Source organism: Cyprinodon tularosa, unplaced genomic scaffold (genome assembly GCF_016077235.1).
Source record: "Cyprinodon tularosa strain WSP-4 unplaced genomic scaffold, ASM1607723v1 ctg19, whole genome shotgun sequence".
Taxonomy (NCBI): Eukaryota; Metazoa; Chordata; class Actinopteri; order Cyprinodontiformes; family Cyprinodontidae; genus Cyprinodon; species Cyprinodon tularosa.
In genome coordinates, this window is record NW_024038678.1 from 2,514,284 (window position 1) to 2,582,930 (window position 68,647).

General features: G+C 38.0%; 2 protein-coding genes across 3 annotated transcripts; both read right to left on the reverse strand.

Annotated features, from left to right (window-relative positions):
* Positions 1 to 11,720: 11,720 nt before the first annotated feature.
* Positions 11,721 to 31,664, reverse strand: rnd1b (Rho family GTPase 1b). Its single transcript, XM_038283112.1, has 5 exons — positions 31,364 to 31,664; positions 30,869 to 30,956; positions 18,629 to 18,738; positions 18,401 to 18,535; positions 11,721 to 14,754 (listed from the first exon to the last, which is right to left on the reverse strand). The coding sequence occupies exons 1-5, from the start codon at positions 31,481 to 31,483 to the stop codon at positions 14,509 to 14,511; spliced, it is 699 nt and encodes a 232-aa protein (XP_038139040.1). The 5' UTR covers positions 31,484 to 31,664; the 3' UTR covers positions 11,721 to 14,508.
* A 7,217-nt stretch (positions 31,665 to 38,881) lies between these two features.
* Positions 38,882 to 57,186, reverse strand: cacnb3b (calcium channel, voltage-dependent, beta 3b). 2 transcript variants are annotated; one of them, XM_038283149.1, is made up of 14 exons: positions 56,966 to 57,186; positions 47,874 to 47,993; positions 47,638 to 47,760; positions 47,417 to 47,538; positions 47,137 to 47,189; positions 45,975 to 45,994; positions 45,703 to 45,783; positions 42,332 to 42,390; positions 42,037 to 42,137; positions 41,740 to 41,891; positions 41,333 to 41,428; positions 40,925 to 41,095; positions 40,794 to 40,837; positions 38,882 to 39,594 (listed from the first exon to the last, which is right to left on the reverse strand). In XM_038283149.1, the coding sequence occupies exons 1-13, from the start codon at positions 56,966 to 56,968 to the stop codon at positions 40,808 to 40,810; spliced, it is 1,131 nt and encodes a 376-aa protein (XP_038139077.1). In that variant the 5' UTR covers positions 56,969 to 57,186; the 3' UTR covers positions 38,882 to 39,594; positions 40,794 to 40,807. The 2 variants fall into 2 exon arrangements, with proteins under 2 accessions (XP_038139077.1, XP_038139075.1); XM_038283147.1 differs by having other exon boundaries at positions 40,790 to 40,837; positions 56,966 to 57,184.
* Between the last annotated feature and the right edge of the window lie 11,461 nt (positions 57,187 to 68,647).

The following is a 68,647-nucleotide window of genomic DNA, read 5'->3' on the forward strand; positions in this document are numbered from 1 at the left end:
GTTTTGTTTTGCTACCACCAACATACACACACAGTTTTTGCAGCTGTGTAGTTTACTGTTGTCTTACTTCTTAAACACATGATAGAGCAGAAGAGGAGTAGCTACAGCTGTTGGATGGAAGATGAGGTACAGGCTTTTTTAAGCATTTTTGCTAAGGAGGACATTTAGCAGGAGTTTGAGTTGGTGATGACCTCATCTATACCATGATTGCAGCCTGACTGGCCAAAATAAATTTTCTCTACACGACAAAGCAAGTGCGGGACAAGCTAAAAAAAAAATGAAACAGGACTACAAGGCTGGAGGATCACAATAATCCAAGCAGATCAGACTGCCTGGAAAAAGCACTGGTAGGACCAGCTGTATGCGATCCTGTGACACAGGCCTGCATATCCGGTCACTGTGTTGGAGGATGTTACTCAAGAAGAGCTCTTGGACATGGACTGTAGTCGGACAAAGTGGCCTGTTTTTACATGTTCTTATTACAGGAGGAGGGGAAGCGTCATGATCTTGTAACTGATGGCTGGCCTGATTATAATTTCATTCACCTGCCTAACTCTGCCCAGTCTCCAATTTCCGCTCATCTAATCTACCTCCTCTTGCTTCTATATATGCAACCAGATTATTGCCAATGTTGATGCTCTAGTTCATCTTCTCATTCTCGGGGGCCAGTGAAGAGAGGTTTTTATTTTTGGGGGGGTTTTCCTTAGTGTTCCTGATGTCCTGATCCCAATCTGCCTCTTATCCACTCAGTGTGCCCTGTTTCTTTCTTGGCTCAGTGGAGAGAGCATTTTTTTAGTGTTCTGAAATGTTCCTGATATCCTGACCTATTCTGCCTCTCAACCACTGAGCTTGCCTGTTCCCATCTGAACGTTCTGCCCAACGCATCTTGTTGGCAGCCCATCGGTTGGATCCTACATTGTTCTGTGGAGATTAACTGTTAAACCAGGTTAGTGACTCATATGGATAATCATTCTCCGTCAGATTATCATGCTTGCTAACCTGTGTTTCTCTTAAACCAGAGTTTCCAGTGATGGGTGGTGCCCAGCAATAGCCGCTGCAGATCCACCTGAGATTTAATAAATGCTTTGAATCATCCCTGTTCTGTATTCTGTCCTGCTTCTGACAGAAAGTTTGTACAAAAACACATGCACAACTACGCTTTGTTTATGATCTCGCTCCAACATGTGGTGTTCTTTTCGTTTTTTGGCAACCACGTTGCTATGTTGATTTGCATGATTGTCCCAGGACCTTTCAAAGTAATGGAAAAGGAACATGCCTGGGGCTTAAAAACCCCAGGCTATGATTATTGTCTATTGTCAGACGAATAATTACATAGATTCAAACAATTAGAACTTAATTAATTAGCAAGACTAAAATATGACTTTTACTATCACACACAATAAGCAGGAAACTATAAAAATATCCTCAAACATTATATTTAAATCACTGCAACAATGGCACCTTGCGGTAACCAATCTCCATAATGGGATATAAACTACAGTACATATCAGTTGATGTAACAGAAAGTTTAGGGAAAAGGCTCTTTTTTCCAAAACAAACATAAATATATTCTGGATAGACTTTGGTCAACAATGAACCAACCAGGTAGGATTGGATTAAAAAAATGAGACAATGAGGAAAACAATCCAATTTAAACTTGACAAAGGTTATATCATGTTGTGGGACTGTTTCTTTTCCAACTATTTGAATTCAACATCTGTTGCTCTGCACCAGAACTGAACGTGTCTCACCGCTGGGTATTTCAGTAATAAAAACAACACATAACACTTTACCAAATTAACATAAAATATTCATGTTGATATGGTTATCTCTGGTTATCTGGTTATTTCTTCCCTCATACCTAAATCTTATAGAACACATGTGGAGTGCAAAAAGATGATCTAGGACTGTGGGTTGTCTAGAGAGGGTGCACAGATAAATGTTTCAAATTTCCTAAAAACTTCTATTGAAAAAAATGTACAAAAATTCAAGACGTTTCAGTTTAAAACAACAGATAACAATTTAACTGATATCTCTGCAATGATTCAAAAAGCAAGGCTAATATTTAAAAATTTCAAAGACATTTAAAATGTTAACATTAAAGATCTAGATGATCTGTTTTAATCATTGAGGTTTTAGGCTGAAAGGATTTCACCTCATTGTGTTTGAAAGTGTGAGCAGGAAGTTGATGGGTTTGAATATTATGTCTGTTTCCCTGCACTGCGGCAGAGGCAGATGATCTGGTGCTGGAGTGTCTGTAAGCAACTGAGAGAGAGACACAGTAAGATGGAGCATGCTGCAGAATCTGACATGCCATCCATATTCAAAGATTAACACATGTCTTTACAGATGGCTTTACATGGATGAGGTGTGTGCAGATTTTGTGTGATATAAACTTTTCTCTAAACAATATGGGAGCTTTTCGTCTCCAAGCAAACAGGAAACCTAAAGTGACAAGTAACAACTGGAAAACGTGTTGTGTCCTTGCAGAGGAACATTTGGGGATCAGGAACATGATCTTAATGTTGCACAGCAGCATGAAGGCTGTCAGTGCTGCATTATTCCCTGTAGACGGCCTTTTGCAACAGAAACCTGCAACAAATCTGTGAAACTGCAGATTTCTCTGTACATTGTGACAGATCTTAATACATCCTCTTTTATTTCTTTCTTTTAAATCTTTTTATTAGGTTTTAACGTCAAAATACAAAATGTGCAAAAATATAAGAACAAGATATGTAGACTTTTTTTCTATAACAGAACCGAACATAAGTCGTACAGTACACATGGATAAGCCTTCCCAAATAGTGAGACAAAAAAAAAATAAAAAAAAAAAAAAAAAAGGGGGGGGGGGAAGGATTTAAGAAAAAATGTGCATCAATGGGTATTAATGACAGAATAAATAATTTGATAAATAATATGATAATGCAAATAGAAAGGTCAGGCAAAAGCAAAACTTAGTTGGGCACCATACGGGACGGCAATGTCTGAATAAAATCAAAAAACGGTTGCCAAATCTTTAAAAATTTAGTTGTGGAACCTCGTAGGGTAAATTTAATCTTATCAAGTTTACTAAAGTGTAAAGCATCTTTAATCCAGATTTCAAATGAGGGAGGTAAAGCTGATTTCCAGCACAGCAATATTCTATGCCTCGCCAACAGAGTGAGAAATGACACCAGATCAGCCTTAAGTCTTGACAAAGAAACCGTCTCAGAAAGTACACCAAACAATGCAGTTAAGGGATCAGGCTGGATGGACATATGAACTACTTCAGACAAGGCTGCAAAAATGTTTGTCCAATATTGCTTGAGTGATGGGCATGACCAAAACATATGGATCAGTGAGGCAGGTGTTTGATGGCAACGATCGCACTCCGGGCTAACGTTTGGGTATATTTTAGAAAGCCTGGCCTTAGTCCAGTGAGTGCGATGCAGGACCCTACACTGAATTAGTCTATGTCTGGCACACAGTGACGAACCATGTACACGGTAAAGGATTTTATCCCACAAGTCATCTGAAAACAGAAAACCCAAGTCCTCCTCCCATGCCGCTTTGATTGAGAGAATTGGGGACTCACGAAAACAGCACAATCTCTCATACAAACATGAAATAAGGCCCTTTTTCGGTGGGGGAGGTGACAAAAGTATATCCAAATCATTCACAGGAGGTTTAGAGGGAAAGAGAGAAGTTTTTTCCTTAACATAACTTCGGACCTGTAGGTAACGAAAAAAGTGGCTCTTTGGGAGGTCAAATTTTGCAGAAAGCTGATCGAAGGAGACGAATGTACCCTCCTCATAGAGGTCACCAAAGCTTTTGATACCATGAGAGAACCAAACGGAGAAAGCACTATCCACCATAGAGGGCCGGAATAAAGGGTTCTTAAAGATAGGAGATTGTAAAGAAAAAAAGTTTAATTTAAAATAGCGGCGGAACTGAAACCAAATTTTCAGAGTCACCCTCACCATTTTGTTGTTTGGAATTTCAGCACCTGATAGCAATTTGGGAGCATAAACTAAAGCAGACAAGGACGATCGTATACAGGATGAGGTTTCCAAATCCAACCAAGCCGGGGCACTGTCAAAATCATTTGCCTTTAACCAATAATTAAGAATTCTAATATTGGATGCCCAATAATAAAACATAAAGTCCGGCCATGCCATTCCACCCACATGATTTGGTCCAGTTTGTTAAAGAAAGAAACGGGGATAAAAACAGGGACACACTGAAAGAGAAAAGAAAACTTGGGAAGCACGTTCATTTTAATCGCATTAATTCTCCCAGCAACAGATAAATGAAGCAAAGACCATCTATCTAGGTCTTGTTTGACCTTGTCCACCAACGACTCAAAATTAAATTTAAAAAGTTCGCAAAATTTACTTTTGACCTTAACCCCTAAATAAGTAAAACCATCAAGGGCAACCTTAAATGGGAGAGAAGCAAGTGAATATTTTCGAGCCACCGAATTCAATGGAAAAATTTCACTTTTGCCAAGGTTTAGTTTATAGCCAGAGACGCGGCTAAATTGGTCAAGAGTTGAAAGTACAATAGGGACTGAAGAGGCTGGTTTAGAAATATAGAGAAGCAAGTCGTCGGCGTACAAGGAAAGCCGTTGTTCAATGCCTGATCTTGTGACCCCACTTAAATGTATATTGGATCTAAGTGAGATGGCCAATGGCTCTATAGCTATTGCAAAAAGTAATGGGGACATGGGACACCCCTGTCTAGTGCCTCTGAAAAGAGGAAAGTATTTAGAATAAATGGAATTTGTTTTGACAGAGGCAAGCGGGGAGGTGTATAAGAGCTTTATCCATGAAATAAAGTTATTACCAAATCCAAAACGTCGAAGTACATAAAAGAGGTAACCCCACTCCACTCTGTCAAACGCCTTCTCCGCATCCAGACTAATCACAAATTCAGCTTCACAAGAATCTGTGGGGTTATAGAGCACATTAAATAACCGTCTAACATTGGAGAAGGCATATCTCCCCTTAATAAATCAAGTCTGGTCAGGACTGATCAAAGAAGGCAAGACAGTTTCTAAACGGAGGGCTAAAAGTTTGGCGAGAATTTTATAGTCAACATTTAAAAGGGAAATTGGGCGATAGGAGCCACAAGACAAAGGATCTTTATCCTTCTTCAGGATCACAGAAAGAGAAGCCTGTAACAAGGATGGTGGGAGAGTTCCAGTTTCAAATGAGTGCCTAAACATGTTCAGCAGGAGGGGAGCCAATTTAAGACTGAATTTTTTATAAAATTCGACAGGAAATCCATCCTGTCCTGGGCATTTTGAACTTTGCATAATATTAAGAGCACGTAGAACTTCTTTTACTGTCAAGGGCTCTTCCATTTTAAGACTATAAGTTCGGTCTAGTACAGGAAAAACAAGGTTATCACAGAAAGAGTCCAGAGACAAAATATCAAATGGACATTCAGACACGTATAATGACGAATAAAATTCTTGGAACTGGTTATTAATTATTTGTGGATCCGAAGAAATGCCATTGTGAGTTTTGATCCGTGGGATAAAATGTTTTGTTGACGCGTTACGAAGTTGGTGAGAAAGTAATTTACTGGCCTTGTCACCATATTCATATTGGGCGTGCTGCGACTTCAAAAGCATCTCCTCCACTTGTACTGATGCCAATCGGTCAAACTCTGCCTGTAAAGACAACCTAAAATTGTATGCCTCGGGTGAAGGGGAAGCTGCGTATAGTTCATCCAACTGCAGAATTCGAGTTGTAAGTTCTGACAACCTTGTCTTTCTCTGTTTAGTTTCGAAACTACTGTAGGATATAATCTGTCCTCGTATAAAAGCCTTAAAAGTCTCCCACAAGAGAGAGGGTGATGTACCTGGAGTATCATTTGTAGCAATGAAGAAGTCTATTTTTGAAGTAACAAAGGCAACAAACTTATCATCAGACAGCAGACGTGTGTTTAAGCGCCAAGGAACAACAGAAGGAGAACCACCTCCCAACACCAGGTCCAATGTCACAGGAGCATGATCTGAAATTACAATGGCATTGTGAGAACAAGACCGGATATGCGGTATCAGATGGCTGTCCAAAAGAATGTAATCAATACGAGTGTATGTATGGTGAACTGGGGAGAAAAATGTATATTCTTTACGAGTAGGGTTAAGAAAGCGCCAGGCATCAATAACTGAGAATTCTTTAAGAAAATTATTAACAACTTTGGAAGAGTGTGATTGTCTGTTAATATTGTTTGATGACCGGTCCAAAGGGCCCAGCCAACAGTTCAAATCGCCAGCCAAGATAAGAAAATGTGAAGATAAATCTGGAATCTTGGTGAAAAAGGAATTAAAAAAATTATAATCGTCCCAATTCGGTGCGTACACATTAGCCAAAACTAATTTTGTATTAAAGATGCTCCCACAAACAATAATGTATCTACCATTAGGATCAGTAATAATGTTAGAAGACACAAATGGTACTGATTTGTGAATTAAAATAGCAGCACCTCGAGATTTTCCTTGAAAAGTTGAATGATACATTTGGCCAACCCAGCCCTTCCGGAGTCTAGAATGATCTGAAATTTTCAAGTGGGTTTCTTGTAAAAAAACAATTTGACCACCCAAATGCTGTAAGTGATGGAGCACTTTACTCCTTTTAATGGGTTGATTTAAACCCTTACAATTCCAGCTACAAAACTTGAAAACCTGACCCTTTAGTAAATTATCACGATTAGATTGTGACATCCATCAATCTGTGTAAAGGATGACCCATTGATAGCACTTAAAGACCAAATAACATATAAAAAACAGTACGACAAAACAAGAACATTAGAACTTACCCCTGATTGCTGAAGCATCTTCCCAAACAAGATGCGCGCATACCCCCTTTTGCTAACTACTAGATACCTCTTCCCAAGCATCCACGGACCCAGTAGAACTCAAGCTCCCACCAGTGCAAAGCAGGAACAAAAATAAATGGGTCAAATTATATTATCTAATTAAGTGTATAAATATATATGCATCTACACACCCATACATACACAGAAATATAAATAAACAAATAAATTATATATAGGAAATAAATCAGTAATAAGGATAGAGAAAAAAAAAAAAAAAAAGGGGGGGAGATTTTAATAAAATATAAGTACCGGTAGTATAATAGTATAAAAATAGAATTAAACAAAAATAAATAAAAGATCATAAATAAGATAAGAAAATGATTAGAATCAAATATGTAAAAAAAATAAAATAAAAATAAATAAATAAATAATAATAATAAAAAAATAATAATAATAATAAAAAAAAAATTATTAAATAAATAAAAAAAGGGAGAGAAAAAAAAAGAAAAAACCCCTGCAGTTAAGTTACCATATCACGGATATAAATCAGAAATAACGAACATCAGCCTCAAACCAAATCACAGTTATTAGTCAGAAGGAGCACCCCCTCCCAGTTTCTTAATAAAGTCTGTGGCAGCTTCGGGGTCGGAAAACTTGCGCACAGCTCCATTTGGCAGTGTGATTCTTAACTCAGCAGGATAGAACAGGCCAAACTTAACACCAGGGCACGAGTGTAGGAGACGTTTGGCATTCCCAAACTGTGAGCGTTTTTTGGCCACTGATGACGTAAAGTCTGGAAAGATAAAAATTTTCCTGCCCTGATAGAGAAGAGGTGCAGCAGCTCCTGCCCGGCGCAGAATCAGTTCCTTCACATGAAAATAATGCACTCTGATGATAATTGGTCGAGGTGGAGCTCCTTCTTTAGGTTTTTCCCTGCTAGACCTGTGAGCCCGGTCCAGAAGCGGCACATCCTCCAATCCCAAAAGGTCACGCAGAAGCTGTGAGATGAATTCTCTAGGGCTGGGCAATTCCAGTCCTTCAGCCAGCCCGATGAGACGAATATTATTACGCCTTGATCTTCCCTCCAGATCCTCACATTTAGCCTTTAGATGTTTAACTTCCTCCGTTAAAACAGATACGGAGGACTGCAGGGAGGACAAATCATCACTGCAAGTGGTAGCAGAGACCTCGAGCTCTTTGATTGTGGCTCCCTGAGTTTCAACAAGAGACTGGATGGAGTTTATATTAGCATTAAGCTCAGCCTTTACGGAATTAATTTCTGACCTTAATGTGAGAGTAAGAGAGTCGATCCTCGAGTCGAAAGTATCGCAAATGTCTTGCTTCAGACCCTGCAGTGCTTTGGTGAATGTTGCCTCACTGAGCGGTGTATCTGATCCACGCTTGTTCCTCCCCAGCGGCGTCTCATCCATCCGGAGCGCGCCCGATCCGGAGCTCGTCTCAGCGGCAGTACGTCTCTGACGAGGTCCCTTAGTCTCCCTCTTGTCCATTTTACAAGAGTCGCAGTACTTTAAAACATAAAATGGTCCCAAACAGTACCGAAGAAAGTTGGCGGAGACGATGACGTCACAGTCCAGCGACACGGGCGAGCGCAACCAGTAATTAGCTTTAGCACAATGGACCGTCTGAGGATGGAAACCAGTCTTTTATGCTCACCCGTGCCCGCAGTAATATCAGTCCTAGTGCCACTGTGCAGGGGATAAGGGATCAACCCGAAAGCGACAGACCAGTCTGTTTAGGGCCGAGCGCTATGAAGCTAGTGCACGCCGGCTAGGTCCGAGGCGGCGACCGCGGCCTGCTACGAAAAGTTATTGAAGCAAACGACTTAGCGACCAAAAAAGGTGTCAAATGAACCAGGGATTAGAAGCGCACCATTATATACATACCGTATGCAAGGCTGATTTATAAATAGGGGTGTACTTTAAAATGAATGTTTTGTCCCTGCTTTTGCGGAGCCTCGAGAAGCACGTCTTCACTCCATGGTGTTCCTCCGCCTCCCTCCTTACATCCTCTTTTATTTGAGTGTGTTTTCTAAACTTGATTTAAATATCTGGAATTGATATTATGATGTGCATTGATTATCTGATTAAATTAAATAGAGTGGAATTAGGATTAATCCAGTGAGTTTCTAATCTCTATAAATTGTCTTTCTGTTTTTTGTCTTCAGGGATGCTGTGATTGGGAAAGTGTTAACACAGCACTAAGATTGGTCCTTAAATGGCTCTGAAATGAACTCTGAACTATCACCTCATGCTAGGTTGAGGCCTCAGAGTAAAAATTACAACTGAGTGGGTCACAGGGCTCCCTTTGCCAGTCCAGATGTTAACCTGATTTACTAATACGGACAGTTTATGTGGCGCAGTTATGTTTCCTCATGATCAATGTTTAAATGTATCGATGTCAACAAAGACAGCATTGGCAACAAATGGTTATTCAGTTCTCTAACAGTAAATTTCTAAGCCTTTCTTAGGTCTTCCTTATCTTTCCGTTCACAGTGTGAAGATCAAAATACAAAAACAGGCACTTTTCAACCCCTATTGTCAGCTAAAAATAATGGAGACATTTTCATTCTCGCTCTGTCTGTAGAAATGTGCTGGTTGAATGAATGACATCTATTTTGACTGTGTACAAGAACACGCAGTTATGCTGATAAACAACTGTACCAAATACCAACAATATTGTAAGTTTGCATAAACATAAGCTTATTTCAACATTCCTCCTTTTCCACTGGGAGGGATCAATTCAAACAAAATTACCTCTTCAAATTTCTTCATAACCAAAGTTTCTAAAATACTTTTTAAAACTGGATTATATTTGGACATCACTGGAGCTCCTTATTTAATCTTTTCCACAATCTCCCTCTGCAAACAGAAATAGACAATTGTGTTTGTAATTTATCAAAGTAAATAATCCTTAATTATAACTACTTTGATATAGAAGCAAAAACCCACCAAAATAGCTTATTAACATGTTTGTAACCAGGTCAGCTCTACAATTCTGTGCAAAAGTAAAACAGATGTAAAAGGCTCCACACTGAATCTGCTTCCCCAAGTTTGAGCAGTTAGGATTGCTGAAACATTAGACTTATTTTATGGACCCGTTCTGATCTGCTGTTAGCGTGTTAGCTCCATGTATAAAAATGATGTCCCAGCAGGTCTGCACAACAGATGCTACTTCCACAGGGCAATAATCATGTAAAAAAAGGCCACTGGCTCTGGTTCAAGAGGCGCAGCCAACAATTCTATTTAATGCACCATTGCTATGTGAATGTTTTAGACTCAGAAATACGTTTTTTGGAAAGTTCAAAGGTCATGTTTGCAAATATGTTAATCTTGAGGAACCAGCTGGATTCAAAACATATAAGGACACCCATTCGTCAGTCTCCTCATTGCACAGGCTCAGTGGAAAGCCACATATGCTGCTTGGCATCCCTGCCCCACATTCAAGTGGCAACAGGTCAGGCTTATACACTTCTGCAGCACAGTGGGGGGCAGGTGAAGCATGCCTAAAAAAAAGACGAGACCAGCAAAGATCTTTCTATCTGGCTGTCAAAACAGCACTTTACACAACCCTCTATTTGTGGTGTTGTTTAAAAAAGGTCAGTTATGAAACTATGATTACAGCTTCTTTAACAGCGGCTATGATCTGATATCACGGTTGACGTAATAAAAAATTACACTAATCCCCCATTTTGCTCTAAAATCTGATAAGGTCCTCTTGCATAATTAATGATTTATGACAAGTGATACAGATTTACTGCAAGCGGTTATTTTTCACTGAAACAATTTTTGCACAAAAAAACAAACAGAAAAAACAAAAATGGGAAGGAACAAGAAGGTTCCATGACAAGCTTTATTCAACAGTAAACATTAACAAAAAAAAAAAGAAAATATTTCATTTCAAAAAAATATTTAAAGCAAACATACATGTCACTGAAAAAAAGGTAGCCACTGAAAAAAATGTAGCCTTTAAATAAATACTAACATCAGGAACGATCATTTCATAACTATAAAACAAGAGACGGTATATACAATCATACAAGTTTAATAGGACATGCTTAGGAGTTTGACGGCACCATTTGTACCAAACACTGACTACAACACAATGGCTGCATAATAACTGACATGGTCACCGAGCCGCCTGAGCCTCCCTTTACAGAAAGGCTTCGCATCAGACAAAAACATCAGCAAATACTTCCTTTTTTATTTGAAAAGTTGGTAGTATAATGGTATAGTAATAGGTGTGGGAATGTCTGCCAGTTGACTGATGACTTCTGTCCACAACCACTGGCAGAGCTGCAGACTGAACCGCTGCAAGGCAATGAGAGGAACTTTGGAAGCCTTTGTGTGATTGATCACTTTGAGTTGTTCTAAACCAGGGGGGGTCCACACATCGTTAAGACAAAACAGTCATCTCAGCTAAATATTTCTAAGATGACATGAGAACTCACATCATGCATTAGATAGTGAAAAATACACATAAAAGAAGAATGGAAAAATAGCTTTCTTTGGACAGGGCCAGCCTGTGCAGTTGGATTACTTGTTTCCCTCGGTCCCATTTTATTTTCATCAAACACAAGCCCTTCATTAAAAACTGATCCCTTTTAAAGTATACGTTTCATTTTTAAAGTGTGTAATTGCTAACTTACTCAAGCAGCACAGTTTAAGGGCATTGCAAAAGCATTCATAGCCTTTTGGCTTTTTTACAGTTTCACAAATGTTTTATGAGACTAACAGAGGGTAGTTATGAAAAGTTGAAGGAAAAGTATATAAAGTGGAAAGGAATGCATGATTTTCACTTTTTTTAAAAGCAAAATGATGCCTGCATTTGAATTTAATTTGATTTACTCTGACATACCTATACAAAACCCATGGCGAAGGATCTTAATATTTAAAAAAAAGTTTCCTATTGACTAGTTTAATCTCAGTATAAATGCAGCTGTTTTATGAAGGCATCTGAGATTTTTTTGTGAACATTAGTGAACAGACAGCTTCTTCACGACTGAGGAACACAGCAGACAGCTAAGGAAGAAAGAACTAGAGAAGTTTTATTTTACTTCATTAAATAAAACCTCAAGCTTTGAAACTCCTAGATAAAAGTTTTCAATTTATAATCGGTAATCAAAGCGGAATAGGAATCAAGAAACAGTTATCTGTCTTGACTAACAAGCCAGACAAGGAGAATATTAATAACAAAAGGTTACTTTTGGTAACCATGAAGCAGAACCAGCTATTAATCCTACACTTAAATTCTTGTTACTGGAGATATATATTAGAGTAAATGTGGTTCTTGGAAAAAAAACCATTGGATGATTTGCAAAACTGGGGACACTATGGTTGTCAAAATACTTTAGATTGAAGCTGGATAGCAACATCCTGAAAAAATGTAGTATATTCTTAACATTTTGAAGAAAAAAAAAATTCGAAGACATAAGGTTATTATTTTACATTAGCTTAAGCTTTGTGCCATATTTAATATGCCGCTGCTTCCCTTTGTAAAATTACTTTAAACATAAAAATGCTTCTTCAGATTTAGTGTGCTGCTAAAATGCGTAGCCACCACTCAAGACTCCTAAAAGGGATAAACAATGCTTTTGGCTTTTCATCTAATGCATTTTCATTTTTTTTTCTTTGCCAGCATCAATGTTCGAATGTGTGGCTTTAAGAGTGGGTTGTGGCTCTGCACATCTAAAATGCTTCTGTGCAACACTGTGTTCCAGTTTATTAAAATTAAAAAATAATTTCAGGTTATAGAGATTTATTCAATATGTTTTGTTCAAAATATAAATTTATTTTTTATTTTTTCCCTTCGCATATCCAGTCGATCGAGCCAACATGTGGAGGAACATGCTATGATTTAATGGTAGGATTTTTTTTTTAGCCTATATTATCACAAACATAGAAATGGGAGAGTCATGCCTTTAGAGGAACAGGTTCACATTCCAGCAGGCCACTAACCTTTACTAAATAACCAGAGGTTAAATAGATTGGTTTAGTTCAAGGTATCTTTTGCAAAAAAGGGTATAGGCAGTATGAATACTTTTGCATGGTGTTGCAAACCTTACATCAGCAAAATGACACACATTTTAGCTAAAAGAGGCACGTTGCCCTTTTTCTCTACTCTGGTTTCTTCGTCACTGGTTATTCAAAAAAACAGTGACTACACAGAAGAAAGGGCAGACAGCGATCAGCAGTCCGTTTGTACAGCAGAGATGGTTTTAATCAATGACATACTGTATCTGTCCACCGATTACTTAGAGCACAACAGTAATCACAAAGCTGCATTATTGCCACACTTTGTAACACAAGCACTTCAATCATTATTGCTTTACGGTCAGAAGCGCAGAACTCACAGCTGCAGACACATAACCATGAAGCCAAAGATTTAAGGTGTCGACAAAAAGCGCCCGATTTTTGCTCCACTGCCGTTCTCACCTACAGTAAGAAATGCTTATTGAAGGTCGAGAGACTCTATTGTGCCGACACATAAACTATAGTTGTCTTGGAAGAATAGAGTTTTGAGTGCTACATTAGATCAATGCATATCCACAGGCATTTTACAGTATTGGTAAATTTTACTGACCTTCTGGGTACATGAAATTAAAGGCATTATTTTTCAAACTGCATACAACTGAAAAAAGTGCCAACATTGTAATGCTACAAATCTTTTTTGAAGTATATCCGATAAAACACAGTAAATTTTCAATAGGAGCCAAGCAGCAATGATCTTACATTTTTTTAAAACAGCCTTTTTCATCCCTTTAAGTACTCAAGCACTTCTTCGTAGAGAACACCCCACAGCTCACAGCTGGAACCTTGTGTGTTTATGCTTCTGATGGCAACAAAAAGCCGATTTACCTTCCTATTTCTGATACATTAGCAGTAATAGTGACTCCTGTAGTGAATGAAACCTTTCCAAACTTTCACTCCTATTTTCTGAACCGGTTTCTGCAGTTGTTTTTGCAAATAGAGACCCCTACCAGCCTGTGCTACATGCTCCACTGAAAGTTTGTGGAGCAGCGCCATGAACAGCTACACAGCCACCGATCTTCAGCCCATGCAGGTGGATGAAAGGTGCAGCAGCACTACCTTCTCCAGCTCACATCACCACTGAGATGGTTAGAACTCCTCTCTGAGTGTTGGCTCTCGGTAAGTTTTGCTTCTATTCTCCCTCTGTTCTGTCATCTGGATAGGGTAAAACAGGCGACATTTCACACCACTTTTAGAGAGGGACAGTTGCTTTTTTGCTAATTCCCAACAGATGCATGCTAGATTTATGTAGGTTTGTTAGAAAAATATATATTGAGATTGTTGAGAGGCATTGATGTCGCAAGGTTAAACATTGCAGACTTCCATAAAATTAGGATAAAATTAAGATGTGCCTGTGGATTGTCAGACAGATGAAACACTGTTCTAGTTTGTTGAACAAAATTACCTTACTGATACTGTTTTATTTGAAAAGTGTAATAAAAAGAAACATGGGTTATGAACTCAAAGGTTCAGGAGAGAGTGGACAGCTAAGTGTCCGTCTCTTCTGAGGGTTTGTTTGGTATTCGGGGGGGTGAGGGAAGGATTCAGCAGGAGAGCCCTGATAAAACCATCATGCCCACCCCCCCTTCCCCGAGACCAAATAGGCTGGGGCTGGGAGTCGCGTACAAGGAGCTGAGCCCTGTTCTCTCCTCCTTCACATCACCGAGCAGCTCTTGGTCTTTTCCTTCTTGAAGGTGGAGGAGAGAAGGTCCGACTTGCTGGGCAGGTGAAGGAGTCTTTTGGAGAGCCGACGGGGAGGGCTGGACTTTGGGAGGGGCTGTAGTTTGTTGATGCAGGCCATTGCTGCAGTACGAAATACGCTGTGAATACTTTTCTCCGAGGTGAAGGCCGAGCACTCCAAATAGGCTTCAGCACCAAGTTGCTTGGCCATAGCAGAGCCCTGCAGTCAATCACATCACAAAATACCCGTTATGAATTTCCACAAAAAAATAGCAGGTCACATCTTTTTTTTTTTTTTTTACCACATTTAGTCCTAAGAAAGTCCTTTACTTATTAAAATGTTCTCTTTTTATTTCTTTGCTCTGTTGTCACTCTTAAATCTATCAAATCTTTAAAAAAATGTTGCTCAGAAAAAACAAAATTCTGCTGTTTTCAAATGATAGCTCCATTGATAAAAAGAAATAAAAGGATAGGCGATGTAAAGAAATTTAAAAACACATATGAAAAACAAGCTAAAAACATTCTGACAAATGTTACAACACTCCTAAAACTTTAGGACCCAAGTGTTATAGAGTTAGATGTGCAAATAGAAAAACTTCTCCTATGTCAAAGCCTCATCTGGGAGTTCAACCAATAACCCATAACAACATCTGAAGCCCTACATGCCTCACTCACTACAGTCAGCTTTCATACTTAAAAAGTAGTAGAAGGACAAAAATTACTTCTATGGGAGATTTTTTCAAATCAAAACCCCATCCTGTTCAATTAAACAAAGGGTTGTTTCAGCTTCCCCTAAAAACTGCTTAATCATCAGAAAGAATATGACACAATATGTACTAATCAGAGATTAATTAATACAATTTAGAATTTCTTATTGATATTGTTTTTTCTAAATCTTTGACCTATTCCGGTTTCTCTTTCAAATCTGTGACATTGAGGAATAGTATAGTATATAGTATAATAGTAATTCAATATTTATTCTACACGTTTCTGTGAAGAATAATTAATAAAAAAAATAATAAAATCAGCTGAGTGAGGCTTTCTTTGAGAGAGCATTGACTGTAAAATAATGTTATAAAATATTTTAAAACAAAAACATTATGAATACAGAGTACACAATCTCAATAGATTTTTTTTTTTATCTTGGTGATCTGTGTGGCCTTTATGCTAAATGCAGCCAGCATTGCTAGCAGTGCCTATGTTTATTCTCTTTAAAATAAACCCTTACCTTAAGAATTGCAAATATGCCAACATTTGAAAATTTAGCGTTTCTCCACAACACATCAACTTTACTTTACGCAGCTCAGCCTTTCTGTTATATTGTGAAAGTTCGACTTTCTCTTGTAGCCTAAGCAGGATTTTTTTCTCTTGAATAATTAACCACCAAGATCGTCAGTAAATTTCACTAAGCACAAAACTACATCCGATTACAGTTTAAACTAAATTTAAATGTTAATTATTACAAGCAAAATCAAACAAATTTGAATTACATCCTACTGAATAAAGCAATCAGTAGTGCAGTGCTGGCAGTTATTTTGCTAATTTCCTGATTTCTCACTGATAAGCAGGATTCTCTAGAAGCCAGACTTTGGTTAGGCTGGGAAAACTACAGAACCACATAGTCTCACATGCCCCTCAACAGAAAATATCTCCAAAACTATTTACTGGCCAAATGTTTTTCAATTTAAATTTCTCTTATTCACTACTGCTTGTATTTGATTCCTTATAACTTATTTTTTTTTTTTTCAGAAAAACAGTAAGTAGGTTAATTGTTGCCATTTAAACTCATAATCATGCAGGACTTCAATTATTATTTTCCCGTCCAGGAAAAAACATGGCATAGTTAGTTAGTTACTTAGTTAGTTAAAACATTAAATAAATAAAATCTCTCAACTGGATCATTTTGGCTGCCTGTGTGCAATAGAGAAAAATACTAAATCGGCCTTTTAGCTATTTTATCAATGCTTTATAGAAACTAAGACAAAAAAGGAAAGAATTATTTATTTTTTCTAAAACTTAAAAATAACTAATGGAAAAGTTGCGGATAAAGCTTTCTTCATGTGCACACTATGTTTCTGCTGCTTTTAAAGCCTTAGCAAAACCAACCAAAAACAGACTGAACAAGAAGATGATAATTTACATTTTCAGCAGCTTCCATGTTTTAGCCAGTCACTGCTCACTGATAGGCTGGATGGTATCTGTTTTTGTTTTAGGAAAAGAGCTCTGATTAGAAAGCCATCACTTATCTAAACTGCAGGAGCTCTTCATCACAACGATGCAAACTGTGGCAAAGAAATTAAACATTCATTCTCCCTCCGCTGCAGCACTGCTAGCTGAAGTCACTTTCATGACCTAAAAACTAAGGATGCAAAGGATAAAGAGCACAATCAATTAAAATTTTAACATATTAAACCTTGCAACATTAATGTGCAGGTAGTCCAGTTTGATCTAAAAATATACTTGAACTTAGAAGAAAGGATGGAGTAGTTGCATACTGTCCAAGAAAGACCAGCAAGTGCCAGGGCCGTCTCTTAAAAGTGTTTCAGCTACGGGATCGGGCTACCAGCAGTGCAGAGCTTGCTCAGGAATGGCAGCAGGCAGGTGTGAGTGCATCCGCACGCACCGTGAGGTGGAGACTCTAGGAGCAAGGCCTGTTCTCAAGGAGGGCAACAAAGAAGCCACTTCACTCCAGGAAAAACATCAGGGACAGACTGATATTCTGCAAAAGGTACAGGGAGTGGACTGCTGAGGACTGGGGTAAAGTCATGTTCTCTGATGAATCCCCTTTCCGATTGTTTGGGACATCTGGAAAACAGCTTGTTCGGAGAAGACGAGGTGAACGCTACCACCAGTCTTGTCTCCAACTGTAAAGCATCCTGAAACCATTCATGTGTGGGGTTGCTTCTCAGTCAAGGGAATCGCCTCTCTCACAGTCTTACCTAAAAACACAGCTATGAATAAAGGTGCCAGAATGTCCTCCGAGAGCAACTTCTCCCAACCGTCCAAGAGCGGTTTGGTGATGAACGATGCCTTTTCCAGGATGATGGAGCACCTTGCCATAAAGCCAAGGTGATATCTAACTGGCTCAGGGAACAAAACAGAGATTTTGGGTCCATGGCCTGGAAACTCCCCTGATATTAATCCCATTGAAAACTTGTGTTCAATCATCAAGAGACGGAAGGACAAACGAAAACCTAGGAATTCTGACAAAATGCAAGCATTGATTGCGCAAGAACGGATTGCTATCAGTCAGGATTTGGTCCAGAAGTTGATTGAGAGCATGCTAGGGAGAATTGCAGAGGTCCTGAAGAAGAGGGGTCAACACTGCAAATACTGACTTGTTGCATTAACTCATTCTAACTGTCATTAAAAGCTTTTGTTACTCATAATATGATTGCAATTGTATTTCTGTATGTGATGACAACATCTGACATACACGCATGAAAACCAGAGGGCAGCAGATCATGTGAAAATATAGTATTTGTGTCATTCTAAATACTTTTGGCAATTACTGTACTCCTTGTTCCATCTCCCACATATACTTCTCCTTTGCAGTTCCTCAGTGCTGGATTCTCCTAATTTCTTCTTGTATGTTTCACCCGAGTGACTCTAGTTTTTGGTTTCTGAGATCCTAGCATATTTATTCTAGATTTATGTTTTTGTACCAGTTACTTCACCATTAAAACTGCAAGAACCATCTCTGCCTCCTCTACTCTGCATTTGGGTCCACAACAACATCCACCGACCCTGACACTTATATAATAAGTGAAGTGCTCTATTAAATGAAAACATTAGAATCTAAAAAAGAAGAATATTTGGTCCTGCTACCAGTTCATCATCACTGACACATCTATGTTGGTACCTACCTGCTCATAGGTAACTGGTGTCTGTTTCATATTGGACAGCTCCATGAGGGTGCACACATCCGTACGAAGGTCGATCTTACAGCCAATCAACAGAATTCGCGTGCTTGGACAGAAGTCCAGAATTTCACTTTTCCACTGTTGATAGAGGGATGATTATTGACCTCTTTTGAATATTGTGTATAGAATGGGGTTATTAATACAATAATAAAAATATAAAACAAATTTTACCTTTTTGAGACTGCTGTCCATTGTGTCTGGACGGCTGATGTCAAAACACAACAGGACTGCGTCAGAGTCACTGTAGCATAGGGGTCTTACATTGTCATAGTATGGAGAACCTTTCAGGACAAAAAGAACGTATAGACAAAAGTAGGTCATCTAGTATTAACAGCAGATGGAGAAAAATGTGTTTGTGCCTATGCATGTGTGCAGGAGGTCAGCATGTGACATGTAAACTCACTCAGCACACCTCAAAGCAGTGTTTCCCAACTGGGGGATTAGTATACCCCTAGTGGTCTGCGGTGGTGTTGCAAGGGGTACATGAAAATATTAAATTTATCAGGTAATAAAATAGGACTGGGATCTGCTTTGCTTTCTAAGGACGCAATTAATAAACTAAACAAGCTTTTATCAACCAAAAAGTAAGTTTTTCTTATATGTTTGTTCACCTTCAGCTTAACATATATCAAAACCAAGCAGAGGAACAGACTGGATGTAGAGAACAGCCTGGTATCAGTTGTTTTTTACAATGAGCTATCAGAGCTCATCGAAGCAGCTCAGGTGTGTTGATGAAAACAAAATAACACTAATTAAGTTAGTCTGACTACAATTTTTTTTTCACTTTTTTGTTCCAATTCATAAAGTTTAATAATATGATTATAAGGGAGTAACTCAGAGGTGCTCCGGTTTTATAAATAAAGGTTTAATATGATTTTATTTTGTATTTATTTCGATTCCTTACTAACTTGCAGGCAACGTATTTATGTTGTTTTTATGTTATGTTTTATTTGAGATGGAAAGCATAAAATTTAATTCAACGCTCAAATTAAAGATAAGTAAAATAGTCTTTATTTAAGTTATTGTACGTTCCACTTTTGGACAATCATCCATACTGAGAGGGGTACTCATGGCACGACAAAATGCCCAAAGGGGAACACAAGTCTAAAAAGGTTTGGAAACATTGCCTTAAAGAAAGTAAATGTGTGTATGGAATGCATATTTAGGGTCTAAGGAGTGCAGCAGGAGCAGAGGTAAACCATCATCTAGCGGAGACGATTTCATAGCATCTTTTGAGAAAATGTGATGCACTCATAAACGTTTTTGATGGTTCTATGTTAATGCTTTGACTAATTCAACAGGAGATGTTTCCTGTGGTGCCGTTTGGGGAAGGTTATGGGAATATTCAGCTGCAAGGTCACAAATTCTGAGACTTTGGTGTATTTTCCTATTATTGGTCAGACATCTAGATCTAAGCTGGGAATACAATGAGAACATCCTTTAAATGCCAACTGGTAGACTCTGACACCACAGATTTATCATATTATCTGTTAAATAAATATAAAGCCAAGGGGGAAATTGTGTTTACTACAAAGAAATAAAAATGGATGTATAGCGTACCTAAAATTTAAGAGGAGTTCTCCTGTTTAGCCTCTTTAGTTAAAGGTAACTAAAGCAGTGTTGAATATTAAGTATTGTGCTTCATTCATTCATTGCCAAAATTCAAACAAATGAGTGATTGGTGGCCATGTCTTATCAAAATGGAAATCCATTGATATTAATAGAGCAATATCCCCAGCAATAATAATATATAAAGAGTCCAAGACAACTTTTGGTCTGTTAGTATATTTAGCTACTTATTCTACCATTTGTATCCTTTGTTGTCGTCTGCCCTCCAATCCTGAACTATGAAATATTAGTGAACATAATGACAGGCACCGGTCCATAACACGGTAACAACTGTACTATCATCCCTAAATGGTTGCCACTTAGTAAAAAGATGATAGACTTATCAGAATTGTATGCCTTTGAAGTGATGGCTTCCAAGGGCCTTAAACTGCAGCCTTTCCAAGTTCCTGATTTATCTATCTGTGATAAAATCCCTATTTATAGTGCTTTACCAGTTTATGTCTAAAGAGAAACAAGTGGGGATTTATTTCAGCTGTTTCCATAACATTTCATGAAAGCTCCTACTTTGCTTTATTTGTGATGCAAAGTTTGTGTTAAACTGCTATATTTTGCAGTCATCACCATAGAGTGAAAGTTCTTTCGAGATGATTGCAGATGTTCTAAGACATGATTATCACTGTTAGTTAAGAAAACGTATAAAGTAATTAGTAGGTCAGCTCACCTACTAATTACTTTTATATTAAGGCAAAATAGTATCAATCTTTAGGGATAATGCATAACTGCCTTCAAATCCTCTGGCTTAGATTTACTTTTCAGTTCTTGGAGGTGCTGTTTCCCCTGCTGCTATATCCTCTGCTGGCAATCCAGAGGCAGGAGAAGATGACAACGGTCACTAAATCTTCATTGATCTTTCCTAGCACTAGATTATGCAAGTGGAACGGTGGGGTTTTGGCCAGGCAGACGCTCCCACTCATGCTCAGAATCCTTAAGTAAGCCACCCACCCCCCAAAAATCCTATGCTCAACAAGCAGTACCTCCAGTCCCTGTTTCCACAGCAACAACCTCAGAATCCACCATCTACATCAGCCTTTCCTCCTCCTCCTCCTCCTCCTCTCACCTCTCCATAAAGGCTGGCCTTAGGTGCCAGTCAATCACTTCAGACCAGAACAACGAACCCACCCACCAACTGTTGGGAACATTCCTGCTCTGCAACAGAAACACACACGTGGCAGAGGAAAAAAAAAAAGAAAAGACACACCTGATTACGCACAAACTCGCTTTCTAAATTTGGCTGCATTCGGAGGTGAGCCCAATCTTTTATATGATGAAACAGAAGAAGGGGCTGCTCAGGGGGATTAAATGTTTACTTCAGTCTCAGCATGGATCCCAAAGGGGATTCAGACCTCCTTTTATCACCGCAGATAAGAAAAACAGTGTGTGTAATTACTCATTAGATATTACACAGCCATCCAGATTGTTTTATTCACAGGAACATCGGAAGAAAACAATAAAACACAAACATGGATGGGTGCATGTGAAGCAGTCGCATGAATATTTAATGATTCTTCACATTATCAAAGGTTGAAAGTGAATTTGCCAGCTGCCGGGCGATGTGAGAAGAGTAATGACAAGCTCTGATGAAATTCCTTAGGAATCAATGTCCTGAAGAATGTAAACAATATTGGAAAAGAACAAAAGAACAAGCTGTTCCATTCTACCTGTGGTTATGCCCTTTAGAAATAACAATGCTCTCTAAACAGCTATTAGACAAACATTATAAAAAAAATTCTCAAAAGAAATTCTGACACAATGTCTAATCTTGATTTATTTATTTCTAACAGTCTTCTGTTTAGAATTATAGGTTAAAATGTACCTTGTTTTATTAATCAAACAAACAATGTCAACAAATATGAGCATTCTGATTAAGGAAAAAGCTAAGATACCCAACCCCTTAACAGATACACTCTTTTCCAAATAACATTAGTAGGAAGCTTATTTTAACCACTGAAAAACAACAGAAATAAAAACAGATGCTGGCTTACAGTATATTCTCCGCCATCAGTCTGATAAAAGTTTCCCCCACTCCTTAATTTGAGCTGCAAGATGTTTGATGGGTTACTTTCATGTACAGCCTTTTTCAGGTCACCCTACATCTCATCAGTACCCTCAGGGTCTGAGCTTTCATTCTCAGACAGTCCTTGGTGGATTTATTGAGCTGTATGCTTTAGGCCAGTCATGTTTCAGGGACAACTCTCTGCTTCACCCCCAGGTTTCTTAGTCTACGTTCACACTGCAGGCCTTAATGCTCAATTCCAATTGTGAAATCCGATTTTATTGCTTTGCAGTTCACATTTCCAAATATATGCAACTTGTATGTGATCTCCTGTGTGAACTGCAGTCATACAACGCAAGTGTCCTGCATGTGCAGTAGAGGACGCAATGACGTCACAGGCCAGCGTGCTCTGTGTTTACGCCAGTAAACATGGATGGTAGTGCCAGAGCCCATCTAGAAATCTTTTCAAGACGGTTAAACATAAATACTGCGCTCCGCATCATCATCTGCCATGGTTGTTGTTTTTTTGCCACTTCTGCATAGCGAGACCTAGAAAAGTGACTTTTGTCGGGTATTAATGGTGTTCAGGTCGGATGAATGCGACCTGGCCGTTCAGACACAGGTCGCATTTAAAAAGATCAGATTCGTATCGGATTCAGGACACATAGCCAAGTGGCCTGGGTCGCATTGGAAAACATCAGATCTGAGTTGTTCAGACTGTCATGAAAAGATCAGATTCAGGTCGCATATGGGCCAAAAAAACGGATTTGGGTCACCTCAGGCTGCATTGTGAACGTAGCCTAACAGATCGTTTTCAGTTTCACTCAAGCTCCCTTTAATTCAGAGTAGATTTCATGGTGGACTCTAGGAACCTGGGCCTGCCAGGGAGCACTTCAGGAAAATATTCTCAAACCATAACACCTTAACCACTATGCTTCACAATTAGTGGTGGTACTGATAAGGGAAGCATCTAGCAATTTTATTTTGAAAATCCTTGAACCACATTGAGCCATCAAGGAAATATCCATGCCAGCCAACACAGAGGAGCAAGAGTCTGTCCCACTGTATGGAAGATTAAACATTTAGCTTTGACCACTATAGTGCCACTATAATTGTAATTTGAAGGAAGGGTCACATGTCAGAAACAAAAGTTTGCATTTAATGGCTGTAAAAATCAACACACATTTGAATCAGAACAATTAACCACAGTATAAGGCTGAAGATGTGTTTGAGCGTTCCTTATCTATCATGTAGGAGAGTCTGCAGGGTGCTCTTAAAATCTCCTCCTCCTCCAGTAAGAGGTTATCTTACAGCCAGGAAACAGGATGTGATTCTGCATTAAACAACCCTTGATCTAAATGCAGCAATCAATAGAGGGCTGCACTGGGGGAGGGGGGCTGAGAGTCCCTGCATCTAAGGCTTACAAATAAGTTATCTTGCCAACATAGAGGGAGAGAGATAAAAGATCAACTAGGATGTTTCAACCTCCCCATTTTAGATCTCTACTGCTACAAGCTGAGGAATGTATTGGACTGTCAGATCAATGCCCATGCAGTGATAAGCAAGGCCAAATGCTTCCTCTCCTCTCGTTCCCAACAGCCATCCACTGCAACAGATGGAGAATTTCTGAGGCATGAAACATGCGGAGTGAAGCAGACTAACTGGGGGATGGCAAACAAAGAAAAGATGGCAACTCTTGTTGCTGAAATCAACTTCATATGTGTTTAATAGTGTTGCGTCCAGAGCTCAAAGCTCAAGGAGAAGAAGGAGGAGAACTGAGACGATGATTGTTTGAGCGCACGAGGGGGAAGGGAGTATCTGCTCGAAAGACTGTTAGAGTGCTTGTGTGTTCAATCAAGTGAGCGACGTAGTCCATTTTCATCATTTTAATCCTTCTCTCACTATCAGACAGCACGGGTCAGACAGACTAATGATCCATAGATGGGATGACTCAGATTTTTGGGGGTTTAAGTGCAGCTCAGGCTCCATCTCACATACTCAACCAACTGGAAGCTGTGGCACTCCTGCAGTTTCTAACTACACACATTAATTTACAGTTGAATAAAGAAACACATAAGTTTGCCTCAAAAGGTTATTTTATTGTGTGGTGTCTACCAGGGTTCTGATAGAGAGAGAAAACTATTTTATTCCTGAGGTCGTGTAGGGTTAGGGCTGTGGGATATTAGGACAAATAATCATGCATTCTCATTTTTAAGCTGAGAAGCCATTTTCGATTAGAATACAGTACCTTACATGGTGGTGTTATGACGACTATGAGGAAATTATGTATTTTCAGTCCTATTCTGGATTATTTCAACTGAGTCATATAATTCCTGCTGAGTTTGCACCTTTGGAGTACAGTACATGTTTTCTGGATTTTCTGGAAAAAAACAGATACTTTTAGAAAGTCTTTTCAATGTGGAGATTTTTAAAAGCCCAGTTTACAGGGTGTAGATGTGCACTGGATATCAAAGGGGAACAAAAAACAGTGATATACAAACCCACTTAGACCACCTTAATTATCACTCATTTACTGATGCTATGTACGGAAAAGAAGGACTAATGTTAAAAAGGATTATTGAGCCTAACACTAACAGGTTTTACTCACATTATTATAATCCTGTTCCTTCTTATTATTATTATAGTTTTATTTTGATGTTCTTTACATCTTCTGCACATTAAAACTACTGGCCGTACATGTGCATTTAATAAACTTCAAACATAGTCACAACAGTATAGACAGGGGTTTTATGTAAAGGCTAAGAAATATCAGAAAAATATCCAGAGTTGTATAGTTTAGGGCCTAAATCACATGAAAACAAAAAGTGAAATAAGATGACTAAAATACTATGATACAGTAAGAGATGAACCAATTTAGCATGTGGAATCAGTTTGTGACCAGGATAAAGATAGACTAGATAAAAAAAAAAAAAAACTATTCTTTTTATTTTTACATATTCTTCTACTTAGTCCCCGTCAGGGTCGCAGTGGGGCCGGTGCCTATCTCGGGCAGTCTTTGGGCAAGAGGCAGGGTCCACCCTGGACAGGCAACCAGTCTGTTGCAGGGCAACACAGAGACACACAAAGACACACAACCATGCATACACACTCACACCTAATGGCAATTTAGAGAAGCCAATTAACCTAACAGTCATGTTTTTACGACTGTGGAAGGAAGCTGTAGTACCCAGAGAGATACCCTACATACATGGGTAGAACATACAAACTCTATACAGAAAGACCCCAGGCTGGGAATCCAACCAGAACCCTCTTGCTGCAAGGCAACAATGTTACCCACTGCACCACAATGCAGCCTATTTTTCTAATAATTGAACAAATTGGGCCATGCCAGATTGCATCAACCACAACATATAATAAAAGCTGTGATAAGCTTACAGTGTACAGCATGTCTGCTGTGCGTACAGTAAACTAAAACAGAGCTAAATTTCAAGAGCGCAGTGAAAAATGAAGCTGTTTTGGCTGTGAAGTAGACAAAATGATCTTATTGCCGCAGGTAGTGAATTTGTATATGCCTTTTGGGTATTTTAACTAACTGACCAAGAGCAAATGGACCCAGAGCCGATTTACTTGGATAAAAGTATGGCTAAACCAGTAAAAGCAAAGTTGCCTTGTTTGATACATTTTAAGGTTTCAGTCAAAATGACATAATTCTGTAAAATTTTGATTTATTTCACTTTTATATATCTAAATTATTAATATTTCATCACACAAAATTCCAACCATTTAACATTTTACATTCTCTGATGTGGGGATGTGTTGGTAAATAAACCTTTAGACAAGTAGACTAAAATGTTGGATATCTGCACCTTTAAAATAAAACTATACATTTCTGTATATTGGAAAGTTTATTTATGAGCCATAAAAATATTTTTTAAACTTTACTTAATATCTTAATTAAAATCTGCCCATAAAACAAGGTATACCATATTTTATGTTTTTGTTGTGTTTAGGGCTGAAACAAATAATTGAGTTTATCGATTATTGAAATAATCGTCATCTAATTTAGTAATTAATAAATTGTTAACCGGAATACGCAGACAGAAAACCCCACAAAAAAACAACAAAAAAAATTCCTCAAGTGGGAAATGTTAGTTTCACCTGGTTTAATACTGTCATAATGTCTTGTTTTCTTCTTCTTTAAGGATCATTTGTCTGTACGATTATTAATCGAGTAATCAAAGACATAATCGACAGATTAATTGATTTGCAAAATAATTGTTATTTGTGGCCCTAGTTGTGTTTTATAAAATGCTTTTTTAAGAAACATTTGCAATTTACATTGCTGATCCCAACCTGCATAAAAGGGGCCGGTAAAATGCTTTTTCTGCCATACTTATCAAATCCGACCAACTGGAGCTCGTCTTTCACAAGATCAAAATTAATGAGATGAAGAATATGGAGAGTGTTTTAGTGTTCACGTACAAGGGGAGGGATTGCTGTTGATTAAACAAATCAATGCAATCAGCTTAGACAGAAAACTAACCAATCTGTCTGTATGATCAGGTTTAATATTCTCTTGAGATGACGTGTTGTGAATTGTCTATGAATGAACTGAATTAGAATAAATTAACTAAAAATAGATTGTGTGTTTCTAAAGAATTACTTTTATGCTATAAGTTTACAAGATGCAAACAAGCAAAACAAATATCTTTTGTCCAAGGCCTATTCCTAGGGATAGAGGATGCCTTTTATCCCTGATTTGTGCAGATGATGGGGATCTGTCTTTACTAAAGGGTTCAATATCCACTCTTAGAGTCATCCCTTTTATGTCTGAGGTAAAGTGCTTTCCCAGATCGAGAGGGATCAAATAAATTTGAACTCAAAAAGGGTTCAGAAAGGGTCAGCTGAGGTGGTTCAGATATTTGATCAGAATGCTTCCCGGTGTTTCCATTTGGAGACTTTCATGGTTCATCTCTCTTAGAAAAGACCTAAAACCTGCTGAATGGACCATAGTATTGCTTTGGGCCCGGCAACACCTTGAGATCCTCCAGAACAAGTTGGATATTGCTGATTTAGAAATGGATATTTGGGTTTTCCTAATGGATCCGTCACTACTGATCTCTGACAGGCAAAATACACTGGATAATGAAAATAATAATACAAGCTAAACAGTCTTTAGAAATAACTTTTCTGCTCAAGGTACAATGAATTACAGTGGAAATAATAGTTTAAATTGAGAGCATCACTCTTAATTTCATATAATACAGGAAGTGATTAGATTACACCCAGTTCTCAACCACTCAAAAGCCTAATCAGCAGGATCGCTGAACCTGAAATAAATTAGTTACTAACACCACCAATAATGAGATTCATTATTAAATATTCATCAGTTATAGCCAGTGGACAGTGTTTGTTTCCCCTCCTCCTCTTTTCTCTCTGTACGTCTGATCATATCAGGCTGATTAAAACCAGAGGATTGATTTTAGCCTGTAAATCCATGCCGAAGCTGAGAGAAGGAGCTGCCTGCCGCGTGGGGCCAGTGATGAGGTCGGCCTAATCAATGAAGGGGAGCTGGGATAATGAGGAGATGCTCTTACTGTGGAGGGGCCATAGCAGCACAAAGTCCATGCAATTAGAGCATATTACTTAAAAAAAAAAAAGTGTTCATCATTATACTGTAAAGATTATTTCTGTTGTTAAAGTTAGATTTGTCTTCATTTGCTAAAGGCTTTGTAAGGTGAAAATCCTGGAATATGCATAGATAATTCAAAGTCTAGATAAGTAAAGGGAATAGAATACCCCCCCCCCCCCCCCCCTCCATATAAATAATCATTGTGCATTTCTCAATCTATTAATATTTTAAATACATAATTTATCTTTGGTTTTTTACATCAGAAATTGAGTTCAACATTTTGAACTGAATGTAGCTCAATAACACTCACCAAGCCAGCCAGTCTGGTTTAGAAGCTAGAATACAAAGCACTATAAATGCAAATGATTTATTAAGAATCGAGAATTGGAAAGCAACATCAGCTTTAGGTTGAATCCTGATTTATGAAACACATGGTAGTCAAATTTGACGTCTGAATAGCATGAATGAAACCTTGCTGTGTAAATCTATCTATACTTATGTATGTAAGTTTGGGTCAGTTAAAAGCTTATGTCCAACTCAGAGTCTTAATCCCCTGTTTGGTACTGTTTGAGTAAGTAACCCAAGCAGCATATGGGGGAGAATGCAGGTCACCACACTTTCTCCCTTCCCTCCTCTCTGTCTGCTCCAGAGCACCGCCCAGCTCAATTGGAAGCCTCTCTTGGGCCCTTTATCCCCGGGCACCAGGCCCACTCCTATTGCACAGACCAAAGGTCCACAGTCTGGGATTAAAAGATGGCATTTGGTCTGTGACGGGAATTACTCTGCCCCAGATCTTTTTTTTTTCCTCACTGTTTATTTATTAATTTATTTTCTATTTTCATTGCGAGAGAGTAAAAATAAAGCTTGTACAAGTGAGTGTTTTATATATTTTCTTTTTCCTACACCAATGCAAATGACATGCAAACGCAAACATAAACATGTTTGCAGTCATGGGATTTGCTCCGTCACATTGACCCAGTAATGTTGCAGAAGTGACCACGGGCCGTGAGAGATGAACACCGAACAGTGAAAGTGTAGAGCAGCGAGCAGAAGGGGAGTCAGACTCTAACAGGTGCTGCAGACCCATGTTCACAGAATTCAGGTCAACACACTGAGTAGCAGATCTCTAGGGAGATTTACAAAGACACATTGACCCTCTTTTTCATGCTTGTTGTGTAAATGAACATATGATGCCCAAAACCCCCATTAAAAGCAGTTGAACTGGAATAATCATTATTTCTCATCCGCTACATGAAGAGTGCTTGTAAATCTGTCAGTCTATTAAAAAACAAGGTCAGGGAGACAATTGGTGTGCCTTTACATCAACGCAAGGCATGACGTGAGACAAAGTTAACTATGGTCCTTTGACTGTTTTTCACATTTTATCACATTAGCACCTCAAACTTCAGGGCTTCAATGAAGTTTCAGATATACCAGACGAAACTGTATAATAATGGAGACGAATGAAAATGATATCATCCAGTTTGCAATTTGAAGGGATTGTTTTTCAAAAGAAAACAAAAAAGTCACAGGGAATTTCGGAAAATAGTAGGAGTAAAAAATTATTGTTTGACTCTATTTTCAGTCCGGTTTGATCAGCTTCTGTTTAACTGCTGAAGACAAGTGTCTCCACAGCATAATTCAACACATGTGTGAGCTGGCTAGCATATCTAGGTAGATGTGCATTGTTCTGTCACACACAGCATTGAGCATCAGCTAATCTTAATACTGTTTTTTTCTTGCCGGTCAGACGTGTGAAGTGAAAAGCTAGTTATGTTCATCAAATTAATTTCCTAAACGACTTAGATTTAGACTTACACACATGTATCGTCATTTTGTATACACATAATGTACACAAAACAAATTTTTGTTTTATACAGCTTTTAGACAGTGAATGAGCAGCTTAGAGGTTAAATTAACATTTTCATTTCACAAAGTCCAGAAGTGATCAAATGTAAACAGTGTGGGGAAAAAAACATGGTGCAAAAGGCATTGATGTGGAAGTTAAGAGGAGTGCAAGCACAAACCTATATATGGTGCAATAATGCAGCAGAAGAACATTTTTGAGTTGAGTTTAATTTGGTGATGTCATCAGTGTGATGCAGTGTCGATTTGTGACTTGATTTAAAGTTTTTTTTTTTTTTCAACAGCTTTGGGTGAACTATGAAAGCTGCAATGGATTTTGTTTAGGTGTATCACAGTTAAAAAAAAATTATATGTTTTCCAAACTTTTTAGATATTTATTTTTAATAACTTTAAGAAAAACATGTATTGATCATTTTGCAACAAACAATTTGAAAGCTGTTGGGTTTGACAGTAACACAAATTTCTATCTCCTTTATTTCAAACATTGCATGACTTCAAAGATGTGCTGAGGTTTTGCTGTGATGGGAGCCTATTATAAACATTAGTTGCTGTGTTGCACATCCCTTTGCAGGCCAGTGGTGTCACAAGTACATACATTTGTTACTTAAGTAGAAGTATAGATACTGTAGTTTAAAAACACTCCGCAAAAAGTTGAAGTATCAACTTGAACACTTTACTCAAGTAAAAGTGAAAAAGTATTTGCTCCAAAAACTACTTAAAGTATAAAAGTATAAAGTAACCTTTAGAAAAAACAGCCAGATGCCACTATATGAATTGAAAGCTCAATTTTACGACTATTTCGAAAAATTCTTGGAGATAGGGCCAAGGATGAGGGAGGTCTTGTTGGTCTCAATCTCCCGATATGCTTTCACCTGCGTCCGACCTTTCAGACATTTCGACATCTTTTTCTGAATCCGACATTGTAGCACGGCATAGACAATTCGTGTTTGCTTCTGATGATTTCCTTTTGCAACCCGATGAGTGTTTGCATTATTTGATTCATCCAATTACACTAGTGTTTACTAGATGTGGATCGAGCCAATGATCTGCATTGGATGGCGCACATGACATGAAATAAATATTTATGAACATTAAACCGAAGCCAAGAGTAAAGAGTAACATTTGTTTTAAAATGTAAGGAATAGAAGGTACAGATACTTGTGTGAAAATGTAATGAGTAGAAGTCAGAAGTAGGAAGAAAAATAAGTAATGGAGTATCTAAAAAATTTACCTAAGTACAGTTACAAAGTATTTGTACTTCGTTACTTGACACCTGTGTTGCAGGCAGATCTGTAGGTCAGAGATCACTAAAGAGAAGGCAAACAGGTACCTGATGTGTCCCACAGACTCAGCTCCACACGCTGCTCCTCCAGCTCAAGACAGGCTGTGTAGTTTTCAAACACCGTTGGCACATATGTCTGGGAAATAATAAGCAACAGGATAAAATTAGGAAGGTGCCAGAGACTTCACTAAAACCACTGGAGATTTTACTTAATGCAATTTCAAAGAGAATATATAAAAAAGCAGAACTGATTATTTTTTCTTTGATCAGCATCCAGTTTAAAAAGCTTATCAAGTGGATTAACACCCATTTGGATTCGATATAAAGCTTCCCATGGGATCTGAAATTAGTGAGTGAGCATAAAATAAGCCCAGTCTCAGTAAATGCGCACGCGCTCCGTCACCGCCTGCACCGGCGCACTAGATATTCTAAACATAGATATTCTAAAACATCTAGATTTCTAATGAAATACATAAAAAATATATTATTGTGGATAAATCCCAGTAAGTGCTTTAACAATTTGTCACATTAGATCAGATATACCTCTGGATAGCAGTCCTTGGCCAGCACTTGTAACATTGCCGTTTTTCCGCATTGAACATCTCCCACAAGAACCAGTTTACATCTCACCACCAGCGGCTGCGTATTTCTCCTTTCCTTCATGATTACAGGCGCACTCCAGAGTTGTCTCCACCCAGAAATAAATAGCAAAAAAACAAACAAAAAAAATGAAACAAAAGAACAAGCAAAGGAGCAGCCCAGATACGGTCCCAGTGTGAAAGTGCGTCGCAGCTTGTGTTTGTTGGAGGATGCCCGCAGTTGATCTGATTGAATTTGCCACTGCGGCTCTTTATACGGGCGAGCAGCAGCCAATAGGATCCCACCCCTCTGCAGACTCACTTCTCTGCGCTCAGTGATAATGTGAGGAGGAAAACAAACATTCACATTATTCAGAAGTGCATCATAGTCTTCATAAAATTTATCAAAAATGCTGAATTTTGTATTATGCTACCTACTTTAGAAAATGTCATCTTCTAGCTAGGAAATATAAGCATTAAAATGTATTATTTTAATTATTTTCAATATTAACCATAAAGAAATGTCTAAATGCTGATTAAACATAATTGTTTACAAATGTAAATATAATGCAAAATAAAAGGTGATAACAATAAAAATGACTTTTTAAAGTAAAAATACCGGGTATGCAAAAGGTTTTCATCAATACATTTCCTGCACGTGGAGTAGATAATTTTTTGTGCATCTTTAACCTGTCCTAGTAGAAGTATGATGCATGTTGGATTTCTGTCATCTTTAAATCACCTGTACTTCAAGAAAACTAGAGTTTTATGCAGAGTGAAAGACTGGAAACTATGTGTGCCAAAAATACAACTGTGTTCTTTTTCCAAAAAACAAACAAAACAAAAACAAATCAATATAATTGGTTTCAATGAATAATATTTTTCGCCTTCATTTCTAGTCTAAGAATGTCAAATTCTAGATTTCCTATTATCAGTTTTCTTGAGCTGAGACCTTTTTCTGTCCCTGTTGTTGCTCCTAAAAATGAGGGGAAATTAAAAAGAAAAGCATAATAAGGCTGCAAATCAGTTTCATCCACGCTACTTGTTCTGTAATCTCATTCATGATTAAAAAAAACAAACTCATCTTTACACATAGCTGTACAGAAAGTTTAAACATTTCTCTTTTGAAGTAGCCTAAATGGAAATAACAATCTGCTACTGTAAGTTGTAGTTTCCTTATTTTTATCAAAAATATTAAGCACACTCTATTCAGACATCGGTATATTATGGCAAACCATTGGCTATTTTGTTTTGTAATTCTAGAAAAACTTCATGTTACTTTTGGGTACCTTATCCTATCTAAACAATCTGATTAGGAATCATCGCAACATTCGGTCTTATTATCTCAGGTTCAGTCATGTTTTCTTTTTCTCTTTAACTGTTACAACAGTTGGTTTATACTGAATTAATATATCAACTTTATAAAGATAAAAAATTCTCACCTGACGGGTTAAAAAACGTTTTGTTTAGAACAACAAAGCAAGTGAGTATCCAGCTTTAGCTTAGCATACCAGCATGTCTGACATCTGATATGATAAGATTACATTATTGATATCGTTTCACTCGCCTGCTTTGACTACCATGTAAAGGAGGGGGAAAAACAACAAAAAAGCAAATGCTGAGTGATTAAGCAATAAAATACAACTGAGAAAGAGAGAAAATCAGTCCTAATAAGGTGAAAAGAAAACTTTGCCAGCCAGCAAACTGTAGCTAAGAGATGTTGTTCACACCCAAACCCTGCTTAGCCAAGACAAGTGAAACTACTTGAAACAGTCAAGTTCTAAATATTTGGTTGGACTACCGTCAATCAAGTCATCCTCTCTTTGCAAACATTGGCTTAGGACACATTGATGAGATGACCACGGACAGGCACGGCTGTAATCTGTCACTTGGGCTGTTCTAAACTGATTGGTTTTAATGACTTAAGTGGCTAGATCGATCAGATAGCGCATATGAAGCTAGTGGGCTTGACAGACCAATCAACTAAGGGATAATTGGTTCAGTTTTCACATTAAGCCCAGCTAGCCCTTTTCTTAGTGATAGCAACTACTTTTCTTCCGCAATAGCGCTAGAAGGAATGATTGAAAATCTACCATTGTTTTTTGAATTTTTGATAATCTTGCTTAGATGCCTTGTGTCATTGTGGATAATTTTCAGTTTCCCCTGCTGGACTTTGTCTTTTTCACAGGCTTTGACTTTCGGCCCTTATGTTATAGAGAATGGAGTTTGGTGTGAAACCCCTTTGATATCAGTCAACAATGTCCCAAAGTGTTGAATGTTCTCACACTAAGGCACATCCACAGAGTTTGACACCCTGAAGGTTTTCTGTATTGAAGCAATGTGTTGTTGTATAGATAAAAAGATCAAATCAATTAGCTGCCCTTCCTGATGTCTGGCAGTCCCCCATATAATTTACATACAGATGAAAGTGATACTTATTGCTGTTTTGTCCCTGTGGGAAGAAGCAATTTGCTTTTACTCACAAAGATTTCCTATCATCAGTTTCCTGGAGCTGAGATCTTTTTCTGTCCCTGTTGTTGCTCCTAAAACTGAGGGGAAATTAAAAAGAAAAGCATAATAAGGCTGCAAATCAGTTTCATCCAAGCTACTTGTTCTCTAATTTCATTAATGATTTAGAAATTACACATAGCTGTATAGGAAGTTGAAACATTTTGTTTTCTCTCTTGAATTAAATGGAAACAACAATCTGCTACTGTAATTCTAGTTTCCTTATTTTTATCAAAAATATTAAACACGCTCTATTCAGACATCAGTATGTTATGGCAAACCATCGGCTCTTTTGTTTTATAACTGCCTAGAGGGTGATGGAAAAAGTATAAAGTAAAACATATAATCAGTGAACTCTTTCTGACCCCAGTAAACTTACTGCAGCATAAATACATGTGGTAGCACCCTCTGATGGGACAGAGAGACAGGTGGCTGTGAATAATAATCAGGCATAAAGTGACACCTTCCAAAGTGACCCGCACAGATTGCTAGTCCATGGCAAATGAACTCAACCCTGCACAAAAACAATCACTCGCAAGGTCAGTTCTAAAATCTCCTATTAACCTAACAGGCTTGTTTTTGGACTGTGAGGGAGAAAAATTGTTGCAGTCAGAAAGAACAGCTGCAGAGAGACAGTGAGGTTTAAAGTTCAGATCTTGATATCAGGTTTGTATTCCACATTGTTAAAACACTTCAAAACATTTTCAGTGAGTAAATGAAATATATCCATCCATCCATCCATCCATCCATCCATCCATCCATCCATCCATCCATCCATCCATCCATCCATCCATCCATCCATCCATCCATCCATCCATCCATCCATCCATCCATCCATCCATCCATCCATCCATCCTGTTGAGATCTTTGAAAATTTGAGTCTGGAAACAAACAAAAATCAAAAAATGTGTAAGAAATTGCAGACTTAAGTTAGGATTAGGTAATTATATAAATATTTTTCTACTGTACTGTAGCATTATGACTTATAAAACAATTTCTTTAAGTTAATTCTGTCCCAAAAACCAAACAGAAGTATAAACAGGTGTGTTTGATATTTTACTTTTTCTCTATATCCTTTACCATTCAGTCCACAGCCTGTCAGTAAACACATAGCTGTGCAATTTGTACATTTGCAGCAAGTTATCTCATAGAGTAGGATTGCTTTATCTTCATCCGGACAGTTTGACCTATCCCAGACTAAGACATCCCTCTCTTCACTTCATTCTTGGGGATTTTAAGTCGCTTCCAGACATGCCTGAAGAGTAGCAGGCAGGATAAAGCTATAGAACCTCACCTCTAGCCTCCTCTAGATGACTCTATCTAATGGTGAGCCCTCTCATCATATGGAGGATGCTCTGTTTGGCCAGCTGAATCTAGGATTGTGTTATTTTAGTCCTTATCCATAGCTTCTGACCATTGTTAAAGGTGGAACTATAAACTGAGAGCTTTGGTTTCTGTCTCTGCTCTTTACTCATTACAGCAGTCTGGAGCAGCAACTGCTTTACTGCAGATGAACACTAAATCTGTAGATCTATATACTACTCTATTTTGTTATTGCTCAAGATTTCTATTGACAAGAACATCCAGAAACATAAACTTACCTGCTTAAGGCAAAAACTGAACCTGAACCCAGAGGAGTATTCCAGCTTTTTCCGGTTGATAGTTGTTGCCAAGACTTAGACGGCCATAACTATAATATAAAACCAGGTCACATTTGCAAAAGTGCTACAGGACAGGAACATGACAAATAATTTTTTCACTGTTACCTTTTTTGTTTCCTTATGACTACTTTTCAGCCCCACAAGCCTGTGGAATCCTATAATAACATGCCCCCTGTTGGTGGATATATGAGTCACCATGTGGAAATTAATGCATACACCAACATATAGTCTTTTTAACATTTTTATTAACCCCCACTTTCACGTGTGCTGTTAACAGATGATCATAGAGTACATTTCTTCATCCAACAGAGTTGGACAGCACTGATCTTGTTGTCAGAAAGCAAAAGAAATGTTGCTACCACAACTGGAGGTATGTACAGCATAAATTTAGTGCATTTATTGCATCAAAAAGCATACATGTAAACAATAATAGTGCAATTATACCCCACCCAAACTGAGGAAATATATTGATAGTCCCAGCTTGTTTCTCATCAATACTAAACCTTGTATTGCATCCAGAATTTAGGCCAGTAAACCCAATATTAAATGATAATAAAAACATTGTGCTTTGGACATGGAAAACATTACGTTTCAATAGAAATATTCTACAATAAAAGTCAAAGAAAAAAGGAACTGGTTTATTTAAGGTTTTATATATAAAAAAAAGGAAAAGAAAAAAAAGTCCTGTGCTCTTGGTGTTTCATCAGGTGGAAGCTATAAATTCTCCCCTTTAACATTCCGAAGTGAATGTCAGTGTCAATGAAAACGATCTCTGCCAGTGGTCCTGGATAAAAAGTGCATTTTAAAAAGAGAGGACATCACATTTAAACCCATGCTTTTTGAGCAGTGTACTATCAAAAAAATTAAACAAAATAATAATAAAAAAAAACTAATCAGTCAGATTTTGCGACTTTTCTCAGGTATTTGTTACTTACATACATTGTTACATACAGTATGTACAGGTTATTTTTCTTAATGCATATTTAAATGGTTATGTTATTTCTCTCATGTGAGGATGATCCTTGCAGCCCTTCCAATGCAACAGGAGTACATCATTTCATGTACATACAATAGGGTATTTACATGTTTTAAGCTTAAGATTGGTTCTTTATCATTTCAAAGCTGTTTTACTGAGATGTGGGAAGTTAAGGACCATATGAGATATTATACATACCATCAGGAGAAATTAGAGACAGACTGCAGAGTGTACCACTGCATAGTTTGCAAATGTAGCCAGGGAAGAGATTAAAGAATATGTCTTCAGAAGTCATACTCTTTAAGATCTGCATATTTTGATTGAACACTTGAATCAAAATAACACAACTCCTCTTTGATAAACTTTTAAGTCGCATATGTGCCAAAGAAAAAGTTATTGGGTGAGTTTTACATTTCTTTTTCAGTCATAGCTGTAGGATGTGTTTGACTGATGTAATAACTGATAGTAGCATTTAAAGATAGTGTGATTGCTTCAGTTCATTTATGGTTTTAACATAGAAGTGCATATAAGGTGGAAATAAAGAATATGTCTTCTGTTCTAAAATCAGTGGAGATTATGGAAATGTTGGTTAAAAAAAAACCATATATATATATATATATATATATATATATATATATATATATATATATATATATATAGTTGTGCTTGAAAGTTTACATATCTTTCCATCAAAAATAGAAAAAAAGTCAGCTGCCAGAAAAATAAATTTAAAGTAATAATAAATAAAAATATTAAAAGAAGTCCTGAATTTTGACATTGATATGATAATAACAAATAAAAGAGGTAAAAAAAAGTAAAGTCTGATGCAGCTCCTGAACTAAAGGCATCTCTGGAATCATGTGTTTTCTGTTACGTTTACTCAGACTTCCGTAGTTGAAAGGCATTTTTGTTCACTGTTCATGAAAAAGGTACTTAAATTTGTCTGGGACAGTTTATTCCTTAGAAATATTAAAATTTAACATTTTTTTCATGGGAAGGTATGTAAACGTTTAGGTACTAAGTCATTAAAATTTGAAAATAATTTTTTTTAGTAAAATGTAGCCTATGAACAAATGCTATGAATATATTGTAAATGATGTCTCAATCCAATGCCAGGTATCAGATAGTAATTATATACGTAAATAATATTCAAATATTTATTTGTGCTTGTCTTACTTTTGGACTCTAGCTTTAGGTGTAATTTATGTAGAAGTATGAGCCTTCTTTTCCAGTTCTTCAGTGAATGTTATATATATATATAAAAAAAAAAATTATGACAAACTATAACATTATGAAACTACGATAAACTTATAGTGAATTGTCAATTTTCTTTTTGCCTGTAATGGTACAACCGGAGGTGTTTTTAGCACGACAAGTGCTGCAAATTTGTTGCTGCTATTTAACAATGATGCAAACAAGGGACTGCTGTTTTTTTCAGTTTGTCTATGTTGATGTGTGTCTGTCCTTACCAAATAAACTTTAAATAAAAGAAAAAAGAATAGCTCCTTGTGCATACCCTGCCTCCGAACTTAATCAAAACATAAGGTGGTCTCAGCACCGTGTTAGGTAAGGCCAGCTCCTGAAACTGACTGGAAAATATTTGTTTGTGCATTACAACCAAGTTTGCCTTCTGCATTTAATCCATCCCGTAGGCAGCTTGCAGCACCCACAGAGAATTGTGGGGTTAATGAGGGCTTCACCAAGAGTGACAGCTACGGGTTTAATTCAACTCTCCAGGACAAACACGCCCTGCTCAATAACCACTAATCCAGGGCCAAGCCCTGGCACCCCTTCCAGGATGCTAACATAAGGGATGAGTCATATTGCATTAAGATGCACCCCCGGCAAGGGCTTCCGTGTATATAAGACTGTCAGAAATAAGGATTTGATTAATTGATTCTTAAAGCTTTGCAAGTACGTCATTGTTTCTTTCAGACAGGTAAAGGTGTGAATAACTTGAGTAGATACACCATTTTATGTCAAAAGATAATTGTGGCCAGTTGTGACTGTGTTTTGTTGTGTTGAAGGTGAACTGATAAGGATTTACTTCCAACCAGCTTCACATTTTTACTATGAGGACTCTCTTTTAGAAACTTATAAGATTAATCTTAAATTCCCAGCAGCGTCAAGGACTGTGCACTATCTGTGCTTGTTATACATTATTTGCATAAAGGCTATATAAGGCTATATACGTATACTGACAGCCAAGATATGAGATACAGATAGTTTAATTTAATAGACTGCTTTGATTTTAAACAGATGGAAAGAAGAATACTTGATAAACCAGAAGTAAAAGTGAGAGACAAGAGAATGATGAGATTTGCTCATTTTCAATGTGTGTCCATGCAATGACTCTGGCAGAAGCAATCGTTCTTTTAAGGAAGGATTTGAGTTTAACATTTGAAATGACAGCTCACTTAAAGCTGCAGACATGGAAGACATACAGAATTGATTTTCTGTCACTCTCTGCTCCTCCTCACCAGAAAGGGAAGCAAGGTGTATCAGACATTAAACCCTAGGAGCCTTACACTGGAAACATGGACGTTGTGCTAACAGCTTTTCTTTACCAGCTTTACCATGGACTAACATGTTTTAACCCTTTATTTGTGTGATGCATCTCCAGTGAGAGATGAATTACGGATCAATTTTTAGTGTCTTAATAGGAGGAAGGCTGACATGGGAGGATTGGTGGTTAGAAGGTGAACAGTGACTGTGCTGTTCCACCAGTCTCCTGACCAGTGCTTTTGACACTGCAGAAACCCTGAGTTATCACTTGATGGTGTGGGAGCAGGGATATCTAACCCCTGGGGCAGCAGTGAGGCTGCGGTTGGTTGCATCTTCATCTTCCTCCCTGTGTTTATTTCTTCTTCTCCCCCAGCTCACCAGCCTTCTGCTCTTTTAATCATTACAATGACCCTGCTCCTTTCTCTTTAGAAGATGTGCAGAAGGTAGTGACTGGATTTAACAAGAGGAGGACCGCTGCTGCCCCCTGGTGGTCCCTGCTGTTTGTGTCTTGACTATTCTGACTGCTGCTGATCGCACAGGCTGCTCCTGCAGAAAAGGGAACATTCACAGATTTCTGTTTAGTAATAATTTATAATCTTCATTCTGTCACTTCATAACTTTGAATGACTAATATTTTACTAAATTAAATAAATTCTAAACTAGAACAATAGTTGTTACATCTTGTCTTATTTATTACAGTAAATCTAAGCAAAGGGAAAGTTTTAGGTCAAATATCTGAACCAAATATTTCATCAAGTAGCTTCTGCAACCGAGACATTATTTTCTAATATATGAGGATCAAGATGAAAGGCATGTAAATACAAATGTTTACTTCTTAGCAGGGTTTTGTGGAAGGGCGATTAATATGCAATATCTAACCTGCAGTGAATAACTCCTAAAGACATTAGCTTAGATAAAGACCATAAGTATTTCAATGCAAAGCAGTTTTAGTTAAACGTGCACAAATGAAAAACAACTCCTATCTCAAAATGTTTATTTCTGATCATAAAATCTGCTACTTTATCATATTTTCAATCTGTTGGATTTCATTCTGGATTTAAGATATTTATATTAGAAGCGCTCCCTTCTTACATGGCCAGACCTCCATCCCTTTTGGAGAAAGTAAAGGATCTGTGCTATTGTCTCCCCTCTACCACATCTTCACCCACTAGGAAAACGACTTCTACCTTCCTCAAAGTTCATGGAATTTATTTTCATTATGGAGGAACGCACACTTTCTGTCTCCTGCTCTCTTTGGTGAAGACAGAAGGATGATTGAACACCTTACGTTTCTTAAAAAGCTATTGTCGACAAAGGTCTGGACTATTTTACTTTTACCTGCAGCACAAACCTGAAAGGACGTATGAGATAGAGATTGATCAGATCATGTGTTTGTTTGCGTTTTTTCAAGGACATGTATACAGCCACAAAGAAAGTTAGTGGATTTTGTCACTTTGTTACAAAAGCTAAGTTTTTTCCAAGAAAGAAAGCATCAAATTTATGCACTGCTAACATGGAGGCTTTCATGGAGCAGAAAATGGGGATTAACTATAACATGCTTATAAACACTGACAGTTACAGAGCATGTTGTCTTGCATATAACAAAAATGAATCAACAATTTTAATTAAGATTTTCTAATCAAAGCTTCTGTGTTGTTGAAAAACAGTCATTGCTCTACTTCTCATTGACAATACAGATATGCTTCAAAGAAATAAACAACAACAAAAAAAATCTGCTCACCTACATCTGGGGCTGGGATCATTCTATCAACTCTTGAGTCTCTGAAAACTATTTTGGACACAAAAAAGAGAAGATGAAATTTATAAATAAGACCATAAAGTGAGTATAAACGGTTGCTTGGTTGTCCTTCTGTACCTGCTGACTGGAGTTAGCTGAAGGTGGGGTGACTAGATTTTGGTCTTGTAAAGCATTAACTGGGGCAGAGCATGGAAGATGTGTAGCTCTCCAGTAAATTTCTAGGTACTCTGCAAGGTGGTCGCATGCCTCCTCAAGCTGATTCTCATCCAGGATCACATCAAACATCTCCTGCAGGCCAAAGAAACAAAGGCTACAATTCATAAAAATCTCCATCCTCAGTTTTCATTCCATTCGTCACTTATTGAATTATTTTTCACAGCAGGGATGGGGATTGCTAATGGAAACTATAGCCTGCTGGCTAAGTCGTTTACATTTGACCATTTGCTTACTAATATTTTCTGTCCCCTTTTAAGTAACACAAACTAACAATTACACTGATACAAAGACTAAAAGAGAAAAACATACAGGAGGACACTGAGCCAGCTTGTCTCCGGCCATCATCTGGACATTGAGGTGCTTGCTTTGGGACTTTCCTCGAGACTTTATCAGCCTCTGAAGAACCTGTAAAATAAATAAAGCACAAATAGTTTGAGACATATTTCTCTATTGAACTGATTCAATTAGTTGAATTATATTATTTTACTTCAAATTTAGCCTAAAAAGTCCAGACATAGTTTGCCTGCAGTACTGGGTGTGGTTTGAATTAATTTGTATTATCAAATCCCTGAAAAACCTAACCTGATAAATAAAAATTGGACCGGATGAATATTTTCTTGTTAAATAGACTATGACTATGCTGTATCTAAAAAGAAGGACCATACATGTGTTTTGACTGATTTTTTTTAACGAATCAAATGTAAGCATTACTGTACTTTGGGTGAGGAGACTTTAACGTAGACAATAATTGGAGCCAGAGAAGTTTTAAGGAGCTGGGCCGGATGATTGATGGTATCTGCATCCAGGACAACCAGCTGAAGAGACTTTGCCAACTCGAAAATCCTCTCTATCTCACTCTGGACTTCAGCTAAGAGAAAAAACAAACAAAACACCACAAAAATATTTGCTGGAGTATATTTTTAACTCAAGATCCAGCAGAGGCATCTATTCTTAGCTTTTATTGATCTGTACTAAGCACAAAAAGATCAAAGAAAGCTTTTCTCATTACCCACCGAGACTGGAGCGGGTGTTGGATCTCTCCATTATGGCCTTCTTGTTCAACACCGACCGCTTCGCCAGAGACAGATCAGCGGTCACCCGTGTAATAGTGATCCTGAGGAAGGAGTGTCTTATCACATCATACCCACAACTGTTCCATTTCAAAGGAGTGAAGCTGTATTCTCAAGGAGCTAAAAATAAATTCTCATCATGTTGTATCCTTTCCACCATGAAATGTGATAGGCAGAATAGCACCATGAGCTGAGACGCGGTGTTTCTGTGGAGAATAACGCAGACAGCCGTGCTCACCTGCCATCAAATCGGTGTTTAAGGAAGTCAAACAAGGCTTTCTGCATCATGTCGGTCACCTAAAAGACAGAAAGTGAAAAGAAGGTAGAAAATAGCTGTTATAATAACAGCTTCAGAAAATAATGTCATACCTCGTTTAGAGATTTGAAACCCTTAGGTGTGACACCAAAGTATCAGAAGGAGAAAGTTTTTTAATGTTACAGTGCACACACGGGACTTTAACGGTCAGGTAGTAAACTCTGACTTTCCTCACACAATATCTTAAACTACCAGCTTGTTTATGTTTCAAATATAGGATATGAAAACCCACTTCTCTGTAATATTATTCATCTGTTAAATAATCAAATTTTGTTGAATTTCTATCATTATTGCATTCTACCTTTTCTCTTTCCCTGGTTTTTATGTAATTTTCTTAACATTCTCTGCAAAACTATTATTTCTGACTTTCCAGCTTTTTGGTCTCATAAAAAAAAAATTCTAATATTTTAAAAGAGCTGTAAAATAGGGTGTGGATTAAGAAAACAGAAAAGTGTTTTGAAGTCACAATGAAAAGCAGAAAATGTAAAGCTCTTCTCACCAAAAAAGACCTTAAAATCCAACATCTACATTTGTTATCTTATTAAATCTTCCTCAGACATCAAGGTTATTTTTTCCTTTTCATGTCTAAATATTCCTGAAGTGTTTATAGTAGTTAAAAATGCTCATTCTGCTAATATATATATATATTTTTATACATAACATATAATTTATAAGAGCTATTTTCATATTGGAAATAGATTAAATCAATACAACTGGCCAGATGAAAGCAGAAATAGTTCGTCAGATCCAAAATCAGTTTCCAGAGACCCATGCCTATTCTAAACCCCACTGTTATCTTTAGGATGAGGAAAATGTTTTGTTGTTTTTTTTAACTGAAACAGTTTTTTTCTCCAGCACAGAATGTAACCAGCTAACATTGTCCTTTCCATGAACCTCATGCCCATACCCGAGCTCCACTAGCTTTAGCACGGATGTGTTATGGAGGAATAATGTACTGCTACTAAGGGCTGAACCCCTCATCTGAGTTGATGACACCACTAAAGCTGTAGATATAGAAAATAAATGTTTTGAAATTGCTTTGTTCTGGATTTTTTTCCCTATGTCAATATGAGGTGCATATTTACAATTGTTCTACCAATTGGAAAAATATCAGTGGCTTTTGAACAGTGTTGTTCTTCCAAAATAACGCCAGGAAACAGAGTGACCACAAGAGGGATTACAAGTGCAGAAAATAGTATAAGGATGTGGAAGAGCATTGAGGAGTGGCTGCATGCAATATGTACAAGACAGGCAAAGAAGGGAGAACGATAAGAAGAGAAAGAGGGAGGAGGCATGCTGGTGTTCACCACTGGAGCATCCCTGAATCACATGGCCACTGCAATGCATAAATATTTCACAGACATGCACAGTAATACAGACGGCTTGGCATGCAGTGTGTGAGATCACAGTGAAGAAAACAAGGCGGAGAGAAAGCAGAGGCTCAGAGACACACCACTCCCCTTGCATTTCAACACATCAAACCACAGACTCATTATGGGAGGGTTTAGTAGAGAAACAGCAATGCATTATCATACATTTTTATATGTTTCTTTTTGCTATTAATGAACAGTTTATATGTGGAGACATAAACTGATCCAAGAGGCAGTTATACACTACATTTTTTCATTGAAAGAAAAACCTGGAATCTTTATTACTGTGGTTCAATGGATAATGAAGGAGAAACACCAAAATCCAACCGGATCTCAAAATCCAGATTAAACTAAAACAGCAACCCAAATGATTAAGCTCTGCCACGCCAGAGCTAAATCTATGTTGGTGTTCTTCTATTTATCTAGGAACCATAGCATATGTTAACATAAGTCTATATATTTGTTGGTACCCAAAATGATTCCTATTATACTAATCTAACTTACACCAAATTTTACTTTACTGTTTAGGTTGATCACAGTGTCTGGGTAACTTTTAATTAGTAATCCACTATTTCATTTTTTCTGGGTAAAAATATATACAGGAGGCCAATATCTCTATACTCTTCAAAACAGAAAAGACAACAAAACATTCCACTCAGTTAGGCCAGATAATGTGCACTGTTAGAAGCCTGTAAATGGTTGCTAAGAAATAGTTACAGAAATAATGGCCTGAAAGTACTGTTCAAAGAGACTATACACAAAAAATATAAAACGCATGAATTCATTATTTTATGGAAGGTGAAAAAAATAGTTAACTTTGGTTTTATTCTTGCCAAAAATATCAGGTTCTGAACTCCTGGGAGGTTCTCACAGGGAAAAACTATGAAACTTAAATTATATTTAATCTTGGTCCCTGATTTTAAGAGACACATAAAAATAAAAAAAATCTCTTTTTTAAGGCATCAGGGTTTAAATTATAAAGCGAGACATCACTAGATGAAGTTTGCAGTCCAACACTGCTAATATGTTAGTGAAGATTCACAGTCATCCAGAACATAGTCAGTCGAACAAAGTTAAAAAAGCTGAAAATCAAACAACTGGACTTTGTTTTCCAAGCTTGAAGAGGTTTTGCTTCCCTTCCAGGAAGCTTTCTCAATTCAAAATGTCTGGAGTATGGTTTGAGTTCAAGGATTATACAGTGGCACAAACAAAAGCCTTTTTATGTTGCATATTTTCTAAGCCATAAGAAAGCATTTGTCTGTGGCCATGGATGCAAGTATTTTTTAATATAACTAACTTCAGCTATATAACAATCTAAGATGTTTGTAAAGTGAACTTCTCTGGAGTGACAGTGGTGACAGGCAATCATACAAGAAAAGACAGCTGGCTAATCAGGAGCTTGTGGGTGGTCTTAACACAGGGAAGCGGGCTTCAGCTTGAGTTGCGGTACTTTAGCGTATCATTGTTTTTGGACTGTAAAAAAACAAACACAGAGGTTTGAACCCCACCCCCCACCCCTTCCTGGATGGAAAGCGAAACATCTTCAACCTTGGAAAACACAGTCCAGTGGTTTATTTTTTTACCTTTTAAACTTTGTTGGAACACTGCTATTCGGGTAATTTTCTCTTTGTTTTCTTCCCTTATGTCCGCTACAAATGCAATACTTTAAACTGTCTTGTCATTGAAATGTTAAATATATAAATAAACGTATTTTCCCTTACTTTCAAGGTTTTATGATTTTTTTAAATGCCGCACTTTTCTGAATCAGCATGTAAATGATCCTTAGGTATAAAAAGAAAAGACATTAATGGGAATAATAAGTTTCCAATGAACAACTGATGCTCCATGTTAGAAGCACATCTAATCTTAATATGGACAAATGTGTGAAAGGACATCAAATTACTCTGGGGATAATCAACTTACCTCATAGCCTTTCAGTGAAGGGCCCACCAGCACCACTGGCCTCATGGAAGGAACCACATCATAGGGAGGAACATGCTCAGTCTGCCCAGGTCATAAACACAGATAGGGGTGGAGGATGGAAAAATACAGAAATACTGATGTGAATGCAGGCCCACTCCATGATATAACTTGCTGCAAATGTAAAAGTTAGATGGGTATGCGTTTGCAGATAGACTGTTGACTGCATGTTAAATGATACAGAAACAATGAGGTAAACAAACAATTACACATACCTGTTTCTGCTTCTGTTTGGCTTTTAGGACAAACAAAATCAACATTAAGCAATACCCTTTTTAAATGACAAAGTCACAGTGATGTGCCTAAATAATCCTCTAGTCCAAACTTAAATCTTCTACATTTTTAATGTCCACTTTTTTAAAGATGTACATTTCCAGGAATCTTATTCAAATGTATGGACAGCTGTTGGATGGAAGGAAGGAAGGAAGGAAGGAAGGAAGGAAGGAAGGAAGGAAGGAAGGAAGGAAGGAAGGAAGGAAGGAAGGAAGGAAGGAAGGAAGGAAGGAAGGAAGGAAGGAAGGAAGGATTATTTAATGCAATGAAAATGCAATTTGAAAACCTAACATGTATGTATTCTTAATTTGGCTAAAATGTTACCATGAATAGAGTTGAATGAGACTTGAGACCAAACACTGCAGCAGCAATTCAGAAAGAAGTTTCAAATTATGTACACAGTTTAACAATTTGTTATACAAAATAGTTTATAAGCTGAGAGTATGTTGTCAGAAAAACTACAACTGGCCATCAGACCAAGGTTTAGTCATCAGATCAGGTTTAACATAAATACAGATCCCTAGATAATAAAGAGACGTCCAAAAACCCTACAGTGTCGTCATGGCACCTATTGTGTGATATTTTAAATGTTGTTATGGAATATCTGCACAATCGGAATAAGATTGTGGAATTTCAGCATTTCCAGAGATTTGCCTCTAGTCTGGTTTTAAAATATAAATTTGAGAACAGTTTTTGGATGTGGTTCATGAAAGGTGACTGTGAATGCTGATGGGGTCTACTCATTGTATTTTATACAACTACCTTGTCCTCTTTCCTGTTTAGTCTTTCTTTCTGACATAGATATCTGTCAGATAGTATGTTTCTTCTTATCCATGCTACTTATCCACATTTCTACTTATTAATGCTATTTTCTTATATATTAGAAGCTCCTAAATCTATATTACTTTGGAACCTTTTTGGCTGAGCTTACATGTTTTGGAAAGTTTTGCAGCCTTACGTAAAGATAAAATATGTATACCTTTAAATAGGAAATAAGCTTTTGACCACTATGAACAACCCCTATAAAGCATGCAAATTGACTGATGGAGACCACCAAGTTCCAGCACACAGAAAACAAAGTCCTGCTCCTTCAGTCTCATTTACCTGCAGATGGAGGGGTGGACCTCCAGCCTCCTGATGATGCGTTCCCTCCTTTCCTGCAGTGCAACATAATGCAAAACTTTATTATGCGTGATAAATCCCCTTAGGAGGCAATTTAGGGAGCACCAAATTTAGCTCAACACATGAGCAAAAACTAATTTTATCATTACAAAGTTTTCAACAAGCCAAAGCTGTAGAAGAAGAGCATATTAAATCAGGGCACAGATACTTAAAAATACAGAAAGGTGGAAAATAAATCTGTGAAGGCTGAGCAGACTCTGACCTGGCAGCTGCTTTCTGTTCTTGTTTTATCCGCATGGCTTCCAGTTTTACCGGGCTTGGAATGAATGTGATGTCAGCCCCTTCTTTCACCAGTCGACCAATCCACCAGTCATTGTTGTATTTCTGAAATGCAGGCAAATAAATATTTGGTAATTGTTGATATGCCGTATTTCAACTATTTACTTGCTATTGAATATTATCTAAAATCTTAACTGTTCTCACCTCTTTTATGTGCAGAAAGTCTTTGGTTTCAAAATTAATAGCAGCACCTTGGACTGGACAATCTTCATCAAGGGCCCCACAGTAACTCACATTGGTTTTCACTGCAAATGCTACTGGCTTGGACTGTTGCGGACAAGTATATAAACTTAGCAGCAATATTCTGGATCCATAGACAGAGATACTACCATGGAAATAAAGAGAAATATGAGAGGAATCTTTGATTCTTGGCCTCTTACCTTGGCTCTTTCCAGCTGCAGCTGAGCCTGGCGCTCGGCTTCACGCCGAGACGCCTCCTGGTCTTCCTCCAGGGACAGGTCGGAATCAGAGGGTCGACTAGTGTAGGAATCGGCTGAACTCTGAAGAAAGGTGTAAAGAGAACAAGGTCATGTTCAAATTAAACTCTCTGAAGTAGAGGAGGAGATTAATCCATATCACATGGAAGGAATTGTCTACAATTAATTAGAAGAGAAGATAAACAGCAAAGATCCTGCCTCAGACAGATAATCTATATCCGCCATGTCTGCCCCGTCGTACACCTGTCCCTGCACCTGCCTGTCCTTTCCTGCAGCTTTCCAAAGCAGCTCTTCCCATGGGAACATGATGTACATGAGTACTGCAACACTAACAACCAACACAACCTTCTCTGTTTATCCACTTCACCCAGACACAATGGCTATTGGAAGAAGTTCAATCTACAACCCAAAGGCTGAAGAAGAAAACGGTATGAAAATAGATAAAGGGAATATGGATTTTAGCACAGAAAACGGACATGAATAATAAATTTCATTTATATCCACAGAACTTTGTGCCTTTGAGTAATTGTTAAATGTGATACAATATGTAAAATGTGCTCAAGGAAAAAGCAGTTCCTTTTTAAAGGGAGACAAAAAAAGAAGTCTGAGAACTGACTCATTACACTGATTACATATTAAGCCTATACCTCACCTCACTTATCCTCTAATATCTGCATTTATTTTCTAACCCAGCACAATTGATTCCAATCTTTGCTAGGTGTAAAACTGCCCACATATCCACAAATTACTGTCTCATAAAAGCCAAATACAGCCTGTTAAGAGCATCAAGTTTTTTCAGGCTTACTAGAATCTGACCCCTTACTTTTTAGTCTCTTTCTCTTCCTGTTCAGCTATATCTTTATTATTTATTCATGTCCACAAAAACAGTTTCAATACAAATATAGAGCAGGAGATTAGGAATTATCTTTATATAATAGATATATGATAATCAGGGTAGTAAATAAACAAATAACAAGCTTAAAATGCTCTTCTGTTTTTTGGCATGAATCCCAATCTGATCTTGATTAAACTGCCTCACCTACCTGGATCACACATCATGAAATTGATCCAGACTTTGATTTTAAGACATAGATCTAGTGCCTTTGTTGGTAGTTTCCTTATTTGATTGGGATTGTGCATGTTAATGAATACACATGAAAAAGAACACATGAATGTAAAGATGGATGTAAACATTGTAGCCAAAGGCTAGTTTCCACCCATTGTCCAACAGGATGCGATCATAGAGGGTACACCATTATAAAACAATAAAATATCATTCTTTTGTGCAGCATATCATTACTGTTGGCAGAGAAACAGTCTTAAAGTTTTAATTCTTCCGTGACCATACTTTTTGCAAAATCAGATGTCACAATAACTTCGATTTTGAAAAGGCCTGGCAAGACAAGTTTGACCAAATCACTTTGCAATATCTAATTTATTTTTTTCAAGTTTCTTTGAGTTTTTAGGAAGTCGTGATTGATTAGTCACTACTTGTTTCCCTTGGGTATATTTTTATTGTGTCACTGACACTAATTTTTATTCGCAACTCCTCAAAATGGAAAAGATTATAAAGCATCCCATGTAAGTACGATACGTATGTGTTTTTGTCTTTATAAGTGAAGGGAAAACGCTTCTTAATGAACATGTCCATATCTAGGGTTAGGTAAGAATTTTAAAATATCAGTAAAACTTGAATTTTGACAAAGAGGGTTGGGTTAGAAGGGATCTTTATCTTGCTGCCAGTGGTGCACACGACTCTGCTAATATTTTAGTTTTTTATCATTTAGTATAGTTAATGAATTGCTTAAATTCTGCTTAATCAGATGTCGGTGACTTCTGGTCTGGACTTTTTGGTCTGTAAGCAATATTCACTTGCCTAGTAAACTAGCCCCAGTGGCCAAAATCATTTTTGCCTGCAAGTTTGGTCTTGCCTCGATCAATGCCCCAGGCCCCAGAACTGGCGGGCCAATCACAAAGCAGAGATGTATTTTGAATTTCTGGATGCAAAGCGGAAAGGGTTATGAGGGCGTGACGACAAAGCTGCGTACGGTAACTCTCGAGAAAGCACAACAAGGAAGATGGCAACAACTATTGAACAGTTCTCATTTGACTCAGCTTTGGAATCAGTTTTGGAAGGATTAGACTTGGGGTTTTCATTGAAACGTGAGCAGGAAGAGGCTCTATGCTCATTTATTTTTAAGAAGGACGTATTCGCTGTTTAACCAACAGGCTGTTTGTTTACACTCCCCCACCAGCTTTCTGTCTCGCTTTCTACGTCACAATCAGTTGCGCTCATTGGTCAGAGCGTTGACCAATAGGCACAGACATGGTTTGAAAAACAACGGGTTGTTCTCATCAACAATCTTCCGATGTCTCATTCATCGGGGCCAGACTAAATTACATAGTTAATCTCACATTTATTCTGGTTTATCAGGCTAAATATTCACAAGTTTGATCATTTTTGTTGTGTCATGTCTCAAAGCGTACATTAGGCATGCTTTTGGCTTCTTACATGCATGGGCAAGATGTGACAAGATGTCACTGTGAAATGCAGCAACATGTGACCAGATGCATAGTTCCATACAACACCTAGCTGGTAGCAGCTGAATTGCACTTACAAAATGTTCAGTAATAAGTTCAAGTAAGATAATGGTAAGTAGCTTTGGGTAAGACAAAATTTACTAAGCGACCAGAGTCTCAAAATCCATGTTCTCACCTGCAGGACTACTTCGTTTTTATGACAAACGATGTGTCCCGTGGCGATGTCTCATTGAATACTAGGGAGGCTAAACCTCCTCTGTATATTTCATTAAATAATTGGTGAAATTAGCTTTTTTAAATTTCATACATTAAGCTGCAATAAATATCTGCAAAATGCACGTTATATCATGAGTATGTTTGGAGAAAGAAGGGCCCTGATTGGATAACACGCAAAAATCCGTCACTTCCCGTTAGACTAAGCTTCTCATAGGTGCTAATGTTTGATTTCATGTCAACCTGCGCAACAGAGCTACAGCCAAACACATTTGACATCACTGTTGTCATAGCAACGACTGCTATCCTTTTCTGGTTGAGGGAAGAGAGCATCCCTTTTTCATTTATACACTTCACCTTCTATCAAAGCGCCCTCCATTACTGCAAGCGTGACTTCATTGGGAGTAACACTTGATAGTGAAGGGGTAGTTGGATTGGGCCATGGGATCTATGGAGCAGGGGCGGGCCAGAGGCAGGTCTTGAAGCTGGCTGCTCAATGCTGATTGGCAGAATATGCATAAAGACTTTTGACTGACAGTAGACAGACAGAGGGTGGGTTTTCCATCATAAGACTCAGCCAGGAGAGGAAAAAGCAATCAGTCAGTCAGAACAGTTGCATTGTGCTGAACACTTGCTGTGGTTTCTGGAGTTTGTTATTTTTAAGAGCACTTCACAACTACTATTTTCACCTGTTGTATTAATGTGTTGTATGTCTTTCAACATTTGTGGATGGAAAAGGTTACGTTTGGATTTAAGCAGCACTATTGACTCTCCCCTGTTTCAGAGAGCAGCAGCCACAACTGGTCATGTCCCAGCCCAATGAGGTCACCATCAAGGAACAAGCAATGAACCTAAACAACTTTAAATCACATGTCAAGAGGAAATAAATACCAACCAATGTGAAGAGAGGATGGAGGCTGGGACTTTCAGTGAGAAACTAAAGCCTTCTTCATTAGGTGGCCTGTTAGTCAGCCATTTGAAAAAAAGCTCACCAGTCCACGTTCAGGAAATCGTTTGTCCAAACTGCTGCTACTGCCAGTCAATGTGGGCCAACATTTTCACCTTTGTCCTGGTCCCCCACAAATTGTAACGATGTTTCACCAGTTCAAACAAAAGCCAAAAAAATATATTTGACAGGAGCTACTATGAAGTGCAAATAGAGTAGAACTGCATTTATTTCCACAGAACCATATCGGCTGTCAATCAAAATACCAAGAAGAGTCCCATTTTATGACCAACCTTTGCAAAATGCTCTTAAAATAGACAGAACACATAGGATTATGGTGTGTAGAAAATATAATGGAAACTATGCCAACAATGAGAAAATGTAGCTGGAATAAATACTGCAGAACTTTTTTTTAACTGGCTGTGGTCAGTGGAAGGGGATTTTCAGAGAGCTCTTTGAGAAGTTTTTCAAAGGTATTTTTCAACTTTATATGAGGAGGAACACAGTGTAAAGCAACACTGTAAAGTGAGTCACAGAAGAAACACACAGCTGAAAAAACATGTTTTTGTTTCCCTATCAGAAACCCATGAGGAAAAGGGTAAGGAAGATTAAAACAAATCCCTAAAACCATCTTTTAGGGATTTGCGACAAAGAGTGGCATCTTAGAGTCACTTTGTTTCCTCACAAAATACTTATTGCTGGAAGTTTTGACCAAGTCTCCCAATAATTGTAAAAGGGGTTTCTACTTAAGTCAAGAAAAAATAAAGTTATTAAATTAGTATATCATTGTGTAAAAAAAGGGTTTCTGGGAAAAAAAACTGCTACTAAGACATAAAAAGACAACTTCATTATGGTTATAAGTTATCGTTGAACAAAAAACTAATGATATATACTACAGTTGCCTATGACAGATTAAAACAGAAAGTGGAAAACATTTTGCACTTCGAGAAAAAAACATAACTGTTGACTTCAGTTTTCATTTTTCTATAACATGAGCAGACAAAATGTCATTACTACCACTACAGAAGATCCTTACTGCCTAGCAATCAGCATATACACACTCTTTGAAAAAATCCCTATGAGTTACTTCAAACTTTAATTTCCCTTTGGGATTGTTAAAGTATTTTAGAATAGAATTAAATTTGACTGGAATACAGTCTGTATCAACTTCAGAGAAGGTGTAAAATGATTTCAGAAAGTAAAATCTCCAAAACTATTTTTAAGTTAACACATACTTGTAAAGTCCTTGAATGGGCTTAAGTATACAGTTCAAACTACAGATTTATTGGTTTTCTTCTATGTGGATGCTAGGGCTGTACTTTTGCCTCAATCTGTCTCTCTTCCTCCATTTTATGACATTAACCCTAATGCTAGGATGATTACAAAGATTGTTAACACATCTATGTATTCTCTTTTTACACAAAACACAAATCTACTGTACTTAGAAACCATGGTATACCTCTGTGAGATAAAAACAAAACAAAAAACAGGCTGATAACTAGAAAGCCCTCACATGCTGGTCTTCCCATTAGAGACTGAAACACGTGATTACATTGCAGATCCCCACCAGCAGAGGGCAGCACATTTACTCCACAAATAGCTATAAAACACAGCTCCACATGAATACCCCATACACCCACCCAACCTTCTGGCTGAGTTTTTGCTTCAGTTAAAAGTTTTTAATAAGCTGCAGTTATACAGCAGCTATAAAATACTGCTAAGACACATAGATAGGATCAATGAAATTACAGAACTAAACAATAGTCTAAGGTGGACTAATACTCTTAATACCATCTCATGATAATTAAAATGTAAAAGCCTAAAAGAAATTAGAAATTGGATAGAATGGGAAAAAAATCATATATTTTATCAATAATAACCTGAGCTGAAAGATACCCACACACACACACATACAAGCGCACACAAACAAACAAACAGAAACACCATATGTCGTTTGTGTTATCCGGTGAGCAGCCAAAAACAATAAATAACTGAAAAAAAGCTAAATGATTCAGACTTACATGTCTCTGTCAGAGTCCTGTTGGACACTGTTACAACACTGATTTAAAACACACTCATAGCCCAGAGAAAGGAGTTTTAAAACAAACTATTGATCCAAGTTGATAATGTTCAACAGATGAGCCACCCAATGAGTCATAACATCAGCGTAATCCTTCATTTTCATCTGACTTCCGTTAAAATGAATAACAAATTGTATGTGTTCAGTGCAGCATGTCAACATTGGGTGAAGAAAATGAGAGAGGAGAGAGAGTCAAAAGGGGAGATGCAGGCAAAGTGACTAAACCCGTGCACACTTCTGATAAAAGTGAAGTCCCCTGAATGTCTCTGAGCAGCCATTTAGAAGTCGTGTGGATGAAAAAGGCTGCCTTTGCATGCAGGGAGATTGTCTTTCAAAGAAGGCGGTAGCAATAAGAGCATACCTTGTTGATCAGTCCTGTGGCACTCGAGTCGGAGGCAGACATGATTCTACTTCCAGCGCTCTCCTCTCCCCATGGCACAGAAAAACAGTGGAAACCTCCTCCCCTCCAGTCGTGGTACAGTAAGGGGAGCATAGTGAGGGAGGGAGCCACGCTCAGGATAAGTGCTTCACAACCATTGCTGGCTGCCTCAATACTAATTTCCCATAGAAAATTGATGCCCTGACTGCAGTACTGTTGTGTACACTCCTACATACTGCTGATGTTGTGGGGGATTCTCTACATCTTGGTGGACATATCAGTGAAAGTCTTGCCTCAAATCTTATAGAAATATCACAATCCTTGAGATCATATTAAGTCTGATTCATTTTCACAGGAAATAAAGAGTGCGTCGAGATTCAGGCCAAGGCAAATTTGTACCTGAATTGTACCCTGACATACAAGAACACCCAGCGAAATGGAAAATGCAATTAAAGTGAAATGGAAGAGTAAAATGTAAAATGAAAATAAACAGAAAAAATATCTAAACATGACATTGAGAAATAATTGATGGAATAGTGTTTGATCTGAAGGGGGGAAGCTGACCTAGTGGTTAGAGAACAGGATGTTTCTATAGAGGAAAGGATACAAGAGGACTGGTTTGAAACTTAGGTTCAAGATTGAGGCCCTAAAACACAGAATGCCCCCCAGAGTGCTAATCAATGTGTCAGCCCATTGCTCCTGAAGTAATAACATTACCCCAATGGTAATATTAGCCATTTTTATGGTCTGGATAAGAACTCTAGCAAAATATTTTGGGTGAGCTGCAGCTGCCTGTTTGATTTAGCATTATTTTTATATAGAATCTTTAGAAGACACTGTTACAATAATTTAACCACTGTTAATGACAGCTTGAATTAGGTTCAGGGGTGTCAAAAGTACACACATTTGTTACTTAAGTAGAAGTATAAATACTGCAGTTTAAAAACACTCTGGTAAAAGTAGAAGTATCAACTGGACCTATTTAGTCAAGTAAAAGTGAAAAACGATGTGCTCCAAAATCTACTTAAAGTAGAAGTCAGAAGACTAGAAGTCAGAAGTGGGAAGGAAAATAAGTAGTGGAGTAAAGTATAGATACCTAAAAAGTGTACTTAGGTACAGTAACAAAGTATTTGTACTTCGTTACTTGACACCTCTGATTAGGTTTGATGTATTTAGGCTGATGAGGCAGTGGGTAACATAGGGCCAAGTGAGCCACTGCCAAGGCGGTTGCAGAGGTAGAAATTTGAGTCTGGAAGTTCAGAAATATCATGGCCAGAAAATGTAGGTAGGCCTAGAAGCAGTTCTTCGCTAGAGTGGGTGCAGGGAGCTGCTGACTATTACCCCATTTACACTATCATCTGAAAACCGATCCTTGTCGGCTTGGATCAGTTAGCCATGCAGTGCTCGGTTCCTTATGGCCATTTACACACCACGCTAGCACGGTTCCTCGCCCCCTAGTTACCATCTACGGTACTACTGTTCTCTAGATGTAAACAAGCAAACCAACATGGTGGCGCCTGTAGCATTCAGAAAGTTATGTTTTATTCTCATTGTGATATTTTGTCATTTGCGAAGAGTCAGGTGAAGAAGACAGCCTTTGGTGAATTTACTTGATCAACTTTTGGGAAGTGGATAGGACAAATGATATTCTAATCAGCGCTTACAGACGCAGGAAACAATGACAGACATTGAGGTTCATCACACTGCAAAGCAGAATTATCACTGGAAATTATATGGCACGGTAGGGAAGCTAGTATTTTTATAAATGTCTGAAATTTCCTAATTACGGAGGCTGAGTGTAAGGAGACGACACAGTCTTCTCATGTGCTCTTTGTTATCTGAGAACCGTGCCAGAAGTGAACCACGCCAAGCCCTACTGTTGAACTAGTACCAGTTTGCCTTGGTTTGGTTTGTGCCATTTACACTCAACAGTTATCTCAGTTACGGTGCTCGGACCGATCTCGGCACAGTTTCAAAAGGGAAGTGTAAATGGGGCTTTTGACTGATGTCTGCAGCTAGATTCTAACGTCTGTGATGCCAGCTGCAAGGCATCATCACCACCTACAAGGTGCTCAAGAGTTTTTCCAAGTTTGCCGAACCTGTCCACCTAGAGAAGCCATCAGCCATATTCCTCTTGGTGTCCTGTGGGGCCTCTCCAGGAATATTTGGGTCAATGGCCATTTACTAAAGGCCATCTGGTCTCTATAAAAGTTAAGCCGAAGTCTGTCCCCATTGTGGCATGAAGTTGGACCTATTTCTGATGCATGTTGGACTCCAGCTGAGCTGTCCGCACCAGTCGGGTTCATTACTTTTCTAGACATGGTTTTCAAGGTGCACCCAAAGCCAGAGAGGTCCAGTTTGAGGACCGGTGGATTTCATCTCTGTTTGGTTGAGGTTGATGTGGTTCTGCTGGCTCCTTCCTTCCTGGCAGGACCTATAGCATGCGCTGGGGCAGTTTGCAGACAAATATGAAGCGGCCAGGAGGAAGTTCAGCTCCTTTAAGTCCGAGTCCGGGTTTCTCAACTGGGTGATGTGCCTTCTTGAGGTTGGAGGGGAATTCCCTTCTTAAGTGGGGGAGTTCAAGTGTCTCAGGATATTTTTCCTAAGTGAGGGGAGAATGGAGTGAGAGATCGTCAGATGTCTCAGAAGGATAATCTGCTTAATGCAGATGCTGTAATGGTCTGTTGTGGAGAAGAGCGAGCTGAGCCAATAGAGGAGGCTCTGGATTCTTTCAGTCAGTCCACATTCCTATCCTGACCTATGATAATCAAATCTGGGTAATAACTGAAGGAATGAGATCTCAGATACAAGCAGCTGAAATAAGCTTACTCTGCAAGTGGCCATGTACTTCTTTAGAGATAGGGTGAGGAACCAACCATCTGGGAGAAGCTTGGAGTAGAGCTGCTTCTCCATTGCCAGGTGAGGAATCAGCTGTGGTGGCTCTGACATTTGTGTCTGATGCCTCCTGGATGCATTCCTCGGGAGGTGTTTCAGGCACATCCCATGAGATGTGTCCCAGGGGATGGTGCAGGACACACTGGAGGGACTATATTTCCTGGCTGACCCTGGAACACCCCAGGCTTTCCCCAAGAGGAGCTGAAGGAAGTGTCTGGGGAGGCAAAAGACTGGGCGTTTCTGCCCAGCCCTGTCCCAGATTAGTGGAGGACAGCGGCAAAAAAAAAGTATAAGTCATTAGATTTTATGTGTTCAGGCTAATAGTAGTAGAACTATAGTAGTAGTACAGCTACAGCAGCAGACTTTGCGTTAATGTTAAAGGTCTTAAGTTATATCTTCTCAGTGGTTAACTAACTTTATTAAGTTGGAGAAAATGTTATCCAATTGATTTATAACGTGGATGAAGACAATGACTGTAATTAACTGTGGTCATGTCATGAAATAAAGTTACGACATCAGCATTTGTATGATATATAGTGATTCTTAATCTGATCTAAGAAGAGTACCGTATGTAGTTATTTCAAAGAAGGTGGCTGAGGAATATAGCCTTAAGGAACCCAACATCTTCTTAAGTTCATAACAGCTAATTAGCTTTTAGACCTAAACAGCCAACAAAACTCCCATCTATATTTTAATTTGACAGTACTTATTTTATTTTACACACAGATCTGTTAAAAAAAAGTTTTTAGATGCTATTGTTTTGAGACATTTCTTTTAATACCTTGAACAGTGTTCTATTGGGGGACTACAGTATTAGCAAAATGCTTTGAAATCCAATTAAAGATTACCATTTTTTTAACTGCTTGTTTTGTTTATAAAATACACATAGTTTAATGTCATGGTTTAGGAGATACTAAAAAGGAAAAGGGTCATAGGGCGAGTACTCAGTCTGCCAGCCCTGCAACATCTTAATGAAGGCAAAGTGATGCATGAGACTTCAAAACAGAAATGCTGCTGTGAGTCAGCAGACAGCCGTGTACGGTCCATCAGAAGTGTTAAATAAGCTGGGAGTGAGGTAGCAGTTATTGAAAACGGTCTTAAAGTACTAGGCAGGACCGGGTTTCTCAGGCACCAAGTGACCCTCCACTTTGGGCTCCATGCTGAAGAAAATAGTCACATTTATTCACCACTCTCTCACTCTCATTTAACTTTGGCTTCTCAGGAATTAAGTGCACTCCAGCAAGGCTTTTAGCAGAAAATATCTCGGGGCAGTACATTTCTGCATGGCTTTTCAAAATTAAAGGGAAGTGAGCCGGCAAGCACTCTCACACACACATACAGCAGCAGCATATTATTATTGCAACAACTCCCAGATCCCTCTGGATCAGAGACGATATGGTGGCTTTATTTTCATCATTAGTACACAATACACAAGGCAACTATTGAGAAACTGCAGGCAGTGGCCAGCAGAGGCAATATTAGAAAGAATACAAAGGAAAACTGGAAACTGGAGCAACACATATCTGAAACACAAGGGATGTGGTTTTTCTAATGATCTACCTTTTCTGATGCTAATTATCACAACTGTTTCCAACTAAAATGGGGGAGAAAAAATGATTAAAAGAACTGAAAACATACAAAGTCTACAAAGAAATCATTGGAACAGAAGATGATAGAATAACATGTTATGTCTTCGGTGTTTGGTGGTTCTAAATATAGCTCTTCTCTGCCTCATACTCCTCCTTCCACCACAGACTGGGGGACTGGCAGTGGGGAGAAGATGGCTGAGAATTGTCAAAGTTCACTGAGTTTCCGCGAATTCCCTCAAGAAGGAGCAAAGCAGATTTGAGGTTGGCTCAGTTACAGTTGCTCTGAAGCTGGAATGTCTGTCTTAGTGTGAACTCAACAAGAAAAGACAAAACCAGAAAGACATTTATACAAACTCTGCAGCAAAGACAGCTTCCCCTTTTAAAAAATGCACAGTGGTCAAGGTGGATATTTTTGTTTAGCCTGTGAAAATCACATGCTTTTTCTGGATGGTAACTATTTTTAATACAGTCCTGTTTGTACAGCAGAAAAAAAGGGAAAAGTAAAAAGGTTAATTTGGACTGAACTTTGTGCCAAAGTAATTTTAAACATTTCAAATGGCCTGAAAAACAACATATAGATATTGGCATGACACCATCATCATGACTGTTTTTCTATACATAGTGGCCAATGATAATTTACACAGGAAATGGAGATAGTTGGCTTGGCATTATTGATGATCAGCTAACTGGAAATATGTGCTGAGAATAAAACATGGAAAGTGTTTCCAGGCAAAATAAATATCTAATAAAATGGAAAAGCATGTGGAAAATAAACCTATATTTGTTTACTTTATCTATCTAATAGTTTTGAAAATACCCTTTTAAGCAAAAAGGTTATCTATGTAGGTAAAATTTCAACTGATTATAACCTTTTCTCAGTTCTTTACTGCAAAGAATCTGAACAAAAAATCTTTTTACACAATAGAAAAAAAATCATAAAGACACAAGCTCAGGATAATAATTTTTAAGAGAGAAAAGTAAAGTCTGAAATAGTTTTATCTTTCATTTTATTTAAAGACTGGAATATTGAAGCAGAAAATGTGTGCATTACCAGCTAATCTGTGGAAAATTTTTAATTTAGTTTCAAATCAGCCAAGCATTGGAATAGATTTCTCCAAGCATTCAATGTCTCTTTTCACCACAACCAACACATGACTCAGCAAATAACTCTAGCAAACGCCATGGCAATGTATTATATTTAAGTAATTTCAAATCTTTGCACTCAGTAAAAGGGAGTAATAAAAAAACATTCGATGGTTTGCTTATTTGTGGATCTTCTAAAAAGTTCTGAAACACCATGTCGCGACATCTGACATTTTTGCCTTAATTTTGTATTAATACTGAAGTAATGAATTCCTCCCAGCATATAAGTAATCCCACCATTTTCAGTCTGTTAATATATTAGCCAGGAAAAAGTACTTTTATGAACTTTTTTATTTCATATAAGTCTAATGTATTGATGCACAAATGAAAACCCGTTTTTCCTCTCTTAAGTATTATAGTAAAAATTTTGTAAGGTTGAGAAGCAACTTGAGATCTGCCAATAAAAAAGTCATGCACTTAGAAGTCTGCTTCTTAGGCTTTTAAACTTGGGAAAAGGCTCCTAAATTCAGCAGGAGCTGAGGCAGCATCTCTGCCAGAGGTTGATGTTTCAGAGCCTTGCAGGGAGGAGTGAAACTAGAGTAGAGCTGAATGGATCAATACCAGAGCCGACCAGATTGATGCTCCACACTGTCCTCAGCAGCTCCACCCTCCTCCTGCTCTCATGTAACTTCAGAATATGCTCTCCCTGCAGCCATTTTACTTCCAAGTTATTTCCGTCCTCACTTCTTCGCCAGCTGTTTTTGGATGAGTCACAAGATGTTTTTTTTTTAATAAATAAAAAAGGCTTGTTGGAACCTGTAAAACAGGCAGCTGTTATAGAATTGCTACTACAGCGAGGCATGATGATGGAAAGGATTCTCATTTCATATTGGGTGGAAAATAAGCTTTCATATGATGTAGTGAGAAGAGAAGGAGGCTGCGGAACTGGTTGGGGATCTCTTTCCTTCACACTCACTGTCCCAGGCCTTTCTGGTAACACTGTGTATTTGTAGCTTCTTCCTGCTCCTGGGAATCGCTCAACCTGACTTCACCAAACTGCTTCAAAGAACAGAGAGCTTGGAGCCCAGAGAGCGGTCTACCTGGAGTACAGTGCAGGACTGCATCAGATGCTTTATTAAAAAACACGCTTGTTCCGGGATGACCTGATTTGGGCTCTCGTTTTGAGTCAGGTCTAATTGGTGAATTTTAAGTTGTGGGCTGAGCTAACTGTAGGAATGTCAGCCTTATTAAAATGCAATGGCGCCCTACTTTTTTTTAACCATTCCATATCTTAGAGACGAGTCATTTATCTAAGTATAAGACCCACTTTTTTTCATTTAACAAGAGTTTTTAACCAAGATCTTAATGTTGGGATAAGGGTTTTCAGTCCTCTCAACATTGCTGCTTCATCAAATCTAGCACACTTATGTTCTAACACACACACTACCCTACACCCCCCCCCCCCCCCCCCCCACACACACACACACACACACACACACAAACACAAAGCACTTTGCTCCTCACGGGACAGGCTTTTAGTGCTCTGTCTCATGCAGTATTTAATTGACCTCGCACAGGAAGCCTAGCGGTCCCAAATGCACTTCTTCCCCTGACTGCTGGAGAAAACACGAGCCAGTGCACCCACAGTTTCCCACCACTGCTCCCGTGCCACACAACACAAAATGCCATTTCTGTTTCAGAGCAAGTGAGACTTTCTATGGAAATGTCAGTGCCGGGGGCAAATAATTTAGATCTGCATCACATTTGGTCAAATTACATCAAAATGAATCCATGCTTTACTTTCTTCAAATTCCCCTGAACTTTGAGTCTATAAAAAAAGACAGAGTATAGAATATAACATATTTCTGCACAATATAAAATGTAGGAATCCTATTTTCTATTAAAAAGCATGTGCAGAAGTAGTTTTAGTAGGCATTTAAGAGGCCTCCTGCAGTTAACAGATCAGATTAAGAGGAGGAAGCAATACTTACTCAGATGGAGGTAGGAGATCACTCTCCCTGTCTCTCTGCTCTCTCTTCTAGTCAGTCATGGTGTGTGCACTCTCTTGGGTAACAATGAGGTGTACTGTAGCGTGCTTTCAAGCATTCTATGCTCCTCTCTGTCGTTACATCCCCCTCTCTCTTTTTCTCCACCTCTCTCAGCACTCGGTCTCCTGCTACGTCATTGAGGCTCTCTGTGCTCTGTGCATCATCCACCCCACCCTTCTCCACCACTCCCCTACTCCGTTAGCACTCCATCTTCTGTCCAATCAGACTGTCCACTGAGAGCGTGTCCTTCGTTCATTCATGACTCCATTCTGATTGACAACAACACAGTTTAGGTGGAAGTGATTGTTTCTCTTAGAGGTTTAAACTCACTTGGGGTATTAGGTGGGGGGATAAACCATTATTTGAACTTTTTTTTTTACCTTGCAGAGTGGTGAAATGGGAAAAACTTGTTTTCTCTAATCCAGTGAGTGTAAATGAGTGCTGTGGGTCAAGAATAGTTTTTCAGAAAATCATAATAATAAAAATTAAAAGATATACCAAACATGATGTAACTCTAAGTAGAAAGAAAAGACAAAAGAAGACAAACAACATTCCTGCATATGAGGAGAATGAAACCAGTGTCCTACCTGTTCCATCCATCACACTTATCCCAAGCAGGGTGACGAGGGGGGCTGCTGCCTATCTCCAGCTGTCTACGGGAGAGAGGCGGAGTACATCCTGGACAGGTCTTCAGTCCATAGCAGGGCAACACAGAGACAAACAGGACAAACAACCATTCACACACCTAAGGAGAATTTAGAGAAGTCAATTAACCTAACAGTCATTTTTTTGGACTGTGGGAGGAAGCCAGAGTACCCGGAGAGAACCCACGTATGCTCAGGCAGAACATGCAAACTCCATGTAGAAGACCCCAGGCCGGGAATTAAACCTAGAAACTTTTTGCTGCAAGGCTGCTTTTGTGTGTTTTTTGTTTTGTTTTGTACTATTTATGCATATTTTTTTGTTCCTTCACAATAGATTGGACCCTGAACAATTTACCCAATGCAGAGAGCACTTGCTGGAATTGGACTACAAGTCAAGACAGATGCAGTTTTTCTCTTAAAGAAGAACAGGTCCAGATAGAAGAGGGACTCCTTCACCCCTAGTAGAGGGTGAAATGGAGAACAGCAGAACCAGAGGAGCTAGAAGTAGCTAAAGATGACAGAACCAGGCGAGCAGAAGCTGCAGTGGGGTGAGGTTACGGTATAGAATTAAAATTATTCCTGATGTCTATTTACAGAAACAAGGACAGATTCTAAAGAGGGAAACTCTTTGACCCCTCATCATAATTTAGCAATCTGTAGTGCAAATATAAAAAGATTTAGATAAACGAATATGTATGAAGGTCGTGACTGGACAGGAGAATTTTGTGTCCAGGGTTTTGCAGACACCATGGTATTCTGAACCTCTTACAGTTCAGCTGACAAGCAAGGGGAGTGGCGGCCTAGTGTTTAGGGCATAGGGCTTTGAATCCTGAGGTTGTGAGTTCAATCCCCCACTCCCACTGAGTCCCTGAGCAAGATCCTTTACCCCACACTGCTCCCCGGGCGCTGCACAATGGCAGACCACTGCTCCCCAAGGGGATGGGTTAAATGCACAGAAATAATTTCCCTCTGAGATTATTAGAGTATATAAAACACAACGAAAGAAAGATAATGATCATGATTTATTTTTGTTCTTATAACTATTTTGAAAGAAACCCTTAGCTTTCTGCTAAAGGAGAACCTTAAGTTAAGATACTGCTTTAATCGTACAAAACCATGACTGAGAGATGAAAAAAAAATCTCCCGCATGGCTGAGATCCATAATTCATTTAAAATGTTGCAGGAGACAGAGAAGCAGAAGATAGAAGGAAAGAAACAAAGAAGAGCACGACAGATAAGGCACCCCCTCAAATTCCGCATGAGAGGAAGATGTGAATAAAATATGAATGAATGAAGAAAGTTTGGAAAGTTAAGCTTCATTCTGCTTTGCAAGAAAAAAAAAGTGGAGCGAGGGAGCTTTAGGAGCTGCAACCAAGCATTGAGTGCAGATGTCTGTCAGGCTGTCCCGAATGAAGTGCCCCTCTGGGCAGAGATTCTGCTGGTGCATTATGGATGAGGGGCTATTTTAAGACACTAGGGAGGCTGCCTTTTAATTTTTGAGCAGAAGGAGATGACACCTGACTGCTGCCAAGCCCTCTCGTGGAGTATGTGCAGCCCTTGATAGGCTCAGACATACAGGTACAGAATATGATTCCTGTTTGAAGCAGACAGCGCAGAAGGTGAGAGGAGGTAAACAGACAAAGACTCCACTCAAGTGACCCTAAGTGTTATCAAGCAGTGATTTAAACACTTAAAAATGTATTTAGTTTATATTGCTATAATAAGTTTGAATTATATAAAAAGTTTTAGGTGGGAAACTCAAATATTACTGGATGGATATGTGTCAATTTTCACTGTATTTTTTGTGGCTGCATTTACCCTAACAGAAAATAACTTCAAAATGCATTTAATTATTTGTGGAGGTGATCACACACAAGTGAAATTCAACATGCTTAAATCTGATGTGAAAAATTTGAGTATATATTTGACACGCTGGGAAAAATGTTTTTTGTGGAACATACTGGGTGTAAATTTCATGTAAAACCCAGGGGATTAAATTTAAAGCCCATGCAAAATTTACGGAATAACATGAAGCATGTGTTAAAGCCTCTGAAAAGGGGAAGCTCATGTTCCTTAAGGGGATTATTTAGTGTCAAATTTAATTTAATGATGTAATCCCTGGGATGATAGGCGATTCTCATTTAAATTCAAGGAATTACATGTAAAACAGTTAATTGGCTGATTTTATAATGAACCTTTCTTTATAATGAAGTTTTTTCCCCTCAAATTTTAAACGTGAATCACTGTGAGGTAAATCACAGACATGGTTACAAGCAGTTAATATTGAGTATTAGCATGTAAAAAACCATTTAGAAAAACTTCTACATTTGAAAAAAAAATCCCGCTACTTTTACATTTTTTGTTTAAATTGTGTATTTCACAGGAGGGACATTTTATGTTGTAGTAACATTTTTAGAATAACCTTCCTTGGGTTGAACATGTGAAACATGCTTCTCAAAAAACTTTTGAAATAATTAGCCAGGAAGTTTCATATTTAACAATATTTCCACATGCAAAAAAATCTTTTACATCCTATTCTTATCCAAAATTGTTTTATTTGTGCATTTTGTTGTTGTAATCACATGCAAAAGATGTGATAACATGTTCACAGAAATATAAACTGCTTGGACCAGAGCATTAAGCTGATAGACAAAATTTTCTGAATTACATAGACCTACATTGCAAGTATGACACCGTGTGGCATTAGATTATCTAATGAAAGTAAGACAAATGAAGTAAAATATTTTTTTATCTACACAGATAATTCAGTTTAATCAGTATTTTTTTTTTTCTGTATTTGATTAAACTAAATTATATCTCTGTGAGCTGCCCCCACTGGGTGTGTTACAGAGACTGATGGTTACTTAGCACAAAAACACAGAAGCGAAGGCTGGACTGTTTCCAAGTTGGCATGCTGGCAGCACTGTAAGGTCATCGCTGGTGACTTTTTCATCACCTTTAACACAGTCCAGGCCCTCTGGGGGGGAAACAAGCTCAGAGAGTTGCAGATGGATGCCCTGATGGTATCTAAAATGGTGGATTATCTCAGTAGCAGCCTTTAGTATTCAAACCTTAATCACATAATTCTAGTAGAAATGTTCAGTTTTTCGATCATAAAAGACATCCAGAAATATCTTAAAGAAAAAAAAAGGAGGAAAAAATGTGGTTATGATTGCATCGTAATAAAAAAAACAATTAAACCTGACTTAGAAGGCAAAATGAAATGACTAAGCCTCGAGTTGCAACGGAAACAAAAAAGAAGCAACCTATTAAAACTAAGATGAAAGGATTGTTTAATAATGAACTATTGCATTTCTGTTTCATCACATTGTTTTACAGATGGTGTTAAATTCTTTATTTTTTTATTAAAAGCTAAAAATAAATGTATGTAATCGGAATTCCAAGTATCCCCAATTCCATTCTGTTTTTTTTAGGCTGTTGTAAAAAACCAATGCAACGTTCAACAAGAACCCACAAGCTAAATATCATTAATGAAATAGCAGAGTAGTTAATGAAAAAAGCTCCTATCCTGAAAAAGGAACTCCCTTAGCAGTTAACATTTAACAAATGAAAAATAAAATTCTGAATTATGGCAACTAATCTGGCAATTTGGCACCAAGATAGTTAAACGTGCAAAAAAAAAAAAAAAAGAATAGAAAATAAGTATTTTTTTTAGCATCTACTGCTAGAATATCAATTTTTATCCATTTTCTGTCACGCTTTATCCCTGCTGGGGTTATTAGGGGGAATGGTTCCTATCTCCAGCTGTGTATCTCCAGCGTGTACCCCAAGAGGCGGGGTACACCCTGGACAGGTCGCCAGTCAATTGCAGGGCAACACAGAGACAACACCAATTCAAGCATACACTCACACCTAAGGAGAAACTAGAGAAGACACTTAACCTGTCATGTTTAAGGACTGTCGGAGGAAGCCAGAGTTCCCGCAGAGAACTCATACATGCCCAGGGGAGGACATGCAAACTCCATGCAGAAAGACCCCAGGCCGGGTATCAAACCTGGAACCTTCTTTCTACCCACTGCTAGAATAAAATCCTCAAAATATTTTTAAATATATTAGCTTAGTGAAAGTATAATGGATGTATTATTGTTATTCTATTATAATTATTAATAAATATACATTTAAAAAGTCCACCCTGTGCCCCCATGTCTCATTTAAAAGTCTATCTGTTGCACTCATGTGTATCTTATGTTATAGTGAATACTTTAAAGGCGACTCATCTGGCCTTAATTTAAGCTGGCATTGTGACAGTCCCAATGGGAGTCAAAATTAGGAAGTGAAAGAGTTCCAGTGAGGCCAGGTTGTCTCATGTAGCTACTCATCTCCACCCAGACAGAGACACGCTTCCACCTCATACGTATGTCTGTAGCCGCTGTAGACTAATAAAACAATACAGGGTGAAGTGCAGGAATCCTATTCAGTTCTTAACTATCTGGGGGTGCTAGATAATAGGATAAACAGCTCACCTCATTCAGCAGAGGGACGCTTAAATTGTTCAGCCATATTTGCAGTTAACAGGGATCGCCTCCAACACCTCAACTTGACTGAACTAAAACAAAGTCTGTTTTTTTACCTTTACCATAAAGCAAAAAAAATCCCCAACCAAAGATAGAGCTCTCTGACTCTTTCTAATAATTTACATGGGAAAAACACTGTATCACTACATTCTCCAAAGCCCACTAGTGGATTATGGCATTGATGGTGGCAGCTATACAGAATAAATTTAAATTTGTTCTCAGATTTTGATTTTACACTTTTTCATTCTGATGGGAAGTTTTTTCTGACAGCAAATTAGAGCAACATTTCTCAAAAAATAACATTATGTAACAAGTCTTGCTTCTGAAAAACAATTCTTATACTTATTAGCTTTTATTTATTTTTTTCCCCAAGTTTCCAGTAGCATTGCAATGACGTCCAAGTATTTGAGGTTGAAAGTCTTCATCCTAATCTTTAGCTCCCTCTGTAGATTCTCCACAGTTTCACGTTGGGACTCTGGCTAGGCCACTGTAAAATTATAGCATTACTTACAGTTACATCAAGCATCCAAAAATCCATCTGACGCCACAGACTGACTCTGGTCCCTAACTCCAGGGATCATAGGAAGCATTCATTTTGGATCCCCTTTAGGACACTAGAAACACTACATGTAATTTCGTTGTGGCCAATAATAATGCATTTTAACTTTTGACTTTTTTCCCCTCAGTTTATTTATATATATATATATATATATATATATATATATATATATATATATATATATATATATATATATATATATATATACATATATATATATATATATATATACATATATATATATATATATATATACATATATATATATATATATATATATATATATATATATATATATATATATATATATATATATATATATATATATATATATATATATATATATATATATGCATATATATACACTACCGTTCAAAAGTTTGGGGTAACATTGAAATGTCCTTATTTTTTAAGGAAAAGCACTGTACTTTTCAATGAAGATAACTTTATACTAGTCTTAACTTTAAAGAAATACACTCTATACATTGCTAATGTGGTAAATGACTATTCTAGCTGCAAATGTCTGATTTTTGGTACAATATCTACATAGGTGTATAGAGGCCCATTTCCAGCAACTATCACTCAAGTGTTCTAATGATACAATGTGTTTGCTCATTGGCTCAGAAGGCTAATTGATGATTAGAAAACCCATGTTCACACATCTGAAAACAGTTTAGCTCATTACAGAAGCTACAAAACTGACCTTCCTTTGTGCAGATTGAGTTTCTGGAGCATCATATTTGTGGGGTCAATTAAACGCTCAAAATGACCTGAAAAAGAGAACTTTCATCTGAAACTCGACAGTCTATACTTGTTCTTAGAAATGAAGGCTATTCCATGCGAGAAATTGCTAAGAAATTGAAGATTTCCTACAACGGTGTGTACTACTCCCTTCAGAGGACAGTACAAACAGGCTCTAACCAGAGTAGAAAAAGAAGTGGGAGGCCGCGTTGCACAACTGAGCAAGAAGAAAAGTACATTAGAGTCTCTAGGTGAGAGTATTTGCTCACCCATCCAGATTATTGAAATCAGATGTCCCAATCACTTTCATGGCCGCAGGTATATAAAATCAAGCACCTAGACATGCAGACTGTTGTTGCAAACATTTGTGAAAGATTGTCTCGCTCTCAGGAGCTCAGTGAATACCAGTGTTGAACTGTGATAGAATGGCATCTATGCAACAGATCCAGTCATGAAGTTCCCTC

What these genes read in the sequence shown, in the direction of transcription:
- rnd1b (XM_038283112.1), bottom strand. Translation starts at nt 31,483, where the DNA reads ATGAAGGAAAGGAGAAATACGCAGCCGCTGGTGGTGAGATGTAAACTG. An exon ending in CCAAGGACTGCTATCCAGAG is followed by an intron (nt 30,957 to 31,363) that starts GTATATCTGATC and finishes ATTATTTCCCAG; the next exon opens with ACATATGTGCCAACGGTGTT. An exon ending in CACCAGTTACCTATGAGCAG is followed by an intron (nt 14,755 to 18,400) that starts GTAGGTACCAAC and finishes GATTGACTGCAG; the next exon opens with GGCTCTGCTATGGCCAAGCA.
- cacnb3b (XM_038283149.1), bottom strand. An exon ending in TGCAGCTGGAAAGAGCCAAG is followed by an intron (nt 47,761 to 47,873) that starts GTAAGAGGCCAA and finishes TGTCCGCAACAG; the next exon opens with TCCAAGCCAGTAGCATTTGC. An exon ending in TTAAAGTCTCCTCACCCAAA is followed by an intron (nt 41,429 to 41,739) that starts GTACAGTAATGC and finishes TTTATTTTACAG; the next exon opens with GTTCTTCAGAGGCTGATAAA.